This window comes from Lissotriton helveticus, chromosome 1_1, assembly GCF_964261635.1.
Source record: "Lissotriton helveticus chromosome 1_1, aLisHel1.1, whole genome shotgun sequence".
In the NCBI taxonomy this organism is placed as follows: domain Eukaryota; kingdom Metazoa; phylum Chordata; class Amphibia; order Caudata; family Salamandridae; genus Lissotriton; species Lissotriton helveticus.
Genome location: NC_136057.1, coordinates 1,932,925,267 through 1,932,997,355, shown reverse-complemented (window position 1 = coordinate 1,932,997,355; position 72,089 = coordinate 1,932,925,267).

Below are 72,089 nucleotides of genomic sequence, written 5' to 3'. Positions count from 1 at the left end.
ATTCTGGAGGACAGAGTCATTAACCCATTGTCCACTACAGAAAGTGATTTTTCCAAATTAATACGGTCAATTTCCCGTATTCTTTCTGCTGTCTCAATTTGAGTCACCTTCCAGGCCTCGTTGTATGCTGCATATACAGAGGCTGCTAGGAAACGTTTCTGACGCTGTTTGCGCGGTCCCATAATGAAATCACGCAAGTCAGCACCATCAGTAAGTAAAGTTAGGTGTTGCTTAATTTCTGCCAGTGTGGAAGTCTGTAGCCACTGAAGGCATAATTTTCCCACACTGTAGGTGGTTATTATTCCTGGGTGTTGTCTTTGGGAATATCTAGGGTCTGGCCTGGTCATTTGTAACCCCTGTGTTTTGTTCAGGAATCTGTTTTGACAGTTATTAGTATCTGTGGGCCAGATCAACCACTGTTTCCAATCAGGATGTGTTCTGTTTTGGTTTAATACATAATTTACGTCTATCTCTTCATCTGTGGAGCTATTGCTGTTCATTGTTGGTTTTGGAATAGACGGTTTATTTAAGTCTTTGATTTTGGCTAAGCCAAGACAGGTAGTTTGTTGAACAGTGTCATTTAAAAATATAATTTGTTCTGGGATCATGCAGGCTCTAAACAAAGATTCTATACCCTGTACTTGCCATTCTTTTGTACCCCAAACACTTTTTACTTCAACATTTTTGTCCCAATAATCAAAACCAAAAGTATTCATTTGTTCAAAGAATGAGTCTGAATATATCAATTTCGTGTTTGTTATCATGGTCTTTGTCCCTGTCTTATTTGACAATTTGAAATAAAATGTTTCGGCATTACTTGTGTTAAAACCTGAAAAGTATGAATATTTGTCATAAACGGTTCTTGAGCTTCCTTTTGGAGGGGTTGCACAATGTTCCCATTGATTATAATTTAAAACATTTCTAGGTTGTGCAGATCTATGTAGAAAATGGTTACCATAGTGGTTATAACAGTACATACTATCATAATTTGTCGAACCCTGCAAATAATCATGTTTGGTAAATTTAGCAGACATCACTAAGTCAGACATCATATTATTTATACTTTCAAAGTCCCAATCATCAGCAAATGAGCTTGGTTTTACAAAGTCACTCAACGAGATCTTAATTTGATGTGGATATTTCAGGATTTCAACCGGCCCATAAATTTCGTAGTCAGTTTTGTCCCATGCTACCCCACCCGGTATAGGATTGGCTGTGAAGTTGACTGAAGAAAGTTCTCTTTTCTCGACGTGTGAAGATGTGTGTGGTTTGAGGATCAAGTTGATTTTCTGACTTGCTGTGTCCATTTTAGCATATTTTCCCTCAATGAAGCGTCCCAAAGTTAGTACCATGATGAGCCAAAGTATGAGGATAAATGCACCAAAACCCACCCAAAATTCAATCCATGGAGAAATTAGATATGTTTCTTTCAGTTGTTTCAAAAGTACTTTAACTTTATCTTTAAAGGTTTTTGTTGATGGCTGTGTTTTTGATTCAGTGAAGCCTTCAGAGGAATCATCGAAGTTTATGAAGTAGCCGGATGCAGTTCTGTCAATTGTTCCAATTGCTTCAGGATTACTGTTTCTTGCGTAGTCGTTTGTTACTTCATTATAGATTGGTGTGTCTCTGCTAAATGTTTTTATTTGGGTTTTCAGAGGTCTAAGTTCCATTGCATTGTTGCATAGTCCTTGTTGTAGTTCTGTAGGCGTTTCGAATGTGATTAGCCTCTTAGATTGAACCTCTGTGTTAGTAGCAAATCTTGGTGTTCTACTACTTCTCGGGAGTCCACTTGGCCTACTATTTGTTATCGGCCACATGTTGTGGTTTTACCAGGTCGATGGATACAACTCGGTTCTCCTTTTTACCAGCAAGCGGCGGTAGTACAACTGATCTTGTCCCGTTGACAGACAAGACAGGAACTGCTTTTCTGTAAGAAGGCCCAAATTCCTTCTTTACCGCGATCTTTTCTCTGACTAGATCCCCGACTTTTGGAATCCAGACAGGTCTTGCTGGGACAGGTGGTGGTTCTTCAGTGGTTGTTGGCTGCTGTTTCAACTTTATGTTGCTCAGGTCTTTTCTTGTTTCGTTTAAGTCCTGCAAAACAGCCAAACGATCTTTGATATCAAAGCTTTTTTCCTTCACCACTGAAGTCTGACTGTCGAGGTCTAAGACTAACATCCTAGTTCCAAATAATAATTCGTACGGACTGAATCCCTTCAGAGAATTTCTTGGCAAGTTATTTAGACTACGTTGGACACTTATTAGATGTTTGACCCACCCAGCTCCCGAACCTAATATCCTTTCTGTTATAGATAGCTGTATGCCTTGGTTTTTTCTTTACACCATCCCGTATCCCTCAGGAAGGAAGTGAGAAGAGTCCCGCTGTGCTATGCTCACTTGGCCATTTTTCCCCTCAGGCTGGAGGGCCAGATTGAAAACAATGGTCAAACGTAGCATGCTCTTAGCGTATATGCCATTTAGACTCGCAAATCTTTGTATAACAGTCCAGACGTCAGCCGAGTGCTGATGATCTACATTATAAGTGGAAACTAGCCTGTATATGTTAATCGGACGCTTTGCTTTTTACTGTTGATCTTTTCTGGAGTGAAACGACACGGTATTACACCGTTTCTCTCACCACTGCGATTTCTGTTACAGTTTGGGCAGTTCTTTACAAAAATGGTATGATGCAGGCTCATGCCTGGCCACCAGTACCTTGATTGTAATTCTTCCAGAGAATCTTTTAGTTTGAGGTGTCTTAGACCCTCGCCCATATGTGCGTCTGCTATTAACAAGTTTCTCCTGTCCATGTTTGGAATCACTCTATCCCCCACTCCAGGGATTCGAGCAAAAGGGACGGAGTTTGCATCGATTATGTATGTATAATTGAGTGGATAGTTGATCGGTAGCGCTGAGCAGTCGCCTTTTGATGACGTTTTCACCACCAGCACTGTTTCACCGTCAATATACTTCACTGTACGCTTTTTTCGAGCTACGGAAGCCGATTTAGTTGCTACCGCTGTGGCTGTCTCAGCCAATGAATTCCCTGCAACGTGAACGCCATCACGCTGATGACTCAGTGAGTGTGTCACGTGAGTCTTTGGTAGTTCTTTTTGTAAAAGAGCTATTTGTTCCCAAAGCAGTTTTTGCTTTATTGTTGCACCTGTGTCATCTTTGTAACCGTTTTGAATCCATGTCTGCAAATCGTTGTTATATGATTTGACGCAGTAATATGAATCGGACACTATAAGTGTCGGGAATTCGCGATCCGCATTATCTAGCGCCATTTTTAATGCTATTATTTCAGTCTGTTGTTCTGAATTAGTTTCTACTGAGTGTGTTTTTGTTAATAGAGGTCTTAGTTTACCTCCGCGCCACACTTCTTTTGTAATCTCACATGTTGGGTTGTATGCTTGTTCTCCCCAAACGGAGGGTTGAGCATGTCCGTCTGTATAGATTACACAAGCGTATTGTCGTAAGGGCAGAATGTCGATAGGCAGAGGGAATGTTCTTTCATATTCTAGATTTTTCAATTCCTTTAGTTCTGGATCAAAGTAGTAGTATACTTTGTCCGTTGTAATTGAATTCACCCATTGTATCCATTCCGGATTCAATGTTGTTGTTGGTAAATTACAAGGTGTTGTTAATGCCTCAAAGGCTGATTCTGCTGTTCTGACTATGATACGTCTACCGTCCGCTTGATCTTTTTCTCTAGCTATTGCGGTTTGAACTGCATGAACAATGTTTTCTTTAAAGCTGAATTTCTTTTCAGCTTCTATGTACAAGTGTGATTTGAATGCAATTGGTACCTTTTCTCCCTCATTAGAGGTCAGGTATGTGAATCCGCATCTTCCTGGGATGACTCGAATCACAAGATTGCGTGTGTTATCACGTGTTTCTAATTTTGTTTTAATTAACATGTCTGTTTGTAAGGATCTCAAAATTTCTGTGTGTATTTGAGTCCAATTGGTTCTTTTAAAATCTGGTTTTATTAGATCATAAAGGGGTTTGACCCTTTCTGCGTAATTTGCAATGTATGTTCTTCCGAAATTTAGGAAGCCTAGAATTGACTGTAGGTTTTTTAGTGTTCTAGGTGCTTGGAGTACGGCACATTTCTCTAGGAAATTGTCAGCCAGGCTTTTGCCTTCACTTGATAATTCGTATCCTAAGAACAGGACTGTTAGATGGGCAATTCTGGATTTTTTAAAGTTGAATTTGTAACCCTCTGCTGCGAACCCAAGTATTATGGTGTTCACTCTCTTCAAGTGAGTATCCAAGTCATCATCTGTTAAGTATATGTCGTCGACATAAGATAATGCTTCGTCATCATATGTTTGTAGTAATTCTGTTACTCTCGCTGAGAATACCCCTGGGCTATTCTTGTACCCCTGGGCTAACCGACAGAATTGTTTTTGAGTGCCATTTATTGAGAATGCAGACAAATATCTGCTCTCTGGTGCTATGTTTTGACAAAAGAATCCATTAGAGATGTCTAATGTTGTTTTGTATTTTTTGCGCACTATGTTATTCATTAGTGCAGCACTATGCGAGTTTTGCTCTGCAAAAGTTTTGCAACATGAGTTAAGGTGTCGGTAATCCAAAACTAGACGACATGAATTGTCTGGTTTGGAGACCGGAAACAAAGGGTTGTTCATTTGTGAGGTGCAAGTTTCAATCACCCCCTGGTATTCTAGTTGATCTAGGATTTCTTTTACCTGTTTTTTAGCTTCTTGCTTAATTGGGTACTGTCTTTGTGCAGTAGGTTGTGATTTTAACTGGATTTTGTGAGGAGGAGAGTGTCCTCATCCCATCCTACATGATTTTTATATAAAGCAGGAGCTTGAGCTACTGCCCACTTTCGGGACTTTCAATCAGTTGTGGTTTTACTGGTATTCCACCTAAACTATCTCTACCTAGTTCCTCATAGGATTTTTCTATAATTCTGGCAATTTCAGCTGGTTGGTCTGCTATATCTGTCTCCTTTAACCTCTGGCGGATCGCCACATTTGCTGCTTCTCCCTTTATGTTGGCTAATAATATAGCCGAGACCTGCTTGAAGTCTTTTAGTAATTTCATACCAAGAGTTAAAGCGGGTTCTGGACCGTATTCGTCTTGAATTTGTTTTAGCACATCTGGTATTGCCGAAATGGATGGAACACCGTGCGTTTTTGTGTAGATGGAAGCAAAGACTGTACCCCAAGTGTCACAGTCCTCCACGTGTGGTGCAATTCCCATTGGAAGACAGTCAGAATCCTGTGTTTTTCTAACGGGGTGGTGTCTGGAAACACCGCCTCTATTTGGGTGATTTTTTGTGCTAACCAGAATGGTATTTGTTCCCGTTTAGCTGGTACCTTACCTAGGCAGGATTGTATGTTCTGTGGTGTAATTTTATTTGTGTTCCCCTGATGAGGGGTCAGCTGTGGAATTTTAATTGCTGGTTGAATTGTTGAAGTCCGCATCACATATTGGACTAATTGTCTATGTAGTTTTATTAATTGTTTTAGCTGTGTTAAAAGGTTTGCTGCAGACATCCCATCGATGTCTGGATGTGGTGTGTATCCGGCTAGAACCGGCCACGTTGCTCCTGGTCTACCTAGTGGACCGAGCCTGGTGATGTGATTATTATGTTTTAGGGCGCCATTAAATAGGAGCAGATGCTCTTGAAATTTAAGTGGTACTTCCACCTCCTCGAAAGGAGTGTACTCATTAGGAGGGTCCTCTGTTTTGTAATAGTGGAAGTACTTTGTTACAGCATTTGCTGTTGGAAAATGTATCCATGAATAATATACCTCTGTCTGCCGATATTCGTGTGCCTCAATCACGAATATGACTGTGCCACCTCTAGGTGTCAGTCCATTTTCTGTAAGTTTTAAAGTTATAGATTTCCTCTTGATGACCGGGATGAGTATTATATCCGGGTCTGTGTCTAGCAGTGCATTATCAGCTGCTGCGAGTTCAGTTGCTATCCTAACTGTCTCTCTTTCTTCATCACTGTCTACCATTTTACCGACAGGAAGGTTATTTAGTTTGTTTGCAGATCAGGTTTCTTATGGAAACAAAGATTAGATGCACAATATTTTGGAACAGTGTATCCTTCAACGTTGACTAAACCAAGGACCATACATAGGAGTTTCCTCCTGCGAGGTCTGGCGGATATTACCTTTTACCCACTCCAGACGTCTTTGGAGTATTATGGGAAAAAAGGGGTCTGAGTGAAAAAGCACGACTGAGTTACTCTAAATGTCTTACGTTAGTTTTATCGCCCTTCCAAACGCGTTGGGCGCCATGTAGTGTAGTTCCTATTATCCCAATAGGCTCTGCGCATTGGAATAATACCTTCAATAGTATAGGCCTAGACCAGACGTTAACTAGGTCTACTACTGTCGATATTAGACTTAAAGTTTTGGGTTTTGCCAGCTAGCTCAGAGTTCACTAGAAACTTTCTCGAATAGGCAAGGAGGAGTTGAACCTACCTGGATAGACAAGAAGGGATTTAGTTTCTGACAACCATAGAACATGACAACTTTGCTCTCCCCTAATCAAGAGTGTATCTCTAGAGTCGTGTGAAAACAAAAGACGACTTATTTTACTCAGTCAGTACGTGCATTCTTAGTCTCACCAGATTGTAGAGAAAAGGAAGAGACGGGCGTGTTCAATAAAATATGTTATTTATTGATCAGTCTCTTTTCTCATACAAGAGAAATGGATCGATATTATTGCAATACTTATGGTTAAGTAAAGTGCATACAATAAAAGCAGAAGTATAAAATAATACTGTAAAAACATTGATATGGTTTCTAAGCCATATGAAGGTTTAAAATGAATAAAATGAATACATACACATTTACATTTGACTAATCATACTCAACTGGTGTTTCTAACTACGCCTACCCCGTGTACCTGACCTAAGCCTAATACGTGGGCGGGAGTAGAAAGTTACAGTTTAAGTTAAGTTTGTTTTGCCAAGTGACTGACTAAAGAATTCTCTGCAAGGGGTTATTCAGTTCTGTACCTGGAATCTAGGATGAATGAGGGATGGTATCTCTCGTCTCTGGTCTCGATATTCCAGGCTGCCTGCGAGGGCTACCCGGAAGCGCCGGAGCTGGATTTCTCGGCAGGAGAAAGCAGCGTCTCGTTCTCAGCACGTCAGGAAGGCGGGGCTGCGCCAGCGGGGTCTGCTCTGCTCTGGGCTTCGGCAAGTCTGGCTGCTCCGATCTCGTCACCACCGCGTGTGTTTGCATAGGGCAATATCGGTAATATTTATACCTTTAAGGTGCCGAGATTGACGTAAGGATGGACATAGATACGTCAATAAGGATGTCATACGACCTGGTCGTTAGCACATTCTTTTGCTGAAGTTCTCGGTGAAATCAAAACAATGGCCGCAGGGTTTTTCCCAGGTCTGTCATAGGTTTGATTTGTTTTGAGAACTCCGTATGCCTTATCAGGGGCTGGAGGAATATCGCTTGTCTAATTAGATGGCAAGCGTTATGACCTAATCAGATAACACGTTCCTGTGCCGTAGTGTGGCTTTATCAGATAACGGTTCCTGCATCATGGGGGTTTTCTGCCTCATGGGATGGCTGCTAGTTAACTTGTTAACCAGAATAGGGTCAGGAATAGGGGGATCGATACAGAACCTATAGGAATACATCACAAAACGTTCCCTAAAATACAAAAAACCTGCAGCGAAAAAAGGAAGGAACGCACTATGTATCTGCAGTCAGAATCACTCTCACCCACTCATATCTTTACTTCCCCAGACACATCGCAAGAGACAGGACGGAGCTTTAGGGCTGCCCAATGAGATGATACCACACTACTCAATGCCTGGAACCAGGTGCAGGAAGATCAACCAGATAAGGTAGGCCCCTTTTTCTGTATGAAAAGAGGACTTTTATACAGAGCAATTGTTAGTACCTCGTTCCTACAGGGAACAGGTATTATCCTTGGTCCATAGCCAGACTGGGGGTGGGCATTATGGCAAAGAGCATACCCTGAAATACCTATTACCAAAATTCTATTGGCATGGGGTATATCAAGAAGTAGCCAAATACTGTACTACCTGTCCCCGTTGTCAATTGGTCAACGCTCCAGTCATTCCCAAAGCACCGCTTCAACCCCTCCCCATTATAGATGTTCCCTTTAAGAGAGTAGGGATGGACTTGGTAGGTCCCCTAATTCCCTCTGCTCGGGGCCACCAGTACATCCTTATTCTGATAGATTACGCTGCCAGATACCCAGAAGCCATACCCCGTTCTTCCGCGACCACCCCAGCTGTAGCTCATGCCATGGTTACTTTCTTTTCTCGGGTGGGGTTCCCTCAGGAATTGTTAACAGATCAGGGAACCCCGTTTATGTCTCGCTTAATGAAACAAGTGTGTGCCATTCTCAAAGTGAAGCAGATACGCACATCAGTCTACCACCCTCAAACAGATGGGTTGGTAGAAAGATACAACCGTACGATCAAGACCATCTTAAGAAAAAGCATAGATAAGGCAGGGAGGGATTGGGATAGGCAACTTCCCCTTGTCTTATTCGCTATTAGGACACACAAACAAAAGTCAACAGGCTTTTCACCCTTTGAACTCTTGTTCGGGCGACAACCCCGAATACTCCTAGACATGGCCATAGAGAAGTGGACAGAGGAACATAACATAACATGTGTATTTGTAAAGCGCACGTTCACCCAGAGGTCTCTTGGCATTGAATAACAGATGTTCATTGTTACCCAACTCAAGGGTACTCATTTTGTCGACCTCAGATGGATGAAAGGCTGAGTGGACCCACCGGGATTTGAACCTGTGACCATGAGGTCGAACACAGGCCCCTGCATGTGATGCATTAGTCCATTGAGCCACCAGACCCGGTTTTAAGAAGGAGGAAGAAGATGTGGGCAAACCTCTACTTCAATATTCAGCCAGTTTGAAAGATACTTTGTCTTCCCTATGGGAGGAGGTTCATGTGAAAATGGAAGGTGCTCAGACTAGGCAAAAACAACAGTATGACCATCAGTCAAGGCTTAAGGAGTTCAAAACGGGAGATCAGGTACTGATTCTGTTATCTAGCTCCGAGAAAAAACTATTAGCCACCTGGCAGGGTCCCTACAAAATATTGAGTAAAGTAACCTTCGTAACTTACAGAGTAGACGTCCCCCATAAAAAGAACGAGGGACAGATGTATCATGTAAATCTTCTCAAAGCTTGGGAGGGGCCTCCTCCAAGTAGCCCAAACTCAGACACCTCCATATGCCACATCACCGTAGATAAACCCATTGAAGTGTCCTACATTCCCCAGGGACATCAGGAAGATACCCCCATCCAACTAGGACCACAAGTGACAGCAAAACAAAGACAACAAACTTTGGATTTGTGTGCAAAATATGCCACTGTCTTATCAGAGAATCCTGGGTGGACTACTTTAGTAGAGCACGACATTGTCACAAAAACAACCCAACCAGTTAAGCTTAAACCATATTGTATTCCCGAGCAATGTTGGAAGCCGATATAATTGAACCTTCCCACAGTGCCTGGTCCTCTCTGGTAGTTCTCGTCCCAAAACCTGATGGGAGCATCAGATTCTGCATAGACTTTCGTCAGGTGAACTCAGTATCAAAGTTTGAAGCCTATCCAATGCCCAGGGTGGACTAGTTAATCGAACGACTGGGGGAAGCTAGAGTAAGGACAATAATAGACTTAACCAAAGGCTATTGGCAGATACCATTAACCCCTTCAGCCAAGGAAAAACCGTCCTTTTCAACACCCATAGGTCTATACCACTTTAAAGTCCTGCCTTTCGGCCTCCATGGGGCCCCCGCAACTTTTCAGCGACTAATGGACACAATACTGACCCCACACCACAAATTTGCTGTTGCCTATCTGGACGACATTGTCGTGTATGGTCCTGATTGGGAAACACACTTAGTACACCTGGAAGCGGTACTTCAGTCGTTAAACTTTCGGGACCGAACACATAGAGTATCTAGGATATACTATTAGTAGAGGTTGTATAAAGCCACAGGTCAGCAAAATAGAAGCCATCTCCAAGTTTCCCCGCCCCTCCTGTAAGAAAGATGTCCGTTCATTCCTCGGGTTGGTGGGGTATTACTCATTTCTCTGAAATAGCCAGTCCCCTCACCGATCTGCTCACGAAAACACACTCAGGGAAACACCTTCTTTGGCTGGCCTTCCAAGAGGAAAGCTTCCAGAAACTGAAAAAGATCCTGTGTACGTCTACTGTACTTACCTGTCCTGATTTCAAAAAGACATTTGTCCTCCAAACAGACGCCTCAGGAAGGGGTCTTGGGGCTGTACTGTCCCAACCAGATGACTCCGGAGACTTACACCCCATCCTCTATCTCAGCAGTACATTGTTTCCCAGAGAAACTAAATATGCGACAATTGAGAGAGTGCTTAGCACTCAAATGGGCCATGGAGGCACTCCAATATTATCTCTTGGGACGTTCCTTTCTAGTACTGACTGATCATGCTTCTCTTACTTGGCTATCTTTACATAAGGACTCTAATCCTAAAGTATTACGATGGTTCCTTGCATTACAGCCCTTCACCTTTGAAGCCATACATGTCCCAGGGAAACTCCAAACAGATGTGGACTATCTCTCCAGATTCCCGGTCTTGGAATGGCGCGATCGTCCATTCCGAAGGGGAAGGCAATGTGATGGTTTCTGACCCTCACTCGCTATCGACGACGCCGACCAACCCAACATGGCCACCGTCGAAGCGGAAACCAGAAGTGGGGTTGGCGCGCTAGCGTCTGGGACAGAACCAGCGCCCGAGACCGGTAAAAAGGACAGCAGGCGCCCGGAAGGGCGTTCAGCTGTTTCGGAACGGGAAGAGGAGGAGGACGTGACCAGAGCCGAATCGGAGGATAACCAGGGAACCACAAGCCTGAGGGAAGCAGAAGAGGACGCTGAGGAGGTGTGCGCGGGAGGAGCCGAGCGAGGGCCACGCACCAGCGAACAGGACCCAGTGAGGGAAAACAGCTCAAGGAGCACTGCCCACAGGACCACTGTACTCCCCGACGGCGAGGAGGCTTGGTCTCCCAACCCCACGGCCCAGGAGGGTTGTGGAAGCAGGCAAGTACCAGCTGCATGTTCGGGGCTTGTCCAGGGGCTGTGGGCGCGCATAACGGGGCACCACAAAACATCACCACTTGTTTCCCCTACATTAGGCACGATACACTAGGGACTGGTGACAGTGCACTTACCCTTCTTCCTATGTCTGAATATTAAATAGAAGCCTGAGCCCGTGTTGTTTTCTTTTCTCTTGGGTCCACGCTTGCCTGCCACGAGACGGAGCTGGGAGCAGAGAGACAAGGAGTCTACAGTGAAGGGCCCCACACCTAACAATTCGACCTACATTTGTGTTTATTCTATGCTGACTGTTGCTACCCTCAAGAAAGCTGTTTTGTTGATGGTTTAAAACCTGAATCCTTAAAATAAATCAAACCTACAAACCTATATAGTTTTGGGACTACTTTAGTACCGGAAAAGGGAGGGGGCGACAGACTGGTTAGAGCCTCCCGACCAAAACTGCATTGTACATTGCTGAATTCCATGCCGCTGCAGTCTGTGCCAATACACACTACACTGCTATACTCTGCAACATTCCACTCTGTGCAACTGCAATCTATGCCCCTGCACTCTATGGCACAATACATTACTATGCACCTCTCCTCGCCACTCTACTTTGCACCACTGCACTCAATGCCACTGTACTCTACGTCAATCTACTCTGCACCACTCCACTCTGCACCACTGCACTCTATGTCACTGCACTCTACTGTACAACACTCTAATCTATGACACTGCTTCCTACAATGTTGCATAGTACGCCTCTAAATTTTATGCTGCTGCATTCTACACCACTGTACTCTGCAACACTTTACGCCAATGCACTATACACCAGTCCACTCTACGCCACTCCAATATACGTGACTCTACTTTATGCCACTCCATTACACAACACTCTTGTCACTCCACTCTACTCCATTCTTCGCTATTCCACTCTATGACACTACATGCCACTCTCCTCTATGCCACTAACTTTTAGCCATGCTGAACAGCAGCGATGCTGGCGTACTAAATGGCTAAAACACATTGCAAAGCCAATAGCTCCCGCATAAGTAGGACATAAACCAATGCTTGTTTCTATTGCAGTTCTTTTTGTGCACTTTTAAAAACAAAATCTTTTCAACTGCTACTTAGGGTTGAGCCTGTGAGTGCATGCATATGCGCATGCATCTCGCTTGCAAGACACTGTTGTATACAGTAAAGGGCTTGGAGCCCGCCCATGCTTACCATTTATGCGCTTCAGCATCACTTTCCTTTACTGGCTACTTAATTGGACTTTGAAGGCGCAAAGTAATTTCCGGTCATTTCTGTAAAGCAGGGAACATGCACAGATGAAATAAAGTTAATCGGTGCCCGTCCTCTGCTCCCAAAGTGATTGACGTACTATTTCTTCCCCCCTCCGACTCCCCTTACCTACTGCTCCCTCCATAGTGCTTGTCCATGTGCCTATAATGTTCTCTAAGGTTCTTCTAAAACTGTTGTTTCAAGCCTTGCTTTCTTGGCACGAGGTCCATGCATCTAGATACAGACAGTTAGCACTGGACTAGATCGAATACTAACCCGGTCAGAGCAGCGAGCTGCTTCCTGGCTCACTGTGCCACGAACCTCGTGGCCATTTTGAACAAGAGCAGTACTGGTTTCCCACGATGGCTTTCCGAATGTAAAATACATTTATGGTGATTATTTTAAGTGCTACAATAAACCAGTTAATTTTAAAATGGCCATCACGCATAATGCATTAATCCCAAAGGAAGCGCAGTAAAACTGAAATTGGAAGCTATTCGCATATCCTTCATGCGATGTACATCAAGTAAGAACAGAATGTAGCAATGCTGTTAACACTCTATGATAAACGTGATGGACTTTAAAAATAAAGGCGCTGCACACGTTGACCTAAGAAATAGTTGTATTCTGCAGTCGAACACACTGTCCTTTGAGAGGGGACGTTTTTGAATTATATGACTTATAGAAGTAATCAGTGTAATGTGCAAGGTGCATATAATACTCTTATTTCTTTTTATGTTTGGGAACTGTAAATAGTTCGTATGAGAAACATCAGGTTTGTCAGAAACATACCAGATGAGAGGAATTACTTTTTTTGACGCCAACTTCAATTACAGTCCAACCAAACACGTACTATTCTCCAATTGGGGTCTCTTTTTCAAGCTTCAGATGGGGGAGCAGATTTACAAGAATGTGACGCATCTGTAAAGGTGCGTCACTTTCCCTGCGCCACCATTAGAAACCCTTGCACCACTATGGATGCGCCATATTTACAATACAGCGTACCATGGCGCAAGGATTGACAAATGTGTCAGAAATTCTGAGTCATCTGTTGACGCAAAAGTCACGCATTGCTGGAGTCGTGTCGCAAGCACGACGCAATTCCAGCAATACCGGGGGAGGCCTATCCTCATTGTGCTGCGTCACTCCTTACGCCTGCTTCAAGCAGGCATAAGAATTTGACGCAGTGGAGTCCTAGAAGTGGCCCAGTGAAATCTTGTGGATTTCACTGCATCACATCTTCGAGGCTTTTTTGCGTTGGAATGCCCACCCTGCATACATTATATCTGATGCAGGTATAATGTGACGCAGGGCTTTTCAACATGACACATCTCCCTAGATGCGTCACGTTGTAATTGGGACGCATTTTTACACTGCTGCTGCGTCACAAAAAGTGACGCAACAGCAGCGCAAAAATGACGAAGGGGCTTGTAAATCTGACCCAGGGGGCTTTTCACTCTACTGTTGTAAACTCTGTAACTCAGCGCTTTATAAACCAGATGATGCTTGAAATAAAGGATGTACGGTGTTTTTTCTCTCTTTTGCTCAGGACGCATGCCCACTAAAACTTTTGTCTCAGCTGTAAGGTATTTTCCACAAATCCCACGCCATGGTGTCCAAGGCACAGACCAATGGTGTTCTCAAAATAAAATAGTTATGTTTTAACGGTTATTTTCCTTCAGTATTTTGCCGAACTAGGAGCTGCACCAGACTCATCCTCAAAAGAACATTTTATATACTTGTGTGCTGTTTGCATTCATTGTCCTACTTCGTAATCACTATGCTATGTGTGTTCACTTTCCAAATGTCAGCCATACTTAGCAACCTACTTCGAAATAACTATATTTTTCATGCTCACTTTCCAAATGTCAGCAATACATTGCAAAAAGCAGAAATCAAACCATTCTTTTAGGATTCCAGCGACCTTTGAGCTCTTTCCTCATTTTGGAATCAGTCTATATGGTTGTCACATTACGTGAAGAAGCATGACGGATTTGGTCTTATTTAGAGGAGCTGTTGTCCTAAATCGTCACGCTATTTCTCACAACCGCCTCAAACATGCGCATTGTTGTGTATCCACACATTTAGATCATATTAAAAAAAAATAGCTAGTAATGTAAATCAATGGGTTGTTAGTCAACAAAGTAGTTGAACAGTCTAAGTGCCTGCTGAGAGACTTGCAGGTCACAGATTTAAATCCCAGTGTAGACAACTCCACTTTTAATACATCAGATGCAGTTCTGGGGTATTTTAGTACATAAAATTAAGTTTTTGTGCTTTACAAATTAACCATGGTATTAGCCATCTTGGGGAAATTTAAGCAAAGAATAGTTAATCCTTGCTGACATGGGCATGTTCCTCAATTTTTTATTGATTTGCTTTCATAAGGAAATCTCAAAACAAACCGTGTGTGACTGGAAACCTCTGGCAGTCATCGTTTTTAGGTCAAAGCTTAGCAGACAGCACACCTGCCTGGTTTGCTAAAGACATCTTGGGGACATTCAGAAACATTCCCTGGGAATGCATTCCATCAATTGCTGACCATTGGCTCTGTGGTTTCTAACTAACATGTTCGGGCTTTCTATTTGCTGGCTTTATTTGTTTTAAGCTGTCCAGGTTCAATTCATCCATCCCAAGGAGCAAAGCCTTTTCACTCTACCTCTCCTTTTATTCATCCACAAGTGCTCCTTTCTGTAAACAAGCCTGTAAATCTTGTTCTTATGCTGTTCCATTTGCTGTGCATTCAAAGACAGTGGTCAAATGTTAGGCTCTGCTTTCTGAGGGAGCTTGGTGTTTACGTTTCTTTCTCCGACTTCAAAGTGAGAGTATTTATGTTATATTCTTGCCGGATACTGGGGGTAGAGGAAAGGTATGGTTTTAAGTCACAACAGCATTTAAATGAACTATGTAAGCATTTCAGAATATCTGAAAGAACAATGAAGGACACCTTTTACTAATTTTGAAGTTTTATGGAAACAAATACTTTATTATGATCAAAACAAATCAATACACTGGGTTATACCATTTCCACACATTATCATTTGTGCACTGTATAGTTGTAGTAGTGAAACTGTATGTCTGTGCAAGTGGAATGGTCATTTCAATTGAAAATGTGTTGTCTGTAATGGCAGTGTGCTACCGCACCTTGCATACCCCACTCTACGCCACTGCACTCTACTCTGCACCACTCCACTTTACACCACGCCACTGCACTCTGCTCCATTGCATTTTACTCTAATCTATGACACTTCATTCTACTCTTCTCTACTCAGCACCACTCTACTCTATGCTAGTGTACTCTATGCCACTCTACTCTACACCACTATGAACAACTCCACTTTTCGCCACTCCACTCTACGCCACTCCACTCTACACCGCTCTGCAAAACTACACTCTATACCAGTGCACTCTATGCCAATACACTCTGCACCAATGCCCTCTACTCTGTACTACTCTACTCTGCGCCCCTGGACTCTATCCCACTCCATTGCATCGCCACTCTAATCTACTCTGCACCTCTGAACTCTGTGACACTGCACTCTACACCACTATATGCCATTACTCTTTGCCACTCTACTCTACTCTTTTACACACTGCCCTGCACCACACCACTCTTTGCCACTTCACTCTACCCTGCACCACTCCACTGTTTGCCACTTCACTCTACTCTGGAACAATCAATTCTGTGACACTGCACTCTTTGCTACTGTACTCTACTCTGAACCGCTGTAATCTATGACACTGCAATCTATGCCACTCTACTCTACGTCACTGCACTAAGCACCTCTGCACTCTACTATGCAACACTCTAATCTACATCACTTCATTCTACGATGCTGCATTGTATGCTCTGAAATTCTTTGACGCTGCACTCTACGCCACTGCACTCCATGCCACTATACTCTGCAACACTCTATGCCAATACACTCTGCACCAGCCGTCTCTACTCTATGCCACTTTATGCGACTCCACTCTATGTAATTTCAATGCACGACATTCTATGCCAGTCCATTATATGACACTCTACTCCACTCTTTGCCATTCCACTCTATGACTCTCTACAGCACTCTACGCCACAAACTTTTTAGCCATGCTGAACAGCAGCCACACTGGTGTACACCATGGCTAAAACACATTGGCAAAGCCAATACCTCCTGCATAGGCGAGACGTATTGTCTTTCCCACTGCTTATCTAATTTTCCTGCCAGGGTTGGTACTTGCTAGGATTTCACCTCTCTGTTCCACTGCCCATTTCTTGATCTGTCCTTTTTCATCATCTCTTTTCCTCCTCTATTGGCAATTCTTTGCCAACAGCAGAGCTGTTCAGAACTGTGAATTCTGTAAATGTGGGCAACGAGCGTTGGAAATGGAGGTGGCATGGTTGTGCTGAAGCAGTCAATGAACATGAAGCAAATCCGGTAATGAAAGGGCTGGCTCCTGGTGGAGGAGCTGGGAGGCGCGCGGCGCGCTTGAGCGCTCAGCCTTGGCAGCAGCAGGGCCCATCTGACGCACGTGCCGTGCCAAGCATCTTCTTGGCTGAGACGCGGTGGTGTGTTCTAAGAGGCAGGAGTGGGAGGCTTTCTTTCTAATGAAACTCGTACTCTTGCCCTGACGTGTGCCAAGAACGAGGGCATCCAGAATATATCTGCGCAAGGAATCAATGGCATTTAATAAAATTAAAACAAAACACACAAAGGAGACTCATTCCGCTGAAAGCTTTGATTTGAATAATTTCATCGCGGAGGCATCTAGAGTAAGTGGGAGGGTGTATTTAGGCAAAGGAGCCGAGCGTTTAGAAAATGTTTATTTTTGTGTTTGCCAAAGCTAATGCAACGTACTGCTTTTACAGACCGCTATGGTACAGAAGGTAAATACTGGCCAAGTAGTGGATGAATCCATGTTCGGAAGAACAGCGTCAGGAGCCTCAAATGTCTCAGAGATGTAGCTGTGCTACTTTGTAGGCCTGTGGGAAAGAAAATCCCCTTTTGAGGCCCTATATCCTTTTGAAATGGCTCCAGACCACCGTGGAATGCTCAGTGTTGATTTTATTACTAGAGGCCAGATGTACTAACTTTAGGAATAGCGATTTCCTGATTGTGATGATATCAGAATCACAATTTTGAAATCGCTAATCCTAACATATTAAACTGTTTGGGGCACATGCTTCATTGTAAATACCGGTCGCAAAGGGGCATATTCTGTGAAGCTGCCCCTTTGCGACCGGTATTTTTGCATTTGAGATGCATCAACCCAATGCAATCTCACAATTTAGGGAATCGTCAATTTTCCAATTACCTAAATGCAATGCATGATGCACTTTAAAATTGCGATTCTGCAATTTGGGATCGCAAATTAGCATCAGTTTAAAGTTGATGGTAATGTGCGAAAACTTTGAAAAATGCACAAAAGTGCATTTTTCAAAGTGCCATGTTGCACACACATGTGTGTGCGCAGCATGTGATCACATGCAAATTTCAGGGGTGCATCAGGGTGGGTTTATGGCCCCCTTACACCCTTGAAATTGCATGCGCAATTGGAAAGTACCTATTTGGTTCTCGCAAATTGCGCATGCAATTCCCATTCATTCCTATGGGCCTCTAGACCCATAGGAATGAATGGAAAGCTATTCCTTAATTGCGAATCGCTATTTGCAATTCGCAATTAAGGAATATGAAGGAATCGCTAATATTTTAGTGAAACCTACATGCATAGGCAATTGCGATTCCATAATTATGATTCCTTAATGATCACATTTATGGAATCGCAATTGCCTACAATGATGCATGTGCCACTTTATTTTTGAATAGCGATTCCTAGTCGGTTGCAAATTGACCTATTGCATGAATATTAATGAGGTAGGGTGCAATTGGCGAACCAGTCGCAATCCCTGCCACCACAGGGATGGTGGCCTGGTTGGGTCACCAGACCACCATATCTGTGATTGCTTTTTAATCAAGTAAATTTTTTTTTAAAATTCAGCCTGTTTCATTTAAAAGAAAACGGCACTGCATTTAAAAAGAAAGGCTGTGGGGATTGGGGATTGGGGATGCAGCTCTGTCCCTACTCTCCTCATTTGTAGAGGATATGGAAAATCTACAATCTGAATCCTTCCTCCTCCCATGCGGAGGGCCACAGGGATCGGCACTGTCATCAATTCTGTTTAACATTTATGCCACCCCACTCGCCAGTCTCATCAGACAGCACGGTTTCTCGTTTGTGTTTTACGAGGACGACTCACAGATTATCAAATCTGTATCGAAAGAGTCTGAGTCTGTTGCTGCGAGTTTCTATGCGTGTCTGACTCACATCATGAGCTGGATGAGCAATAACTATCTTAAAATCAACACGGTTAAGACGGAGGTGATGGAGTTTGGTAACGGAGCGTCCCGGTGGAACCACACTTGGTGGCCGACAGATGCTGGCGTATGTCCAGCACCAGCTACTAAAGTTAAGAACTTGGGGATCATTTTTGATGACCAACTTGGCTTTTCAGCCCAGATAAACCGTGTAACTTCCACTTGTTTTTTCATACTGAAGCTTCTTAGGAAGGTGTTTCCTTTTATTCCGCAGGAGCTAAGAAAAACAGTGGTAGTGGCCTTAGTTCTATCACGCCTAGATTACTGTAATGCACAATTTATAGGCAATGACAAGGCACAGAAGGCCAAATTGCAGTCTATACAAAATGATGCTGCGCGGATATTATTGAATATCCCAAAAGGCCACTCTACTTCCGCTGCCATTAAATCGTTGCATTGGCTTCCAATACAGCAGCGTCTGTAATTCAAGGCTTTATGCTTGGTTCACAAGACACTATATGGTGGAGGGGCAGCCGACCTCCGAAATTTCTTTCACTGGTACATTCCCATGAGAAGTCTCAGATCAGCTAACACTGGTCTCATCTGTGCCACTAAAGTCTTTAGAGCCAGATGGGGTGGGAAGAGTCTATCGCACTGCGCAGTTAGGCTATGGAACCAACTGCCTACCACGGCGAGACTCTAACCAAACAGGCTAATGTTTAGGAAGTTGATAAGAACGTGGCTGTTCCTTAGGGCATAAAACGGCTGGTATAGCTGTTTGCATTCCCTCTCTTCTCTCACTTTAGCGCCGAGACACCTCAGCATTCGAACGCTCTATAAACCGTAATCCTATCCTATCCTATCCTATCCTATCATAGAGAACTTTCAGAGGCACTTGTGGACAATTTTGCATGTGGCTATAGCTCGTACCTAACTTTTACTTCGCCTATTATGCCAATAGAGATGCTTTGACCATAGCTGAGGCATGTTTGACTACCCCACAAGCTTGTGAACATACCTAAAACGGTGCAGAGCAGGAATATCGTCAGGGAAATATTGTCTGACATAAATATCGCCGCAGAAATATCTAATTGAAGAAATATCGATAAAAAAAATATAGTTTTACCAGAATATCGACAGACAGGTAAGTAATATCGATAACAATAATATAGTTGTAATAATTATCGTTTAAAAACATAGTTTACAAAAATATCGATTTTTTAATAATGTCATGTATTTTAGTGTTTTTAATGAGAATTGTTTGTCATTTTAATATATGTTGTTGAATTTTAATAGTTATTAATGTACATTATGTTGAATTATGTGTTATTAGTTCCGTAGCGGGTTGTGGGTTTATAGGGGAATAGGGTGGGAAGTAATTTAAATATAGAAAATTAATTGATTAATTAATGTGTTAATTTAATAATTATTTGTTAATTAATTTCAATTAGTCAATTATTAATCAATTATGTTAATTAATTAATTATGTTAAATAATTATGTTAATTGTTTAATTAATTTTAGGTGTGTGTATGGGAGTTTATATGTGTAAATGGTGTGAAGTAATTAAATAGGTATTGATTGATTATTAAATACTTTATACATTAATTACCATTAATTAATTAGTAATTATTAATTGTAAATGTGTAATTAAATTTAGGTTTGTGTTGTGGTGTTTATAAGTGTATATGGTGTGAAATCGGTCAATTAATTAATTAATTAAAAAAATAATATAATTATCATTAATTAATTAGTAAATATTAAATGTAATTGTATAATTATTTTTAGGTGTGTGGTGGATATTATAGTGTTAAATAATGTGTAAATATATAATTATTTATTATCTTTGTTAATATTAAAATATTTAAATGTATATAATATTTATGTTTATATTGGAAATTAAATGTAATAAAAAATTTGATAGTTTTTTTTTATTGTTTTGGGTTCCAGCGCTTGCCCTACTGTTGTACCCTGTGGAGTGGAAATAGTAATTTTTACCCCTACGCTATCCAACGCTTTCCCTACTGTTGCACTCACTGGAGTGGGAATAGTGATTTTTACCCCTACGCTATCCAACGCTTTCCCTACTGTTGCACTCACTGGAGTGGGAATAGTAATTTTTACCCCTACGCTATCCAACGCTTTCCCTACTGTTGCACCCTCTGGAGTGGGAATAGTAATTTTTACTCCTACGCTATTCAACGCGTTCCCTACTGTTGCACCCTCTGGAGTGGGAATAGTAATTTTTACCCCTACGCTATCCAGCATTTTCCCTACTGTTGCGCTCACTGGAGTGGGAATAGTAATTTTTACCCCTACGCTATTCAATGCTTTCCCTACTGTTGCACCCTCTGGAGTGGGAATAGTAATTTTTACTCCTACGCTATCCAACGCTTTCCCTACTGTTGCACCCTCTGGAGTGGGAATAGTAATTTTTACCCCTACGCTATCCAGCGCTTTCCCTACTGTTGCACCCTTTGGAGTGGGAATAGTAATTTTTACCTCTACGCTATCCAACGCTTTCCCTACTGTTGCACTCACTGGAGTTGGAATAGTAATTTTTTACCCCTTCGCTATCCAACGCTTTCCCTACTGTTGCACCCTCTGGAGTGGGAATAGTAATTTTTACCCCTACGCTATCCAACGCTTTCCCTACTGTTGCACCCTTTGGAGTGGGAATAGTAATTTTTACCCCTACGCTATCCAATGCTTTCCCTACTGTTGCACCCTCTGGAGTGGGAATAGTAATTTTTACTCCTACGCTATCCCACGCTTTCCCTACTGTTGCACCCTCTGGAGTGGGAATAGTAATTTTTACCCCTACGCTATCCAACGTTTTCCCTACTGTTGCACCCTCTGGAGTGTAAATAGTAATTTTTACCCCTACGCTATCCAACGCTTTCCCTACTGTTGCACCCTTTGGAGTGGAAATAGTAATTTTTACCCCTAAGCTATCCAACGCTTTCCCTACTGTTGCACCCTCTGGAGTCGGAATAGTAATGTTTACCCCTACGCTATCCAACGCTTTCCCTACTGTTGCACCCTCTGGAGTGGGAATAGTAATTTTTACCCCTACGCTATCCAACGCTTTTCATACTGTTGCACCCTCTGGTGTGGGAATAGTAATTTTTACCCCTACGCTATCCAGCGCTTTCCCTACTGTTGCACCCTTTGGAGTGGGAATAGTAATTTTTACCCCTTTGCTATCAAATGTTTTAACTACTAATGTTTTAATTTTGTTATTAAATGTATGTATTAATAATTTTTAATACTTTTATGTGTTAATTAAATATAGTAAATGTTATTTTATTCAAAATGTTTTATATATGTTTTTATTTTATTTTTATATAATTATTAAAGTTTATTAATTAAATAAAGAAAATAATAAAATGTATTTAAGAAAATATATGTATATGTACACATTTATTAAGTTTATAATGATTAAATTAAGTTTATTTGTTATAAATAGTTAAAATATGAATGTAATGTCATTTATTTTGTTAATAATATTAATAATATTTAATTATTTAATTTAAGTTATAATATTTTTTAAAGTCGATATTTTTTACATCTATATTTTTTACATCTATATTTTTGAGTCGATATTATTGTACTTACCTGTTTAAGTATAGGGAGTGGCTATTTTTGTAATCGATATTTTTACATCGATATTTTTGTAAACTATATTTTTGTAATCGATATTTAAACATGGAACCACCTAAAACAGTCCAATGACCTGCCATACACTATGCCCACCCAGTACATTGTGCTAGCTCTCTCTATTATGTCTGAAGTGACGATATGACACTGGAATGACTAAGGAATTCATATATTTCATCATCCCCCAGATCTCATTCTGACAGAAAAAAGGCATCCCACATCAGAATGAGCCCAATAATCTAAACTGTTAGTACAATGCAATGAACCAAGGTGAGGCTACAGAGGGTAACAAAATAAAATGGGATGCTCCATAAAGGTAAATTGTGCTAGAAACAAATAACTATCCCATTAACTATAAGAGATGATTACAAAGATAAAATAATATATGCAGCTGATAAACGTAACACATCTCATTCCAAGAAGAATAGGACAAGACACATCGGGCAGTTGTAAAAGGACTGGCGCATCCCTGCTTATTAGCAGGGATGCCCCAATACTGATGCGACACGCAATTCTACCCTTGCGCCAGCACGGATGCATCGCATTTACAATGCGGCACACTGTGGCACAGGGATAGACAAATGTGTGTCACATCTGATGGCGTAAGGGCGGCACACGCTGGAATCGTGTCGCAAAGCGCAATGCAACTCCAGGAATGTTCGGGGACCGCCCATACCTAACGTGCTGCGCCACTCCTTACGCCTGCTTCAAGCAGGTGTAAGGTTTTGTCGCAGGGGCCTCTGAATAGTGGCTCAGTGAAATCTTGTAGATTTCACTGCATCACTTTTACGAGGCTTTTTCCGACAGAACGCCCACCCAGCGTACATTAAACCTGACGCAGGTTTAATGTGACGCAGGGTTTTACAACGTGACACATCTCCCTAGATGCGTCACATTGCAAATAAGTTACAACGTGGTGCTTGGTTTACGCCGCCGCTGCATCACAGAAGTGACGCAGCGGCGGCGTAAATGTGTCGCAAGGGGCTTGTAAATCTGCCCCATCGTCCATAAGTATTGAAGGGGAACAGGAGTTGACGGATAAGAAACAAAGTGAAATCAGTTAATACATGTAAGAGTCTTAAAGCCACTTAGGTGAGAACAGGTAAATCTTACTAGGTATTTTATTTTCCTCCTTTGTCTTGTTTGTAAGGTTTTAAAGTATACTTCCATACAAATGTTTTAATCAGGAGGAATATATGGCAAGCCTGTTTATGCTCCCAAGTTCGACCCTTGTCCATTCTCCGTACATTATTTTTCACATTCGTGATACACATAGGTTTAGAACATTCACTCTTATTTTCACCATGATTGTTTGATTCCTTTATCCATCACTGAATCCCCCTGTCAATTGGTAACCATTTACTCCTTACATTATATCATACCATCTTTTGTACTTGTTTTGGTGGACTTCAATTTTGTGTTTAACTATCTCCCTGTTTACTCATTCCGGTTCACCACCACTAATCCAATTGACATTCAGTTTAGTACCAGGTTTCCTGCCTCTAAGAGAAGTGACAGGAGATACCCCAAGACTAGGTTAGGCGCAGCAATATGACCATAACATTTCTTCTATAGATTTCTCTACTGGGTGCCCCTCAATGCAAGACAATTTAATGCATACATTAAACATCAAATTAGCTCTTTCTACCAAACTCTTAGTCTTTGGACAATACAATTCTGTTTTTAAATATTTAATAGATAGACAGGTCAAAACTATTTGATCTCATTAGAGATGAGTAGGATCTTTTTTTATCAGTAAACTGGGTTGATTGAAAGCCCTCTACAAAAAAATATCTCGAACATGTAATCAAAACACCTGCATTGATTTGATTAACACATTAAATTGCAATCCAGTGTGAATGTATCTGTTAAAACTAACAAGAATCTTTTGTGAAATCCAGGACAGTTTTTAGGTCCAATTATATATAGTGAAGTTTGTCCCATGGCTTATCAGGAAGAATTATGGGAGCCAACGAAAGTTTGTGATTATGTTTTCTTTTGTCACTCATGGCACAGGGTTCACTGACCCCCAAAATATACCCATACACAAATATCGAGTTTTTAATTATCGATGTGAAATTTTTAGACATTCTATATTTATTATTGTAAGCACAAATATATCGGGAAAAAATATCGATATAAAAAATGTAATTGTACAAAATAGCGATTTTAATATATATTTATATATATCTATACTAATATAATAAAGAGAGAGCCCAAACCTTTGAGGCGGGTAATCTCAGGAACCACAGCACCAATCACAACACCCAATACAGCGTTGGAAAGGGCAGTTGCAGCAGAAGGACATAGGCTATGCAGACGCCCACCATATACATTTAAAAGGTAAAAGAACTGTGCCATCAAAGTAGTCCCTTGTGGGCGTGTCTGCGTTGTGCTGTGGGCGTGTGCTGGGGGGCGTGATAAACACTGGGGGCGTGTGGTACGTTCCGCCCTTCATGCCATGTCTCATATCGTGTGCTGTGGGCGTGTGCGGGGCGGGGGATTACGGGAAAAAAAGGGAGCGTTGTTCCCAATATTTCATTGTTTTTTCTTCCCAGGTTCTGTACATTCCAGCTCCGGGTGTCCACACTGCTCCCTTTAAATACTACTGCACCCCATAATCATAACCCACCCTTACTCCTTAAAATACCCCAACACCCTTAAACACTAACCCATCTTAACCCTATAAATATACCCTGTACCCCAAAACCCAAACCTATCCCTAAACCCTTAAAATACCCCTGTACCCCAAATCCCAAACCTAGCCCTGAACTCTATAAATACCCCTGTACCTTAAAACCCAAACCTACCCCTGAACCCTAAAAATACCCCTGTACCCCAAACCTAGCCCTGAACCCTAAAAATACCCCTGTACCCCAAATCCCAAACCTAGCCCTAACCCCTTAAAATAACCCTGTACCCCAAACCCAAACCTACCCCAGAACCCTAAAAATACCACTGTACCCCCAAACCAGCCCTGAACCATAAAAATAACCCTGTACCCCAAAACCCAAACCTACCCCATAACCCTAAAATACCCCTGTACCCCAAAACCCAAACCTAGCCCTGAACCCTAAAAATACCCCTGTACCCCAAAACCCAAACCTAGCCCTGAACCCTAAAAATACCCCTGTACCCCAAAACCCATACCTATCCCTAAACCTACCCCTGTACCCCATAACCCAAAACTATATCTGAACCCTTAAAATACCCAAACACCCCAAAACATATACCTCAGTACCCCAAAACATATACCCCTATACCCATACTTACCATATCCAAACATTAAAAAAAATACATGCTTTTACCATTCATGCATTTACAACGAATTTCGTTGTAAATGTATGCGTGGTAAAAGCATATAAAATGTAATACCATGCGTTATAATGGCATTGCGGAGTCATGGTACTTTCGTAATGAAAGTATGCGGAGTGATGGTATGCGGAAAGAAAGTTGCGGAATAATGGGTGTTTAACCTCCCCCGGTAAGTACATTGGTGGCACAGCGGCCCACATCTCCAGCAACATACTCATATTTTTTCACCACCGATTTGAAAAATGCACAGGTCTCTCTCATTGATGACCAGCACCAACATACACTTTTAGACACACCTCCCGCCACAAGTTCTAGAATTGCGAACTTTAGAGCTGGGGAGCTACGTTCGAATCTCGGCATCAGCTCAACATCCTGTGATTCCAGGCAAATCGCTTTGTCTCCCCGTGCCTACCACAAAAGAATGTGTTCTTCTGTAATGTAAATTGTGCTCATGCCATGTTGTCGAGTTCGCGCTACATAATATTGCAAGGAAAAATAAAGTAGGGAAACTCGAGTTCACACACTACTGAACGCTCACTCTTAAGTGCATCAGCAGTGCAGTGTGAATCGGAGCATTTCACAGGCCTGTCACAGATAAGAAATGCTATCAAAACGAAATCCTACAAAACAATATACTACTGGCCGGCAGCAATTCATACCCGGACAACGTCGGGACGGGCTGCTAGTATATATATATATATATATATATATATATATGGGAAAGCAAAGCGCTCCAGCGCTGTAGGAGAGCTCACCACGGCACCATACCATCCGGTCTATCAATCAGCACCCAGACAGCTTACACAGCTCCCTCCTAGCTTTGCAGAGTCCGACGCGTTTCGGGGCTGGAAAACGCCCCTTCTTCATGGACAGACAACCATTGCACACCTTATTCACCTCGTATTCCAAATGCAATTTATTTGAAAAAAGTTACGCCCTAAGTGGGTGTGGTTTACTGAAAGGATTGAGTCCCCAGGCTTTCTGGTTACTGAAGTCCTTCGAGGTGAGTTCAAAAGTATTCCTTAAGTAGGCGGCGTGTCCAAGTGTCTAACATTAAGTCTCTTATTAAATCCTTAAGTAGGAGGTGGGGGGTAAGTTGCAAAGCTGCATATTCACACATGATGTCGCGCTGGAATGAGGAAATGTAAGTCATCTCCCCTCAGTCTTCATGGCGCAGAATTACTGAACGCTGAATGAAGTGGAGCCTCTCCTCACGGCAGGAACCGACCGTGTAGAAAATGGGAAAGCAAAGCGCTCCAGCGCTGTAGGAGAGCTCACCACGGCACCATACCATCCGGTCTATCAATCAGCACCCAGACAGCTTACTAAGCTCCCTCCTAGCTTTGCAGAGTCCGACGCGTTTTGGGGCTGGAAAACGCCCCTTCTTCATGGACAGACAACCATTGCACACCTTATTCACCTCGTATTCCAAATGCAATTTATTTGAAAAAAGTTACGCCCTAAGTGGGTGTGGTTTACTGAAAGGATTGAGTCCCCAGGCTTTCTGGTTACTGAAGTCCTTCGAGGTGAGTTCAAAAGTATTCCTTAAGTAGGCGGCGTGTCCAAGTATCTAACATTAAGTCTCTTATTAAATCCTTAAGTAGGAGGTGGGGGGTAAGTTGCAAAGCTGCATATTCACACATGATGTCGCGCTGGAATGAGGAAATGTAAGTCATCTCCCCTCAGTCTTCATGGCGCAGAATTACTGAACGCTGAATGAAGTGGAGCCTCTCCTCACGGCAGGAACCGACCGTGTAGAAAATGGGAAAGCAAAGCGCTCCAGCGCTGTAGGAGAGCTCACCACGGCACCATACCATCCGGTCTATCAATCAGCACCCAGACAGCTTACACAGCTCCCTCCTAGCTTTGCAGAGTCCGACGCGTTTCGGGGCTGGAAAACGCCCCTTCTTCATGGACAGACAACCATTGCACACCTTATTCACCTCGTATTCCAAATGCAATTTATTTGAAAAAAGTTACGCCCTAAGTGGGTGTGGTTTACTGAAAGGATTGAGTCCCCAGGCTTTCTGGTTACTGAAGTCCTTCGAGGTGAGTTCAAAAGTATTCCTTAAGTAGGCGGCGTGTCCAAGTGTCTAACATTAAGTCTCTTATTAAATCCTTAAGTAGGAGGTGGGGGGTAAGTTGCAAAGCTGCATATTCACACATGATGTCGCGCTGGAATGAGGAAATGTAAGTCATCTCCCCTCAGTCTTCATGGCGCAGAATTACTGAACGCTGAATGAAGTGGAGCCTCTCCTCACGGCAGGAACCGACCGTGTAGAAAATGGGAAAGCAAAGCGCTCCAGCGCTGTAGGAGAGCTCACCACGGCACCATACCATCCGGTCTATCTATCAGCACCCAGACAGCTTACACAGCTCCCTCCTAGCTTTGCAGAGTCCGACGCGTTTCGGGGCTGGAAAACGCCCCTTCTTCATGGACAGACAACCATTGCACACCTTATTCACCTCGTATTCCAAATGCAATTTATTTGAAAAAAGTTACGCCCTAAGTGGGTGTGGTTTACTGAAAGGATTGAGTCCCCAGGCTTTCTGGTTACTGAAGTCCTTCGAGGTGAGTTCAAAAGTATTCCTTAAGTAGGCGGCGTGTCCAAGTGTCTAACATTAAGTCTCTTATTAAATCCTTAAGTAGGAGGTGGGGGGTAAGTTGCAAAGCTGCATATTCACACATGATGTCGCGCTGGAATGAGGAAATGTAAGTCATCTCCCCTCAGTCTTCATGGCGCAGAATTACTGAACGCTGAATGAAGTGGAGCCTCTCCTCACGGCAGGAACCGACCGTGTAGAAAATGGGAAAGCAAAGCGCTCCAGCGCTGTAGGAGAGCTCACCACGGCACCATACCATCCGGTCTATCAATCAGCACCCAGACAGCTTACACAGCTCCCTCCTAGCTTTGCAGAGTCCGACGCGTTTCGGGGCTGGAAAACGCCCCTTCTTCATGGACAGACAACCATTGCACACCTTATTCACCTCGTATTCCAAATGCAATTTATTTGAAAAAAGTTACGCCCTAAGTGGGTGTGGTTTACTGAAAGGATTGAGTCCCCAGGCTTTCTGGTTACTGAAGTCCTTCGAGGTGAGTTCAAAAGTATTCCTTAAGTAGGCGGCGTGTCCAAGTGTCTAACATTAAGTCTCTTATTAAATCCTTAAGTAGGAGGTGGGGGGTAAGTTGCAAAGCTGCATATTCACACATGATGTCGCGCTGGAATGAGGAAATGTAAGTCATCTCCCCTCAGTCTTCATGGCGCAGAATTACTGAACGCTGAATGAAGTGGAGCCTCTCCTCACGGCAGGAACCGACCGTGTAGAAAATGGGAAAGCAAAGCGCTCCAGCGCTGTAGGAGAGCTCACCACGGCACCATACCATCCGGTCTATCAATCAGCACCCAGACAGCTTACACAGCTCCCTCCTAGCTTTGCAGAGTCCGACGCGTTTCGGGGCTGGAAAACGCCCCTTCTTCATGGACAGACAACCATTGCACACCTTATTCACCTCGTATTCCAAATGCAATTTATTTGAAAAAAGTTACGCCCTAAGTGGGTGTGGTTTACTGAAAGGATTGAGTCCCCAGGCTTTCTGGTTACTGAAGTCCTTCGAGGTGAGTTCAAAAGTATTCCTTAAGTAGGCGGCGTGTCCAAGTGTCTAACATTAAGTCTCTTATTAAATCCTTAAGTAGGAGGTGGGGGGTAAGTTGCAAAGCTGCATATTCACACATGATGTCGCGCTGGAATGAGGAAATGTAAGTCATCTCCCCTCAGTCTTCATGGCGCAGAATTACTGAACGCTGAATGAAGTGGAGCCTCTCCTCACGGCAGGAACCGACCGTGTAGAAAATGGGAAAGCAAAGCGCTCCAGCGCTGTAGGAGAGCTCACCACGGCACCATACCATCCGGTCTATCAATCAGCACCCAGACAGCTTACACAGCTCCCTCCTAGCTTTGCAGAGTCCGACGCGTTTCGGGGCTGGAAAACGCCCCTTCTTCATGGACAGACAACCATTGCACACCTTATTCACCTCGTATTCCAAATGCAATTTATTTGAAAAAAGTTACGCCCTAAGTGGGTGTGGTTTACTGAAAGGATTGAGTCCCCAGGCTTTCTGGTTACTGAAGTCCTTCGAGGTGAGTTCAAAAGTATTCCTTAAGTAGGCGGCGTGTCCAAGTGTCTAACATTAAGTCTCTTATTAAATCCTTAAGTAGGAGGTGGGGGGTAAGTTGCAAAGCTGCATATTCACACATGATGTCGCGCTGGAATGAGGAAATGTAAGTCATCTCCCCTCAGTCTTCATGGCGCAGAATTACTGAACGCTGAATGAAGTGGAGCCTCTCCTCACGGCAGGAACCGACCGTGTAGAAAATGGGAAAGCAAAGCGCTCCAGCGCTGTAGGAGAGCTCACCACGGCACCATACCATCCGGTCTATCAATCAGCACCCAGACAGCTTACACAGCTCCCTCCTAGCTTTGCAGAGTCCGACGCGTTTCGGGGCTGGAAAACGCCCCTTCTTCATGGACAGACAACCATTGCACACCTTATTCACCTCGTATTCCAAATGCAATTTATTTGAAAAAAGTTACGCCCTAAGTGGGTGTGGTTTACTGAAAGGATTGAGTCCCCAGGCTTTCTGGTTACTGAAGTCCTTCGAGGTGAGTTCAAAAGTATTCCTTAAGTAGGCGGCGTGTCCAAGTGTCTAACATTAAGTCTCCTATTAAATCCTTAAGTAGGAGGTGGGGGGTAAGTTGCAAAGCTGCATATTCACACATGATGTCGCGCTGGAATGAGGAAATGTAAGTCATCTCCCCTCAGTCTTCATGGCGCAGAATTACTGAACGCTGAATGAAGTGGAGCCTCTCCTCACGGCAGGAACCGACCGTGTAGAAAATGGGAAAGCAAAGCGCTCCAGCGCTATAGGAGAGCTCACCACGGCACCATACCATCCGGTCTATCAATCAGCACCCAGACAGCTTACACAGCTCCCTCCTAGCTTTGCAGAGTCCGACGCGTTTCGGGGCTGGAAAACGCCCCTTCTTCATGGACAGACAACCATTGCACACCTTATTCACCTCGTATTCCAAATGCAATTTATTTGAAAAAAGTTACGCCCTAAGTGGGTGTGGTTTACTGAAAGGATTGAGTCCCCAGGCTTTCTGGTTACTGAAGTCCTTCGAGGTGAGTTCAAAAGTATTCCTTAAGTAGGCGGCGTGTCCAAGTGTCTAACATTAAGTCTCTTATTAAATCCTTAAGTAGGAGGTGGGGGGTAAGTTGCAAAGCTGCATATTCACACATGATGTCGCGCTGGAATGAGGAAATGTAAGTCATCTCCCCTCAGTCTTCATGGCGCAGAATTACTGAACGCTGAATGAAGTGGAGCCTCTCCTCACGGCAGGAACAGACCGTGTAGAAAATGGGAAAGCAAAGCGCTCCAGCGCTATAGGAGAGCTCACCACGGCACCATACCATCCGGTCTATCAATCAGCACCCAGACAGCTTACACAGCTCCCTCCTAGCTTTGCAGAGTCCGACGCGTTTCGGGGCTGGAAAACGCCCCTTCTTCATGGACAGACAACCATTGCACACCTTATTCACCTCGTATTCCAAATGCAATTTATTTGAGAAAAGTTACGCCCTAAGTGGGTGTGGTTTACTGAAAGGATTGAGTCCCCAGGCTTTCTGGTTACTGAAGTCCTTCGAGGTGAGTTCAAAAGTATTCCTTAAGTAGGCGGCGTGTCCAAGTGTCTAACATTAAGTCTCTTATTAAATCCTTAAGTAGGAGGTGGGGGGTAAGTTGCAAAGCTGCATATTCACACATGATGTCGCGCTGGAATGAGGAAATGTAAGTCATCTCCCCTCAGTCTTCATGGCGCAGAATTACTGAACGCTGAATGAAGTGGAGCCTCTCCTCACGGCAGGAACCGACCGTGTAGAAAATGGGAAAGCAAAGCGCTCCAGCGCTATAGGAGAGCTCACCACGGCACCATACCATCCGGTCTATCAATCAGCACCCAGACAGCTTACACAGCTCCCTCCTAGCTTTGCAGAGTCCGACGCGTTTCGGGGCTGGAAAACGCCCCTTCTTTATGGACAGACAACCATTGCACACCTTATTCACCTCGTATTCCAAATGCAATTTATTTGAAAAAAGTTACGCCCTAAGTGGGTGTGGTTTACTGAAAGGATTGAGTCCCCAGGCTTTCTGGTTACTGAAGTCCTTCGAGGTGAGTTCAAAAGTATTCCTTAAGTAGGCGGCGTGTCCAAGTGTCTAACATTAAGTCTCTTATTAAATCCTTAAGTAGGAGGTGGGGGGTAAGTTGCAAAGCTGCATATTCACACATGATGTCGCGCTGGAATGAGGAAATGTAAGTCATCTCCCCTCAGTCTTCATGGCGCAGAATTACTGAACGCTGAATGAAGTGGAGCCTCTCCTCACGGCAGGAACCGACCGTGTAGAAAATGGGAAAGCAAAGCGCTCCAGCGCTATAGGAGAGCTCACCACGGCACCATACCATCGGGTCTATCAATCAGCACCCAGACAGCTTACACAGCTCCCTCCTAGCTTTGCAGAGTCCGACGCGTTTCGGGGCTGGAAAACGCCCCTTCTTCATGGACAGACAACCATTGCACACCTTATTCACCTCGTATTCCAAATGCAATTTATTTGAAAAAAGTTACGCCCTAAGTGGGTGTGGTTTACTGAAAGGATTGAGTCCCCAGGCTTTCTGGTTACTGAAGTCCTTCGAGGTGAGTTCAAAAGTATTCCTTAACCCCTTCAGTGCTAATGACAAGGGTAACTCGTCATGGAGTTTCCATTGATTTCAATGGAAAGTCAATGGGAAGAGGTGGATGTACCTTAGCATCCAAGTGGTTAAGTAGGCGGCGTGTCCAAGTGTCTAACATTAAGTCTCTTATTAAATCCTTAAGTAGGAGGTGGGGGGTAAGTTGCAAAGCTGCATATTCACACATGATGTCGCGCTGGAATGAGGAAATGTAAGTCATCTCCCCTCAGTCTTCATGGCGCAGAATTACATAACGCTGAATGAAGTGGAGCCTCTCCTCACGGCAGGAACCGACCGTGTAGAAAATGGGAAAGCAAAGCGCTCCAGCGCTATAGGAGAGCTCACCACGGCACCATACCATCCGGTCTATCAATCAGCACCCAGACAGCTTACACAGCTCCCTCCTAGCTTTGCAGAGTCCGACGCGTTTCGGGGCTGGAAAACGCCCCTTCTTCATGGACAGACAACCATTGCACACCTTATTCACCTCGTATTCCAAATGCAATTTATTTGAAAAAAGTTACGCCCTAAGTGGGTGTGGTTTACTGAAAGGATTGAGTCCCCAGGCTTTCTGGTTACTGAAGTCCTTCGAGGTGAGTTCAAAAGTATTCCTTAAGTAGGCGGCGTGTCCAAGTGTCTAACATTAAGTCTCTTATTAAATCCTTAAGTAGGAGGTGGGGGGTAAGTTGCAAAGCTGCATATTCACACATGATGTCGCGCTGGAATGAGGAAATGTAAGTCATCTCCCCTCAGTCTTCATGGCGCAGAATTACTGAACGCTGAATGAAGTGGAGCCTCTCCTCACGGCAGTTGGAATACGAGGTGAATAAGGTGTGCAATGGTTGTCTGTCCATGAAGAAGGGGCGTTTTCCAGCCCCGAAACGCGTCGGACTCTGCAAAGCTAGGAGGGAGCTGTGTAAGCTGTCTGGGTGCTGATTGATAGACCGGATGGTATGGTGCCGTGGTGAGCTCTCCTATAGCGCTGGAGCGCTTTGCTTTCCCATATATATATATATATATAAGTCCGTTTTTCCCGAGGGAAGTTTGTTTCTCAGAGCATTCCCGGGTATTTGTTCAAATTACGATCCACCACAAGGTTTAGCAAAATTATGCGGTTTATTCCAAATTGTTAACAGCCAGCCAGCAACACCTGTTGATCAAGACAGCGGACGCTGTCGAAACGCGTTGGTTGTTTTGTTTTTGAACCCCCAATGGATTTATGAAATAAAATTTCACAAGAACAAGCGATTGAAGTCCGTTTTTTCTGCGACTCCAAATCCTTCCCCAGGACTGGGGAAAGCCTGTTGAATTTGTAGCGGTTGGCTCAACCGCAGGAGTAACGCGGCGAGGTAAAAGCAGCGCCTTACGGAGAGGAAGGGAGCCAATTGGTAGATGATATATATATATATATATATATATGGAATAGCAAGGCACTTAAGCTTTTGAAAGGGCTCACCACGGCACACCACCCATCCGGTTTCTTGGCCCCTCTGTAGCCTCAACAGCCTCTCTTTAAAAGATTTTCATCAGGTCCGACGCGTTTCGGGGCCAAGACGCCCCCTCCTCATGGACTTCAACAAAGAGGCACACACAGCTCGCCTTCGTAATTCAACTTTATTTCATTGAATTGGTCCGCCCTAAGTGGGTGTGGTTTGCATCATTTCATTATCCAGGATTGCTGGTTAATGTAGTTCATGAAAGCGAGTGATTTATTCTGACCTTGAGTAGGTTGCATGCCTTTGTAAAAAATAATAGTCATTTATTCCACCTTTTAGTAAGGAAAGAGCAGGTTCTGAGGCCACAAATTGTACGGAGTGTCGTGCTTCAGGCAAGAGATAGTAATCTCGCCACAGTCTTCTCCCACGCTGTGCAAAGAAATCACAAATAACCGCGTGTAGAAACGGAGCTCCTTCCCACGACTAAGCGAGCCGTGTAGTACAGGGAATAGCAAGGCACTTAAGCTTTTGAAAGGGCTCACCACGGCACACCACCCATCCGGTTTCTTGGCCCCTCTGTAGCCTCAACAGCCTCTCTTTAAAAGATTTTCATCAGGTCCGACACGTTTTGGGGCCAAGACTCCCCCTCCTCATGGACTTCAACAAAGAGGCACACACAGCTCGCCTTCGTAATTCAACTTTATTTCATTGAATTGGTCCGCCCTAAGTGGGTGTGGTTTGCATCATTTCATTATCCAGGATTGCTGGTTAATGTAGTTCATGAAAGCGAGTGATTTATTCTGACCTTGAGTAGGTTGCATGCCTTTGTAAAAAATAATAGTCATTTATTCCACCTTTTAGTAAGGAAAGAGCAGGTTCTGAGGCCACAAATTGTACGGAGTGTCGTGCTTCAGGCAAGAGACAGTAATCTCGCCACAGTCTTCTCCCACGCTGTGCAAAGAAATCACAAATAACCGCGTGTAGAAACGGAGCTCCTTCCCACGACTAAGCGAGCCGTGTAGTACAGGGAATAGCAAGGCACTTAAGCTTTTGAAAGGGCTCACCACGGCACACCACCCATCCGGTTTCTTGGCCCCTCTGTAGCCTCAACAGCCTCTCTTTAAAAGATTTTCATCAGGTCCGACGCGTTTCGGGGCCAAGACGCCCCCTCCTCATGGACTTCAACAAAGAGGCACACACAGCTCGCCTTCGTAATTCAACTTTATTTCATTGAATTGGTCCGCCCTAAGTGGGTGTGGTTTGCATCATTTCATTATCCAGGATTGCTGGTTAATGTAGTTCATGAAAGCGAGTGATTTATTCTGACCTTGAGTAGGTTGCATGCCTTTGTAAAAAATAATAGTCATTTATTCCACCTTTTAGTAAGGAAAGAGCAGGTTCTGAGGCCACAAATTGTACGGAGTGTCGTGCTTCAGGCAAGAGACAGTAATCTCGCCTCAGTCTTCTCCCACGCTGTGCAAAGAAATCACAAATAACCGCGTGTAGAAACGGAGCTCCTTCCCACGACTAAGCGAGCCATGTAGTACAGGGAATAGCAAGGCACTTAAGCTTTTGAAAGGGCTCACCACGGCACACCACCCATCCGGTTTCTTGGCCCCTCTGTAGCCTCAACAGCCTCTCTTTAAAAGATTTTCATCAGGTCCGACGCGTTTCGGGGCCAAGACGCCCCCTCCTCATGGACTTCAACAAAGAGGCACACACAGCTCGCCTTCGTAATTCAACTTTATTTCATTGAATTGGTCCGCCCTAATTGGGTGTGGTTTGCATCATTTCATTATCCAGGATTGCTGGTTAATGTAGTTCATGAAAGCGAGTGATTTATTCTGACCTTGAGTAGGTTGCATGCCTTTGTAAAAAATAATAGTCATTTATTCCACCTTTTAGTAAGGAAAGAGCAGGTTCTGAGGCCACAAATTGTACGGAGTGTCGTGCTTCAGGCTTTTACAAAGGCATGCAACCTACTCAAGGTCAGAATAAATCACTCGCTTTCATGAACTACATTAACCAGCAATCCTGGATAATGAAATGATGCAAACCACACCCACTTAGGGCGGACCAATTCAATGAAATAAAGTTGAATTACGAAGGCGAGCTGTGTGTGCCTCTTTGTTGAAGTCCATGAGGAGGGGGCGTCTTGGCCCCGAAACGCGTCGGACCTGATGAAAATCTTTTAAAGAGAGGCTGTTGAGGCTACAGAGGGGCCAAGAAACCGGATGGGTGGTGTTCCGTGGTGAGCCCTTTCAAAAGCTTAAGTGCCTTGCTATTCCCTGTACTACATGGCTCGCTTAGTCGTGGGAAGGAGTTCCGTTTCTACACGCGGTTATTTGTGATTTCTTTGCACAGCGTGGGAGAAGACTGTGGCGAGATTACTGTCTCTTGCCTGAAGCACGACACTCCGTACAATTTGTGGCCTCAGAACATGCTCTTTCCTTACTAAAAGGTGGAATAAATGACTATTATTTTTTACAAAGGCATGCAACCTACTCAAGGTCAGAATAAATCACTCGCTTTCATGAACTACATTAACCAGCAATCCTGGATAATGAAATGATGCAAACCACACCCACTTAGGGCGGACCAATTCAATGAAATAAAGTTGAATTACGAAGGCGAGCTGTGTGTGCCTCTTTGTTGAAGTCCATGAGGAGGGGGCGTCTTGGCCCCGAAACTCGTCGGACCTGATGAAAATCTTTTAAAAGAGAGGCTGTTGAGGCTACAGAGGGGCCAAGAAACCGGATGGGTGGTGTGCCGTGGTGAGCCCTTTCAAAAGCTTAAGTGCCTTGCTATTCCCTGTACTACACGGCTCGCTTAGTCGTGGGAAGGAGCTCCGTTTCTACACGCGGTTATTTGTGATTTCTTTGCACAGCGTGGGAGAAGACTGTGGCGAGATTACTGTCTCTTGCCTGAAGCACGACACTCCGTACAATTTGTGGCCTCAGAACCTGCTCTTTCCTTACTAAAAGGTGGAATAAATGACTATTATTTTTTACAAAGGCATGCAACCTACTCGAGGTCAGAATAAATCACTCGCTTTCATGAACTACATTAACCAGCAATCCTGGATAATGAAATGATGCAAACCACACCCACTTAGGGCGGACCAATTCAATGAAATAAAGTTGAATTACGAAGGCGAGCTGTGTGTGCCTCTTTGTTGAAGTCCATGAGGAGGGGGCGTCTTGGCCCCGAAACGCGTCGGACCTGATGAAAATCTTTTAAAGAGAGGCTGTTGAGGCTACAGAGGGGCCAAGAAACTGGATGGGTGGTGTGCCGTGGTGAGCCCTTTCAAAAGCTTAAGTGCCTTGCTATTCCCTGTACTACACGGCTCGCTTAGTCGTGGGAAGGAGCTCCGTTTCTACACGCGGTTATTTGTGATTTCTTTGCACAGCGTGGGAGAAGACTGTGGCGAGATTACTGTCTCTTGCCTGAAGCACGACACTCCGTACAATTTGTGGCCTCAGAACCTGCTCTTTCCTTACTAAAAGGTGGAATAAATGACTATTATTTTTTACAAAGGCATGCAACCTACTCAAGGTCAGAATAAATCACTCGCTTTCATGAACTACATTAACCAGCAATCCTGGATAATGAAATGATGCAAACCACACCCACTTAGGGCGGACCAATTCAATGAAATAAAGTTGAATTACGAAGGCGAGCTGTGTGTGCCTCTTTGTTGAAGTCCATGAGGAGGGGGCGTCTTGGCCCCGAAACGCGTCGGACCTGATGAAAATCTTTTAAAGAGAGGCTGTTGAGGCTACAGAGGGGCCAAGAAACCGGATGGGTGGTGTGCCGTGGTGAGCCCTTTCAAAAGCTTAAGTGCCTTGCTATTCCCTGTACTACACGGCTCGCTTAGTCGTGGGAAGGAGCTCCGTTTCTACACGCGGTTATTTGTGATTTCTTTGCACAGCGTGGGAGAAGACTGTGGCGAGATTACTGTCTCTTGCCTGAAGCACGACACTCCGTACAATTTGTGGCCTCAGAACCTGCTCTTTCCTTACTAAAAGGTGGAATAAATGACTATTATTTTTTACAAAGGCATGCAACCTACTCAAGGTCAGAATAAATCACTCGCTTTCATGAACTACATTAACCAGCAATCCTGGATAATGAAATGATGCAAACCACACCCACTTAGGGCGGACCAATTCAATGAAATAAAGTTGAATTACGAAGGCGAGCTGTGTGTGCCTCTTTGTTGAAGTCCATGAGGAGGGGGCGTCTTGGCCCCGAAACGCGTCGGACCTGATGAAAATCTTTTAAAGAGAGGCTGTTGAGGCTACAGAGGGGCCAAGAAACCGGATGGGTGGTGTGCCGTGGTGAGCCCTTTCAAAAGCTTAAGTGCCTTGCTATTCCATATATATATATATATATATACATATATATATCACAACACGAGCTGTCCTGTCGCAGAGGGAGCACCCCAGAGTTGGTGCCAGGATCGAGACCAGGACAGAGAACAATGAAACACAAGCAATAAAGAGGAATCACCACGCATGATCATAACTTACAACAAAGAAAGCTATAGAATTCAAAAGATCCTGACAAAATATTGGCATATAATCCAAAAGGATCCGGACATAGGCAGAAACATAGGCGACCGGCCATTAATGACCTACAGGAGGGCGCCTAATCTTTCGGATCATTTGGTGCACAGCCATTTTGAGCCCAAAAAGACTGACAATTGGCTCAATGATAAAAACAAAGGATTTACCAAATGCCATATCTGTAAGGCTTGTAAAATAGGCAAGAATCTGAAAAATCTGAAAGATCCAGCAGGAAAAAGCTTCATAATAAAGGACCACATCACCTGTGAAACCACGCATGTGGTGTATATGCTCCAATGTAGTTGCGGAAAAAGATATATCGGCAGCACTACATGCACATTAAAAAAGAGAATTTTGGAACACATACGGGTCATACAAAATGGGGACCACACTTATGCTATGGCAAAACACATCTCTAGCCATAGCAATAAAACTTGGAAGGACATTCAATACTCTGGCCTAGCCACAATACAACAGCATGAACGAGGAGGAAACAGAAAACTGAAATTACGAAGACTAGAATCCAAACTAATCATGAGATTCAGAACGAAACAGCCTACAGGATTGAATGGGGACGAAGAACTTTATTTCCATCTCTAATTTGGAGCCTGTCACAAAATAAAAATACAAATTCTTTGTACTACAGAGAAATTAACCGTGAATATGTGGCTTGGTAACAATGTGGAAATGCTAGTACGAACTACTGTACATTAGAGTTACAGAATGAGAACATTTTGAAAATGAATGATGTTATTTGGACACCAATTGCGGCCATGTTACAGCAGTGGCAAGGGCACTCAGCCCTAGATATAGACTTAAACTGCTCACATTTATAATTTTGTTGGAACATATATCGACTTATACTAAAGGTTTAAAGTACAACCATATGTGCACAGTAATACACCGCTTAGCCGCGTATTGACATATGAAAGGGTCAATCTATAATGCATACAGGGGTTACACATAGAGAAATGAGTCACGCATGCGCTAGCTATAACGCATAACAGGGCACTAAGCCCATAAATGCGTATACCTTTTAGTCCATCGTCACGATAACAATTAGAATTAGAAACGGTGACAAAGATATTAATACATAGAGCGCAATCGTAAGACATTATCAAAATGTAATCTTGCTTATAAACAAATAGGCACAGTTTCAATACAAATGTCATTGAATAACGTTTTATACAAATGAGTGTATAAACTATATATCCCAGAATGCATTATGAATAACAAAACTGTATAAATATAGAAAGTGAAAAGGGACAATTGTATGACACTGCCGTGAGAAGGAACGTTATGTTCGAAACGCGTAGGCCATCACAGTGTGTGTAATAAACTAAATTCAACTTACCAAGCGGAGTGCCGGAATATATTTTTTCTTTGAGTGGAATATATATATATATATTACATATATAAAAAATTAAATGAATGTAAACAAAATAAATTAGATTTAATATACATTTGAATAAATATAACGAATAAATGCAATTAAAAACATTTAAACATATGTATGTAAAATCTAATATATATATATTTTCTTTAAAACAATTAATAAACTACATTTATACCTACTAACACCACAACACACACCTAGAATTAAATACATAATTACCATAATTAATTAATAATTAATTAGTTACTATTCATAAAAAACGAATATTAATTAATTATTAATAACTTAATTTACACATTTAACACTATAAAATATCAATAAAACAAATATGAATAAATGAAACTTAATTAATACATTTCAAATAAATAAGGGGGTCATTAGGATGGTGGACAGACTCAGGTCCGTCTACCATCCTGGTGTAAACCAGGACTGTCCACCATGCATGCTGCAGTACCGCACACCCGATCAGAATGCAACTGCCACCATGTCGGTCGAATCTTGACATTTAACATTGCGGCGGGTGCACCCTCCGCAATGCTAAAACAGCATGTCCAGAATTTCACATCACTACGTGGCAGGCACCATGCTGTGCCTGCCACGTTGTGCTGTGAAATGTTGGGGGTACAGAGGGTACCCTCAAATGCACCCTCACCTCCCCTGACAAAAGGGAGGCCTTCAACAGTCCCCCAAACCCAATCCAAGCCAGCCTATCTATGAAAAGCTATCTACAGCCAACATCGTAATTTGGCGGACGGTGCCTGCTAGGCACAGCCGCCATATTACTGATGAAAACAGTTCCACCAGGCAATCCTAAGGATTGCCTGTGGCAGTCTTAGGGCTGACGGTCTTTCAAAAGCAAAAAATTAGTAGACAGTGGTCCGTGGGTCCACTGTTTATTCTTAAAATAGATTTGTTAAACATTCTTAAAAGGGATGTGGTCCCATGGGGACCCCCTCTCATTTGCAAATAGTTACACTTCAGTTATCAGTGAAAAATGAAGGTTTTGCGACCATAATTAGTTTGCAAAACATTAATACATACCACTGCAATTTGATATTTGGAAAGGATGCCCTAGACATGCCTCTTCCAAATATCGAATTGCAAAACCAAATTGCAATTTGGTAACAGGTTTCTGAATCACAGTTTGGCTTTAGTACATTTCAAAATGCTTTTTTGAGTCCACAAATGGCCCGATTCTGCAAATTGGGCTGATGCGTCCTCCCCCAAAAATGTGTTAGTGCTTTATTGCCCACCAGCAGGCTAACACTTCTATTTTAACTGCGGAGCAATTGCATTCTGATTTCCTTTAACTAGAGAATTCAAAAGCCACAATTTTCTCTTTCCCTCCAACAAGATGAGATAATGTGGCTACTGGGCCTTTATTGCTAGCATAAGCAGGTACAATGCTTTTGTTTTTAACAGCAAAGTTTCCTAAAGATTGTGCTTTAAGAATAGCACTTTTGAACATTTCAAATGTTTCTTTACATTTGACATCCAAATCAAACAGGTTGCTTTTATTTAATAAAATTCTTGGAGTGGCTGTACGTTTTGCAAAATTTCACATCTTTAGACATGTATTCCACTAATCCTAAAAAGAGTAGAGCTCATCTTTAGTGGTGGGAGTGTGGGCTTTCTATACTGTATCAATTAAGGTTACTTTGGGTTTAAAAGCATTCTTTTAAAATGATAAGACCAAAATAATCAATGGAGCTCATTCCAATCTGGCATCTGTTTCTTTTTAAGTGAAATCTGCGCCCTTAAGTATTGTTAAAACCTCTCATAATATGTGGTCATTTTTTTGGACAGTGGCTTCATAGATAAGGATATCATCTTGAAAACAAAGGGAGGTATGTACGCCTTTCAATATTTGCTGCATGACGTGTTGAAATACTGCTCTCCCAGAGATGAAGCCAAATGCCATTCTGCAAAAAAGGAAAGCATTCAAAAGTCAAATAAAAGTGATCAACGACTTGGATTCGAGATGGGCTTCCACTTGGTGGTAAACCATGGATCGATCGATGACACTAAAGCAGCATGTATGCTATTCCTTCATCACAGCAGTAGTCTATTCTACTGTATGTTATTAGTCTATTCCTATAGTTGCTGAGGGTGTTAGTGAAGGCAAGTTAGCAGAATTCAGTCACTTACATGTATGAGACATTCGAAGAAGGTGTGGCTGAGAAATTCAGCCACCCATGCATGATGAAACACCTCCTTAACTTAATTTCTGCCCAGGAAGAAGAGGGCTGAGTCGATAATACTTCCTTTATCGCAGTGTAAGGAAGTCCATTCAGCAGGAGGACTGTTTGATGCTTGGTGCTAGCCGGAATCAAAGCAAGCACTGGGGGCAGTGAAAGATGCTCGCCAGTATCTGGCCATATGATACGAAGCAAAAGCACCAGAAGAGAGCGTCCCAAATGGTGAAAGAAGGGGGCTCACAAAGGCGTAGACTCCCAAGAGACGATGAATCAGAGGGAATCAGCTTTGGTAATATGAGAAGGTGGTAAGTTCTCTAAGGAAAATGTAATCATTGTATGATACAGAAGCTTTTAGTAAGTGATATATTTGATGTATGTCTTGTCACAATTGGAAAGTGGCCAAAATTTGAAAAGTTAGGTAACCACCCTGCAAAATAAGCAATTTTATTACCGAATCTGTAACATTCGGTAATTACCGAATCTGTATTTACCGATTTGGTAATTGCCATTGATTCCTATGGGCCTTGAGGTAAATTTACTGAATTTACAAGGGGGACAGGGTGTCACTTTGACACCCTGTTGCACCCCTGATTCAGGCTTGTGTGCCATGTGACAAACATACATGCCCTCAGGGCATGTATGTGTGCCACATGCCACATGGCACAGGTGTACAGGCACAGATGTGCATGTACACAGGAATTCGTTATTTACCATGCAATAGTATTACATGGTAAATAACGAATTCTTAGGGGCCTATGGCACTGTTTCCTGTGCCACCTACATATAGATTTACCGATTCGGTAAATGTACCGATTCGGTATTTTACAGAATCGGTAAATTTACCGAATCGGTAAATTTACAGATTCTGTAAAATATAGGCCCCCTACATCTCAATCACCAAATATCGGTCGCTAACGGCCGAAATCGGCCGTTACCGACCGGTATTTGGTGACCTACATCTGGCCCTAAGTGATGTAAGAATGTTACCATTACACATTCTGCTCATCTGTGGTAAAGTAGACAGGAATCCTCTCAGAGATCTGTACAGCAAGGGTAGGAGACACGGTTGTCCTCTTCACAGCACGGAAAACACATTACCAGTAAGGTAACAACCTGACACCACATGCTACAAAGAAAGAGGTAGAGGTTACTGCTTCCTACTGTAAGTCTTCCACGTGTAAATTGCTAGCCCAAAAAGAATATGATAGTAGAAATTGCACTTATCATATTTAGAAAATGTCACTGTCCAGGGGAAGAAAAATACTTTATACGGAAAATCTTCGTCCTCATTGTAGTTGCTTGCTTCATCGTCAAGATATTTCCACCTCTGTGGTCTCGACCTCAGGGAAATCAGAATAAATTGTGTTGGATATATACGGGTCCAGAATATGCTTAAAACTACCTCTGTGTATACCCAAATAAGTTTGCTTTATTTCAAAGATAAACAGGGCAGGGTTAAAACCTTGTTTAAATATAGGTTGAAAGATTGTCTCAGATCGCATCGGACATTTCTGCGGCAAAGGAGAAGCCCGCACTGCGGGAGTTGGGTGCTAACGGGATCTCCCGGACGGGGGACTTGTATAAACAGGGTTGGTTCCAGGGATTGCACAGGGGGGTAAGAATCGTGGATTCATGTTGAGTTTTACTTATGTCAGAGCCCGGCAAGCTGTTGGAGCCATTTACCTGAATTATCCGGAGGAACCCACGACTCTGCTGGCACTGCAGGCGATGCTGGCAGGGGAAGAGCGAAAGGGCCTAATCAGCAAACTATATAACGCCTATCTGTGAGAGCGGGCATTGGGGGAAACACCCCTCCTATCTTAGATGGCAAGCTGTTCTGGGGTCCATCCTCACACCAGATCTTTGGAAAGCTTGCTGCGAGCTAACAGGTTGCTTCACGGCGAATTGTAATCTTCACATTATTCACTTTAAATAACTACACCAGCTATATTATACCCCTCTACAAATCTGTAGGTATGGTCTGTGCGAGTTTGCTTGCTGTGTGAGGTGTGGGCAGGCTGATGCTGACTTTCTGCATGTGGCATGGATGTGTGCAGGTATATTTGCATTTTGGTCCAAGGTGGTGAGTGTGCTTACTGAAATAGTGCCGGAACCGGTGCATTGCGCTCCGGAAATCCGCCTCCTTGGATATGTGAAAGGCCTTAAGCCCTGTAATATACGCATAGTTGCGGTTTCCACTCTGTTTGCCAAAAGGGCTGTCGTGCAGTGTTGGGGGGCGAAAACCACTCCAACTGTAAAAAAATGGATCTGTGATTTACTCTACTGTAGGGATCAGCTGGCGGTCTATGCGGAAGAACTACCCGAAGCTTCACGCCCCAAGGATTTTTGGGCCCCTCTTACTGCATACTTGCTGGCCCACCAAGATCTGATATAACCTGTATTATATATGCCTTGTAATGCCTGCGTGATAGTTGCTTTAATCTGAGTCCTACCATTGAATATGCTTATGCTACTCCACTCATGTTTGTCCATGATGTATAAGATTCCTCAAAATGCACAATGTATTGTCGTCTGCTCTGCTGGGCGGTGGGGGGGGGGTTGTCAATTACTGGATATTGCTATTTGACTCACATCTATCTGTTTGTCACCATGCTTGTTGAAACTAATAAATAGATTTAAAAAAAAAGATTGTCTCAGCCATTCTTTTCTAAAACACAGGATGCCAACATGCCTTGGCCTCTGTACAAGTCCAGAGTGGGTTTCATGCCTTTGACGTGACAAAACAGGCTCTATTATAGTCCCCTACATGCAGCGATCTCATGAGGAGTGCACTCGCTGCCACCAATGATTATCAGGCAGATAAAGTATTTCTATGAAGCTCACTGCTACTTGAATATATGCACAGTAAAACAACCATAGGTGTGTAGGTGATTTTACCACTGCCACCAATGAGTGGTAGACAGGCTAACCAGTTGACAGTGTTAAGAATAACAAGGCACTATCGATGTGGATTGTGTTGTGAGTGTTCTACCTAATGTCATCAATGAGAATCGGGAGGCTAACAATTTTATTAATGTAAAGTACCTGGTACAATGGCTTTTTTAAGTGCACTTTAGTTTTGTCACAATGACAACCAGTATGTACATTCAATGTAATTAGATAGGCAATTGAGTCTCCAAATTGACATCATACAAAACACAATAAAATACAAAGTACACAGAGGTAGAGTGTATACATTCGATGTATTTGGACAGCCATTAGTTTTAGATGGACATTAGATAGAACCCAGGATAGTGGTAAGTACTTCCTGAATAGATAGTTCAGTGACAATTCAGTGACCAAGATGAGCATCCCTGTGCCTGCAAAGAAGATCGGAGAACTAAAACAAAGTGTTCCTATGTTTAAAGTGCATTACTACATAAGAGGCCCCATCTCCAATAAGACCAAAGGGTCTGTAACCCGTAAAAAATAGAGTAAGCGAATACATCACTACAGTATGCGCTCGTTTTTTCCCCTCAAATGTGTTGTGTTTTGTGTGCATTCACATGTGCAACACAGTATTTTCTCTGCCCATAGAATGATAAGTGGGGTAGAGGACAACATTTTAAAAGTAAGGACAATCTGCTTACCCTGGATTGGTATATGATGGACATACTATGCATTATGTTACTGTGCTTTTATGTCCACAGGTGTATCTTTTACCAACTGATCTCTAAGGTACGACTTATTATTTCCTTCCTGCATGTATAATTTAGGACTGCAGTACAGACTGTAGGGTATCCTGTATTGCCCTGATAAAGGCCTAGAACCATTGTGGACTAGTAGAGAGGTCGAAACATGTTGGCATCATGTGTGTTTTGAAAAGTATGGCTGAGACATAATCTCTCAACCTTCGTCCAAATGAGGTTTTAACTCTGCCCAGTGTACCCTTGAAACAAAGGAAACTCCTTTGGGTACACACAGAGATAGTTTTAAGCATATTCTGCATCTCACATATATCCACCACCATTTTTTCTGATCTCCCTCTACCTTAGATCGAGACCACCATGGTGGTAATATCTTACCAGGGTGGGATGGACAAGCCAATGATGAAGTATGTTGTGACAAATGGATGAGACTTTTCTGTCCAAAATCTTTGTTTTGTTCTGATAGGACAATGGCATTTTCCAATTAGGATAAGAATAGTTTCCACTATTGTATTCTTTGTGGGCCAGGTAACGACCTGACACTTGAATTACTAAGGAAGTCCTTTACTCTATCATCTCCCAGCTCTTGTTCTGACTGAAAAATGACATTGCACTTCCGAGTGATGCCAATATTATAAACAATACAGTGGAATGAACCAAGGGCAGTATAAGGAGGAGAAAGAAAGGGTGTGTATCATGAAGGTAAATGGTGCTAGGAACAAATAACTATCCCATTAACCATAAGGAATTATAGGAAATATCAAACATATATGAAGCTAATAAATTATAACAATGTCCTGCAAACCTTAACCCGGTGTAGAAGTGTAAAACTAAATCCCGCTCCCGAGCAAAGAGTGAGTTCAATTAGTCAAAGAAAAGTCCATAAACCAGTATTATTCCGTAATGTGTTCTTCTTTATTTTCAAGTTGTCATCATATTCAGAAGACACAAGCGTTTCACAGGTGATTCATATCATCATGTTGATGTAGCTGATGTAGCCAACACGTTTTTCGTCTTGGTTTTATCGCCCATTGACTTCCTCAGGGCTACAGTAACAATAATAGAAAAATATGCACTCAGAAAACATCCTGTGATATTTATCCAAAAGGATTTCTCACTAGAAGAGCGAGCATAAAAAAAGAGAAGAAAAAGAAGAAGAAAAATAAAAGGGGAGAAGACCACCAGAGTAGTACACCAAGTGAGACACCATCTAATAAACCAAAAATACTAAAGGAGTAAGCAAAAGAAAGAAGAAAACACGAGAGTAATGTGAAACGTACCGTAAGAATAACTTAACGGGGTATCAAAGAGAGTGTGCACTTAGTCCAGCAGTATAGAATTGATTCTATATTAAAAGAGGGAACGTCCAAGGAGAAAGTTCAAATAGTGCACATAAGTTGCATGAAGGTGCCAGAAGAACCAGAGTGAACATGGTTATGCCAAATGAATTATCTGTCTTGATGGGGAGACTTGTACTTATTTGTATTGTCTTGAAGATGGTGGTTGAATTCTTTTCTTATCCACTGAAATGTGTTGACGCATATATTTTTCAGAATCCATACATAACAAGGGACCATAGCGGAAGATTATCCACTTCATCAGGGCTCGTGTTAGTCAAGTTCCTTGAAACGTCCACCCTGGTCCAGGCCGCTAGTGTTGCCCTGGTGACTGGTGAAGAGTAAAAGAGCCAAGTTCTGTATTTCCAAGGGACGTTCCAGATATGTACCCCAGCTACTGTTTGGTTTGTGAAACACCACTACTACATGGACTCCATTCTGTTCCATTGCCTTATGTACATGATCTCAGCTGCAGATGGCAGTTTGTCAGATTAGGGTCCTCCAGTCTTCTCTCTATTTTCAGTGTCAGTAGACAATTCACTCAGACAATCTTAGTTTTTTCCATCCCCAAAAGAAGGTATTAACCACCTCTTGGATTTTTGGTAAAGCTCCTTGAGAGTTTTGGGAGGAAGATCCTGTATAAGGAAAAGTTCTCTATGTAAAATGGTAATTTTAATTGTGTCTAACCTAGCCATGATAAGCCGCCCTCATGCTATAATTCTCCAATATTTAAACAGGCTTACGTTCACAAGCTTGAATCTTCTCCATCGTTGAAGTGAGAGACCTACGGTAATTATAATAAGTGTATAGTAAAGCATTGCCAGCAAATCTTTAAAAATTGACATTGTTAACTAATTCACATGATATTAGGAAAAAACAGAGCCCAACCATTCGGAGAGCAGGCTCTGGGGAACACTTTCCCATCATGGTCACCATACCACAGATTTCTTACTGCATGTCGTGTGAATGGGAGTCTCCCTGAGCCCTACTTAGTTAATCTGTGTTCCAGTTGGTTTACTTCAACTTTTTACCTTTTTTTCAGCTTCCTGCAAGCTTACGGTAACATATTAGATGCTTATTTCTGACAGAAAAAAATATGTCAGAAAGTCTAAGGCCTCTGTGGGCCATGCAGATCTTGTGGGAAACTTAGAATATTTTAGGATGATCCTCACAAACAATGCTTGTATTCCCTTCATTCCCACCATAAGCCTAAGGATTCCTGGCACTGCTGTACTTTTTCAACAAAACATTAAAAGACAGAAAATACAGACCTCACTTCTGGTTACAGAAAAATACGGCTTTGTAAAACTTTACATCTGGGGATGAGTAAGAAGAGACCCCATCTTCCCTCAAGAAAAGGGCAGGACATGAGGAAATAGTCTCCTCTGAAGAACCTTCAAAGAAGATATTGAGAATAAACATACTGAAAACCTTAGACGTTAAGAAGCCCGTGAGAAAGAAGGAATCGTTTTCTCTTTTGTTTAAAAGAACATCCAAAATAAGGTCTGAAGCTTCAACTCCTTCATTGCGGGAGTCTACTTCAAGGAAAGAGAAACCATCCCTTCCAGTGGCAGAATCCCTCTTGTGCACAATACATTAATCTGGCAGTGTGCACCACACAGTACAGGATGTCTGGTCCCATGTCCCCACAAGTGTATCTCTGCCCTGCTGAAGTATGGCACAAGTAGTTATACAGTAGTGTGCCTTTAAAGTTGGAGTTGTTTCAGAGGGTTCCCCTGTGAATCATAGATGTCTCCCCAAAAGTTCAGTCCTGTCTGCCATGAGGCCTTGGAATGCAGACCGTAATCTTTAGTGGTGCCATGATTTGGCTTTACCAAGGGCCAAGTGTCTAAACCTCTTCCTTCAATCTATCCAGCCAGGTCCTCGAATGGCAGAGATCTGTTGTTCCGGTTGCATGCCAAATGTGTATAGCTGTCTCTGGGGAATGGACAGCTGTGCTCCCTCAGCCTCCAGTGTGGAGTCAAACTAAAAGGCACACAATAGAGTTTTGAGCAGAGAAATAGCATTTTAAGCTATTAATGGCAAATTCACCTTTAACACAGGGGAAGATATGTCATTGTGAATCCAATGATAGTAAACCACATGACGCTGCTCCACTGTAAGCCACCACTGCAGTTTACAGTTATCTAAGCCATTCCTCAATGTTAACCTATGGGGAGAGCAAACCTCGTAGGTAGTGAAAACACACATGGGAATCCTTCACTACCTGAGCAGGGAACACACCAGAGCTCACTCTAGGGGTGCTGTAGTGCTAGTCAAAGGCACCCTCAGCATTGGCCAATGATTTAGAAAGGCCAACCTGGGTATAATTCCAAATGCGCAAATACAGGCCTGCAATTGGAGGAGTAAGACATGTTTGAAAACACCATGAGTCTACTCCCTGCTGTAAGCTAGAACTGTAGATTAAAAATCATTCCGCAATTCCCTCATGTTGCCCTACGGTAAGAGAGACTTCCTACTTAGGTAAAACTCACATGGGGATTACTCACTACCTGGGCAGAGAACGCAAATGTGTATCTGCCCTGCCTTTCGCCTACCAGTTGCCCCACCCCTCAGGGCGTACCCTAGGGGTGTCCTAGTGGTATTGAGCGGCCCCCTCAGCATTGGCTAATGGTTTAGATGCTAACCTGAGCATAAGTAGAACTGCGCATACATAGACCTGAAATGACAGGCTTGGGACATGTTTGAAAGGCTATTCATGTGGGTTGCACAATCAGTGCTGCTGCCCACTAGTAGCCAGTGCAGTACCTGCCCTAAAGCACCTAAACCAATCAGGTAAGCACCACTTCCTAGCATGTGTAGTAGGTGCGTGCGCACTTTCACACTGCACTGGAAAAGTGCTTAGAGTTCTAAGGCCACGAAAAGAGAATCAGCTAAAACCAAGAGATAAAAAAAGAAAATGTTTTAGGGCAATCCCCTAAGAAAGGCCATGTCTAACATCCAGGGCTCCAAAAGTCCTAGGACTATCCCTACTCTGGAGGTGTAAGATGTTGCAAGGCGGGAAGCTGTGGCCACTGATGAAGCTGCTGCTACATCCTCGAGCTCCTTTTCCTGCCTCCTTTCTGCTCGCGCCAATCTGCAGGAGTGGATCGACATGAGATACTTTTTCATGCCAGAGGTTTCAAATGAATATTGCTGCCAAGTGCCTCAGGAGATTACTTTTTGGCACAGCTTACAGGTCACCAAGTGGAGCATTTACTCTCTTCTGTTCTGCTGGGAGGGAGAAAAATTCCCACACCACGGATTCCTTCAGCGTCCTTCTCCTTTCACCCTCTTGCTCCTCCTGTTTGTGCTTCTCCATCTCTTCATGCTGTGCAGGATGATATTGCTCAGCCATTTTTAGTAGGAAATACTGCAGGTCCTTCAAATATTGCACCACACACCACACAACATCATCTTCCCTTTAAAGGTACTCAGTGGAAAAGCAGACTTACTCTTTCCTATGATTAGCACTCCTTCTAGCCAATGGAAATCGATTTTAGATTTGCTAAGAGCCACTGTACTTCCGCGATAGTACCTAGGAATTACCGCGGCCCAGCAAACTTAAAAAAAAACTATTTTTTGCTACACAATATGACAGACATATTTTATATCAAAACTAGACCTAAAAAATATATATTTTTGTACTGTTTAAAAACATATGTCATGTTTTAAAGTAAAATCATATTTTTTATTGAGCTAATACAATAGCACAAAAAAACAAAGGTTAAAGTTTATAGTTTGGAGAAAATGTTTCCGTGTTTTCTATACACTCCAAAAATAAACTACATAAACATTTCCAATTTGGCAATTATAGTGATAGCACAGATTTATAACTTATCCAAATCCTTCCCATATTTGTAAGTAACGCTCCTCCTTGCACGTTCTTTTCTACTCAATAACCATTCGTCAATATATATATGCAACCCAATCTATCCTCCAACAAACAGAAACAAAATATGTTAGTGCAAGATTACTTGAAACGCAACCTCCCACCTGGAATCTTTTTGACTGGTGAGTTCAACATGAATTTAACTCACACACCGGACGAGAATTAAATCCTAAGGGCCTCATTTATGAGGCCGTGCGTCACTTTCACGCCGCCGGTGCGTCACTTTTTGTGACGCACCAGCAGAGTAAAAAATGGGCCTTGTTGCACCATATTTACAAAGTGACGCATCTAGGTAGATGCGTCACTTTGTAAACCCCTGCGCTACATTTTACCTACGCCAGGTATAATGTATGCAGGGGGGGCGTTCTGATGCAAGAAAGGGTCATAGAAGTGACGCAGTGAATTCAATTTCTTACGCCTGCCTCAAAGCAGGCGTAAGACTGACGCAGGCCCTTTCACATGGGGCTTGGCCCATGTGAAAGGACACATTGCTGGAGCTGCGTCACCTTTGTGACACACTCCAGCAATACGTCACTTTTGCACCATGCAGATACGTCAGAAATACTGACGTATCTGTAACTCCTTGCGCCATGATGCGTCATACTGTAAATATGAGGCATTATTGGTGACGCAAGGAGAGCTCAGTGAAAAGTGACGCATCGCTGTTTTCACGCAGCGATGCGTCACTTTTCATAAATGAGGGCCTAAGTGCCCAAAATGCAAAAAGGGAAGTACCAAATCAGTGCCAAACACACAAGAGAAAGCGCCGGGAAGGCGAACGTCTAGTTAATGAGCTGGAACATCTAGGTATGAGGGCCCTGAACAGTAGAACGACGGATGACACCTCACCATGCTTAAGGCACAAAGGCCTAAATTCACAATCTGCTCTTGATTATACATTTATTTCACTCAATCTGTTTCCGATGCGGAAGACGTACAAAATAGGACCGGAAACAGAGCGCGATCACTTCCCTTAGCTGACCGAACTTTGCCTAGAGGTTTCAAAACACCCCCAAGATAAACAAATATTGGCACACAGTGAAATATAACAAGCATTGGTACTGCATCGCTTTCGCCTACGTAATGAATAAAAGAGCTTCTTTCATCAATCATTGTCTGGGAGAAAGAAAGAGCTACCTGACAAATAACATGGGAGTGGAGAGGATGTGGCGCAGTGGCAAGACATGCTGACTCGAGAGCTCAGGATCCCCGTTCCAGTCGGCACCCAACATCCTATGATTCTATGCAAATCACTACGGCAGATGTGCCTCCCCAGCCCCCTCCCGTTCAGCCTACTTCCACGACAGTGTCAGCCTACCTCCTCAACACTCGCTCGGCAGTAAAACACCAGCTCGAACTTTTCACATTTTTAGACACTGTCAAACCGGACATATTGTTTCCCACTGAAACATGGTTTTTGTCTGACTCCTCGCCAGACATACTAGCAGCAATCCCTGACCCTTATTATATGTTACGTTCCGACCGCCCGGAGGGGAAGGCCGGAGGTGGCGTTGCAACTATCATTCACTCCAATGTCCAGTTCTTGCCCTTGCCTTTTCCTACGATTGCAGTGGTTGATTATCTTGTCATCCGCTCCACTTCTACCACGGCCCCTTTAACTTGTGTCCTTTTCTATCGTCCGCCGCAGTCTATGCCCCTTTTTATTCAGGCAGTGGAGGAACTGTTGGCTACATTGGTGGTAAACAACTCTCGTGTCCTGGTGCTGGGCGACTTTAATTTTTGGCCCTCCGACCCTCGGGAGGACCCTCATTCTAAAGAATTCACTGACTTGCTTTGCAATCTGAATCTCTCCCAGCACCTACACTCCCCGACCCACATTCATGGTCACATCCTGGACCAGGTCTGGTCAATTAACCTGCACATCCCTGCTCCTGCCATCAGCCCATGCCCTTGGTCCGATCACTTTCTTATCTCATTTTCCTTCAACCTAGGGGAGGCTAGCAAACCTCCGCTTCCATCCAATACATGGGCCTGAAATGGGGGACGATTGAATATACCTCTTCTCTGCTCTTCCCTCTTATCTTCACCCCCAAACCTACTTGACCTTTCCCCCCAAGCTCAGGCTGTTGCAGTCAACAGCTGGCTTTCCTCAGCCTGCGATCAGTCGGCTCCTTTAAAACGCCTTAGGACTCAGCGCTCTCATGACTCCAATAGATGGTTCACCTCCGAGCTAAAATCTAAAAAGCTGGCGCTCAGCCAGCCTGAGCCACACTGGAGGTTAAGGTATTACCCGACCCTAAAATCATTGTACCTTACTTTGTTACATGACTATAAAAAATCCATCCTGCTGGCAAAATCGGACTACTTCACCTTTAAAATTCTTCTCTCAGCCAATAAGCCTAAAGACATTTTGTCTATTGTCCACGATCTGTGCACCTCTGAAAGAGTCACCCTTAAGCTGACTCCTTCGCAAGCCCTCTGTAACTCCCTAACGATTATTTCATCGACAAAATCACCACAATCAAAGTCAACATCCCCCCTCCCTTACCCAACTTCTCCTGTCCTGATCCTCCCTCGAACCCCCTCCTTCTGGAGCCGTTCCCCCAGATATCTGGGGAAACTTTTTCCTCCTTACTCACCAAAGTCAAATCTGGGTCCCCCTCTGATAGTTGCCCTGTCCATTTACTTAAAGAGATTTTTTCAGTTTGCCCGGACCCCCCGTTATTTCTTCTTAACAACTCCCTCTTACAGGGGACGGTCCCTGACCTCTTCAAATCTGCTAAAATTATTCCCATCTTGAAGAAGCCAGGGGCCGACCCGTCTTCTCATTCTAACTTTCGTCCTATTTCTCTGCTCCCTTTCTTGGGGAAAATCCTGGAGAGTCATGTCACAACATGTCTCAGCTTCTTCATTGAGAACACGCACTTTTTAGACCCCCATCAGGCAGGCTTTCATCTGGCGCACTCCACAGAGTCTGTCATTCTTTCGGTGCTGGACGAGCTTAGAGGTGGTGCAGATGCCAGCTCTTCTCAGGCCCTGGTTCTCCTGGATCTGTCCGCTGCCTTTGACATGGTTGATCACACTATCTTGATCGATTGTGTCAAGGGCGCGGGCATTCGGGGATCCGCCCTGGAGTGGATCACCTCGTTCTTGGAGAATAGCCAGCAGGCTGTCCAGCTGGCAGGCTTCTCCGCTGCTCCGCGCCTTATCACCTGCAGTGTCCCCCAAGGGTCGTCTCTCTCTCCTCTTCTTTTCAATCTCTATATCTTTCCTCTCATCTCTGATCTCCAGAAACTGGATGTCACGGTGTTTAATTACGCCGATGACCTACAACTTATCTTCAATATCTCTTCTCTCTCCTCCTCTGCTCTTAACTTTCAATCAGTTATGACCTTCATCAGTGACTGGATGAACTCTAACCACCTTAAGCTCAACCCTGATAAACCGAGATAGTGCTTACTGGTGGTGTCTCCAGCCCCTGGTCTTCTTCCTTTTGCCCTCCTTCCCTTGGTTCCCCTCCCTCTCCTTCTGCCTCTGTCAAAACCCTTGGTATTAGAGTTAGCAGTGATCTCTCCATGCACTCTCAAATCAGTGCGGTGGTTTCATCCTGCTTTCTTAAGTTACGTATTATACGCAAAATCTCCAGTTTTTTCTCTACTGCGGCACTGAAACTTATTCTGCTAGCCATGGTTATATCCCTCTGGATTACGGAAATGCACTGTATGTTGGCATTCCTACATACGATCTCCGCCGTCTCCAACTAATCCAGAACCAGGCCGCCAGGTTACTCTATAAACTCCCCAAACACTACAATGTCACCCCACTGTTAAAAACATTACATTGGCTACCGCTTTCTGAACGCTCCCTTTTCAAACTGGGATGTCTGATTTTTAAGGCTCTCGCTGGCACAGCGCCTGCCTTAACAAATTTCAAACTCAAGGATTACATTCCTAACAGGGACTTGCGGTCCTCTTCTAAGCACCTTCTGTGCATCCCACGTTTCAGAAGGAAGAAACATGGTGGCATGAGTTTTTCTTTCCTGGCCCCTTCCTTTTGGAACACTCTTCCCCTTAGCATCAGGACTACTGCCTCCTATATGGATTTACGCAGGGCCCTGAAGACTCAGCTCTTCTCACAAGCTTTCGCTGAATAGGCCCTGCCCCACCTGTACTTCCGTCCTTAGCGCCAAGAAACCGCTTGGTCTACGAGCGCTTTATAAAACCTTTAACTATAACTTTAACTTAATCTGTCAGGTGATAAATTGTTATATAAATAAGCTGCAAGAGTAAAAGGCAAAACTTTCTGAAGATATAATTCCAGCAAAGAGGATTTATTTGGCTGGGAAACTGATAGGAGAAGCAGATGAGGAACAAGCATTGATAAATGCAGTAAAATATGCTACAGTCTGTTTAGTTTATTAAATTAGCGCAGTTAATTAAAACCATTGCAACATGCTACAGTCAATGGAAATGGAGGAAAGGTAAGTGGTACGCACAAGAACCAAGGAGAAGCCAGGAAAGAGAGGAGGTGGGATGTGAACCCCATTTAAGTTTATATTTAAAACAATAGATATCTCAAACACAGCTCAAGTCTGTGCAGGCAAAAACTAAAAAGTTAAAATGCTCATACATAATGTTAACTCAGATAGTACAAAGAGCAGAGGAAACCTTTTAAGAATCTGAAACCATTCACTCAGTCCCAGTTCAATATTGGGCGACATTCTGCCACAATTTCGTCCAACAAAATATTAAAGTGGAAGAAGGCCATTTCAATAATTACCATGATGGTATCTTCCTCCAAAACAGAACGTATCAAGCCTTGGTCTGCAGACAGGCAAAACAAACACTGAACCAAGCACAACGAGCCTTAAGGAAACTGCCCATCTCCGTCCAACCCTTGGATCAGTTTAGGGCTGCAAAATCTGAATACCAAAAGCAGAGACAGAAGGTGAGGAAGCTACACTTAAACTCCTATTGGCCATGTTACTGTACAATAGTAAACATAACAATTCAATAAACACTGGAAAACAATTAATGAGACTGCAAGACCAATCCCCACCATAAATAACACTAACTTTCCGGAACGCATGTGAGCCTCTTATCTGACTGATGTATTCACTGAAAGGCAAATAACTATCAGGATACCTTTCAAAGATGGCTTAGCCTGTTGATCCTCCTATGTCAGGAAACCATCCCAATGATATCTACAGCAGGACAGAATGCCTTCTCCAGTTCAGAAGGTACATGGGAGCCGTTGATCAAGTTTGCATTCCAAAAAGGGGATCTCTTAAAAACCATAAGATCAGGTAGGCGTGATGGGGCACCTGGCCCAAACGGTATACTGCAGGCAATTTTCCAAGAAAACCCAAGGTTACCACCATATTTAACCATGCCTTCAATTCAGGCATGGTCGCTGACGCCTGGTGTAGCGCCATCTTAAACCCCATATCTAATGGATGTAACAGATTCAAACTGGAAAACTATTGTCAGATTTCGTTATTGTATGCTGAAGCCAAGTACTTCACATCAGCTCTTTTGATCGAAATAACTAACTGGGCCCGCACAAAAAACATCATCGCCATAAACCTAATGGGTTTCATGAAAGGATCTGTGACGCTAATGAACATCCTGCCACTGACCCTTATCATAGACACGCTGAAACAGAAAAAACAACCACTACATTTATGTTTTGTAGGCTTTAAGTAAGTTTTGATGGTGTTGACCGTGGTAAACTTTGGCCGAACTCATGAAGTGGGGCATTTCCCAACCTCTCCTCATAGAGATACTATTACTGTATTCTAACACCTGGATCCAAATAAAAACAGGCAACGGCACCCAGATCTCCAGAAAATAAGGACACATCAAGTCCTCAAACAGGATTGAGTCCTCACACCGTTCCTCTTCAAATTAATTTTTGCAGATCTAACAAAGTCACTTGATCAGATTAACGGTAAGCCCACATGTCTGGGCCCACTGCAAATAAGTCATCTACTGTACGCAGATTATGTCTTCCTCAGTAGTCAAACAAAGGTCGGTCTGCAGCATGTAATAGATGAGCTCTCGAAGTACACCCAAGAAAATAAGCTGGAAATCAACAGGAACAAGACCAAAGTTATGACTACCTCAGCCAACAATGATCATAGTAAAAGTTGGTTTCTACAACGGCTGCACCTAGAGCACGAAGAAGTCTATAAATACCTGGGGGTCTTGGTTGATAACAAAGGATTATTTCTTCTGCAAAAGCACAATCTTATCAGCAAGGGTAATGCCCTTACAATCACATTCTGCAGTTTATTTATCAACATAAATGGCCCTATCTTATCACCAATGCTGATTGCTATGGCCTCAAAACTTGTCCCAACCATCACCTACAGAAGCGAGGTACTGTGTTGTTGGGACAAAGCCCTGCTTGATGGTCTGATAATTAAAACATACAGGCATGTTTTTAAGATCCCAAAGATGGCATCACCGGCTCGGATTAGCTTAGAATTTGGTCTTATAAAACAAGCCATTGTCAGGAAAATTGCCTTCATCAGGTGTTACAAGCTACAGCACTCTGAAGAAATGCTATAAAAAATATTGTTGTCTATAATTGCAAATTCCCCAAAGACCTCCTTTAAATCCTATCTGGAGAGATGCATTAGCAGCATGGAAAGTCAGTTTTATGGGATTTGTCTTTACCTCATATGGCTTTCAAAAATATTAAATAAATCAATGACTCCATGCCTCCCCGACTTTCCGGGAGCCAAAGCAACCTATGGCCAACTGAAGGAGTTCTATGAGGCAACACACCTAATATTTGGGTGGCCCGACCCCTCCAATTTTCCCTTCGGGCCAAGTGGGGTGGGAGTGGCCTCATCTGGTTCTCTGCCTGGGCTCCGGCTCCAGTGGGCCCCCAAGGATCCATTCCTGTATCCAGACCGATGCTGGTCATACCTTCTCAACCTTCCCCAGCACCGGTTCTGATGTTCCTGGTGCCCACTGGCGGCACCATCCCCATTGTCATCCCGACTCCGACACGAAACTGAATGGGTATCGCCTGACTGTGACGCCGATAGGAGCCTTGCCTCCTAGATTGGAGCCTGAGTGCTATTCTCTTGGTCTAGGCATCTGGGAAGACAGGGAAGTGTCGCTGGACCCTTCAGAGCACTAGCCCTATGAGGAAGGACATAGTATGGACTGGTGTGAGGAACCCGGTGAGATCAGAGGCCTGGATATGGCTCCAGATGCTGGTCTGCTTTCTCCCCCTACCCTGGTTATGGAGGAGGGAGCTTCCTACACAATGGTGGTGCGTAGGGTGGCTGATGTCTTTGACCTTCAGCTACCCTTGGTGGCAGTCTTGAAAGAGGTGCTGCAACTGGGAGTCTCCACGTCTGAATCCCTACTCCTGTTCAATGACGTCCTTACTGATGTCCTTTTGGGTACCTGATCCAAAACCAGGAAAGAGGCTCCTGTGAATAGGATGATTGCCCGCCACCATCATCCCACACCTGAGTACCCAAACCTCCTCACGCAACACCATACCCCTGAGAGCTTGGTGGTCCAAAACTCCACTTCCGAAGGCACTTTCCCTACCGCTCCCCCAGATAGGGAGTGCAAGAGGCTGGGCTTATTTGGGCAGAAGATGTTTTCTTCTGTCAGCCTGCCATTGCGGTCTGTGAACACCATATGCCTTTTGGGCCATTTATCCCACACTCTGTGGGATACGGTTGTGCAAGTGCTGGCACAGGTCCTGGAGGAGGCCCGGGTGATTCTCTACCAAGCTATCATAGAAGAGAGAGATGCAGCAAAGTTCACAATTCGATGCAGACTTGATATGACCGACTTGTTAGGCAGATCGGTTTCAATAACATTGACCCTTAGACGCCACGCTTTGCTGAGCATGACTGGCTTTTTCGGGGATGTCCAAGATTTCTTTATGTACATGCCCAACGATGGCACTCATCTCTTTGGAGACAAGGCGGATTCAGCGCTCAAGCGATTCAAGGACTCCGGGCTACAACCAGGTCCTTGGTCCTCGCAGTGGCCCCCCGTCGATCCCATTCCACCTTTCGCTCCTTTCGTGACTATGGAGGGGGCTTCCAGCCATGCCAATTCCTGCCCAGCCACTTGCCTGCACATGGTCCCCCCCACGTCGAAGATGGTGCAGTACCCACAGACTTCTTGGGTCAAGTAGCCAGCGGTCTGGTCGGTACACAGACATAATATCGACTCCAAAATATCGTTTGGACATAATATCGACTCCAAAATATCGTTTGGAGAAAATATCGACAGGACAGAATATCGACAGCCAAAATATCGTTTTTAAGGTAAGTGAAGTAATATCGTTTTTAAGGTAAGTGAAGTAATATCGTTTTTATTTTTAGGGTTCAGGGTCAGTTTTGGGTTTTTGGGTAAAGGGGTATTTTTAGGGTTCAGGGTCAATTTTGGGTTTTTGGGTAAAGGGGTATTTTTAGGGTTCAGGGTCAGTTTTCAGTTTTTGGGTAAAGGGGTATTTTTAGGGTTCAGGGTCAGTTTTCAGTTTTTGGGTAAAGGGGTAGTTTTAGGGTTCAGGGTCAGTTTTCAGTTTTTGGGTAAAGGGGTATTTTTAGGGTTCAGGGTCAGTTTTCAGTTTTTGGGTAAAGGGGTATTTTTAGGGTTCAGGGTCAGTTTTCAGTTTTTGGGTAAAGGGGTATTTTTAGGGTTCAGGGTCAGTTTTCAGTTTTTGGGTATTATTTTATTATATTTTATTACTATATAGATATGTTTAATAAATATGAAATAAAAAAATATTTATTTAACTTTCATTAATTATTTAATTATTATAAGTTAATTTAAGTAATTTTAAGTATATTTTAGTAATTAATTATTAATATTAATTTAATTTAACACTGTTTTTAGTAAATACGATATTTTTTACAACTATATTTTTGTAAACGATATTTTGTACTCAATATTTTTGTACTTACCTGTTTGTACATACAAACTCGATAATTTTGCTGTAGATATTTTTTCCTCGATATTTTGGGTAGTCGATATTTTGGTAGTCGATATTCTTTCAGTGATCCGGTCTGGTCCATCCACTGCCCCCCCCTTTCGACTGCAACAACCTCCAAATCCTCCTAGTCTTCCCCTTTACCACCATGGGCATCCAGTTGGTGGCAGTCTTTTCCTATCTTGACGACTGGCTGCTGAAGGCAGGCTAGCCCCAGGCTGTTGTCTCCCTCCTTCAGACTACAGGGAAGCTTTTGAACTCGCTGGGGTTCACTATCAATGTGCCAAAGTCGCACCACCTGACTTGCTCTCAAATGCTCTCTTTCATCTGAGCTGTTCTAGACACAGTACAGTTTTGGGCTTATTCTACAGATCGGCAAATCCAGGATTTTCAGGCTATTATACTAATGTTTCAGCCTCTATCCTGGGTTCGGTGAAACTGACACTGAGGCTGCTGGGCCTAATGGCCTCCTGTATCCTGCTGGTGATACATGCCAGGTGACATATGCAGGCTGTGCAGTGGGACTTGAAGTTTCAGTGGGCGCAACATCAGGGGAATCTCTCCGACATAGCCCAGATCTCACAGGGAACTGCACAAGATCTGCAGTGGTGGCTAACAAACCACGATTGGGTCAGAGGCAGACCCCTTACCCTTCCCCAACCAGATCTGACAGTGGTGACAGATACATCACTCCTGGGATTGGGTGGTCATCTGGGAGAGGTGGAGCTCAGCGGCATCTGGCCTCTGGTGGAATCAGGACTCCACAACAATATGGTGGAGCTCTGTGCGATTTGACTGGCATTGAAAGCCTTTCTAGCGTCCATCAAGGAAAGGCTAGTGCAGGTGTTCATGGACAACACCAATGCCATGTGGTACTGCAACAAACAGTGGTGTGGGGTTGCAGACCCTTTGTCAAGAGGCCTTGCACCTCTGCACAGGGCTGGAGCAGCAGGGCATATCCCTGGTGGTTCAACATCTGGCGGCTTTCTGCATAACTCAGCAGACAAATTCAACCACAGATGCCTATTGGATCACAAATGGTGTCTCCATCCGGAGGTGGAGGAAGGCCTCTTTCAGCAGTGACGAGGGCCTTGGTTAGATCAGTTCACCTACACCAAGTATGCCCAAAGTCAGCAGTTTTGCATGCTGGAGTTTCCAAGGCGGCTCTTGCTCTGAGACACTTTTCATCTCAGAACTCCTTCATGCCTCTATGCCCATACCACTCCTGCCCAGAGTTGTCAAGAAGATCAAGAACGACAGGGCCCAACTCATCCTTATGGCTCTAGAGTCGGCACGTTACCCCAAGCTACTGAGCAATGTCATTGATCCTTCGATCAGGCTACCCCTTCGGGAAGACCTTCTGTAGCAGCAGCAGGGGAAGGTTCTTCAATCAATCCTGTCCATTCTTCACTTCTTGCGTGGAGATTGAGTGGTGACAGTTGATTCTTACAACCTTCCACCTGAAGTCTGTAACGTTATCTTGGAGCCAGGCGTCCCTTCACCAAGACGGTATACACCTGACTTTGGAAACAATTTGTGGCCTGATGTGCAGAAGAAACCATTGATCCCCTTTCTGCTCCTCTTTCTGAAGTCTTACTCTTCATTCTTTCCGTGTCCAGCAGGGCTCTGCTCTGGGCACTCTTAAGGGCTATCTATCTGTCATTTCTGCCTTCTTGCTTCTTTGTTCAAGTCTCCTATTGTACATAGGTTTTTTTAAGGTCTTAGTCATCTCTTCCCTTCTTCGCCATTCATTGTAGCTCAGTGGAACCTCAATTTCGTCTTGACTTTTTTAATGTGCGCTCCTTTTGAACCTCTCCACAATTGTGGCAATCACATCTGCCCCTAGAGTGAGTGAGCTGCAGGCCTTATCATCTAAGCCTCCTTTCCACCAAAAGTAGTCACTCCATTTCATATAGGCCCAACTATCACCTTGCCTACATTTTATGCTCATCCACATCCCTCTAAAGAAGAGGAGCGACTCCACTGCCTGGACTCTAAAAAAGTGTTGTTGTTCAACTTTGATTGCACACGAGAGTTCCAGGTAGACGACCAGCACTTTCTGGGGTATGTTGGTGCGAAGAAAGAACGAGCGGTGCAGAAGCAGACCACCTCCAGATGGTTCATGCTCTGCATCAAAATCTGCTACGCAGTGGCCAAGAAGCAACCTCCTGAGGGTTTGGGGCTCATTCCACAAAAGTTAAAGCTGCAACCACTGCATTAGCCCTAGGAGTTCCAGTCCTTGATATCTGCCAGGTAGCAGCATGTGTTTCTCTATACAGGCTCACTAATTATTACTGTCTAGACAGTCAGGTCTGCAGGGATCGACACTTTCCCCCTTCGGTCCTGCATGACTTTCTAGTTTGAAATTAGTTCACAGACCCTCCTCCAGGGATGGTATTGCTTGGGTATCTATTCAAGGGTAAGGAATCTTCAGCTAGAAGTCTCTATCAGATGAACAACATATTTACCTTTGGTAATGTCTTATAGGGTAGAGACTATATCTAGCCACAGATTCCTTAACGACCTACCCATCCTCCGCGCACAGTGAACGGATTTCTAAGGAAAGGGCTGACCCCTTTCAGGACCCTAGTTTTGACACGCCAGTGGTTAATGTTTTTCATGGCTGTGTGTTTCAGGCATGGAAAGTTGTGAAAAGAAACTGAATTGAGCGCATCTGGGTGGCGCCTACATAGGTACCATGATGTCACTTCCAGCTCAGATGGTGCCGACAGCGGACACAGCGCCAATCAACTTCACCTACAGGCGCTAGGGAGTCTTTCTCATGAAAAATCTTGCAGATCCAGTCTGATGCCTGCGTGGAAATTCAAAAGTAAGGAATCTCAGGCTAGATACAATCTGTACAAGATAAGGAGTTACCAAAGGTAAGCAACTTGTTCTTTGAGGGCAGTGGTATACACAACTTCAGGCAAGTAATCATCGATTGTTTAACCCCAAAGGACATTATGCTGAACTGTCAACTTTTTTATTTTGTTTTCAGGTTTTAATCGTTCTTTGCTATCGGACACAGAGTTTATTAGGACCCAATTTTATAATAAACGTGATACTTAATAACCATTCAAGTATAACTCACCACTGTACTATGCACTATGACTTCATATGCCATAACTTTTGCTGTAAAAGGTATGTTTTCATATGGTGTCAGTGATGTAATGTAACAGGGCATAATTAGGGGCTAATTTATGAGAAAGTCAAACAGTGTAGTGCAGCAAGTCACATGCGCTGCACTGCATGACAGGGCAAGGGCAGAAATGCGCTGTATTTAAGGCAAAATGGCACATTCCTGTACTTTCTCTTCCACTGGCGCCCTTTTGGCAGCCTAGTGCCAATGCAGGCACCCTTGCAACATGGTGCAAGGGGGGCCAGCATTGCATGCAGGATTGTTTTTGCGCAGAAAGGGACAACTTCGAGATGATGGGTTATCCATCATTGTTAAGGATGGAGTATCAACAATAGCATCCTCATTAGGCACTTCACAAGATTGTGAACTACTATCCTTTCAGATACAACTTAATCCGAATGACTCCTGGAATGGCTTACTAATTTACCGCCCACCTAAAGCCCAGGCCCCCTTGGTGGATAAACTTACCCCATTTCTGGAAGCTAGTATTAATTACACGAATTACACCATTCTAGGTGATTTCAATCACCACCTAGAGAATGCCTCAGACCCTAAGAACGTCAAACTCCTTGATACCATGTCTGGCTTGGGGATGGAACAATTGGTCAAAGAGAGCACTCATGTCTCAGGACAACTCTTGGGGGCCTATTTACCGCCAATCCCAAGATCAAAATACAGGAGGTCCTACCAGTGGTGTGGTCAGACCATAGAGCCATTATATTTACGAGGCCTCATCTTAATCCAAGACAGGGACCAATTCACTTGTGACACATACCTATCAAGATTGGGCAAAAATTGATTTTGACCTCTTTCAAACCTCACTTCTGAAAAATAAGCCAAAGTTGCTGTTCAAAACTAATACAGCAGTGCAGAACCTAACCTCCTGGATTACTAAGGCTGCTAACATAGCAGCACCTTCCGAAATCACCTCCTCGAGAAGAAAAAACCTTCCGAACCATGGTTATCAGATAAACTGAGGAAACAAAAACAGCTATGTAGAAGAACAGAAAAACAGTGGAGGCTATACTACAACAAGGATCTGATAAAGAAGTATGCACAGTCATTAGCTATCTAAAAAAAACGAATTATGGAAGAAAAAAGCAACTATTACACTGCTAAAATCTCGGCAGCAAAGAATTCAAGTAAAGAGCTTTTTGCCACCGTTAAAAAATTAGCCAAACTTCCGACCAAAGCCAAATCAGACAACAACCCAGATTGTTGTAATGTGTTGGGCCAGGCCTTTGCCGACAAGGTGGAGAAAGTCTACAAAACTTTCTCTAATTCTCCTAACGAGCTCCCATCTTTGAGGAGCGACCCTTTTCCGAGTCCACCCAGTTTTTCTTTTCCAACAATGGAACAGATCACTAAAACCAGAAAAGGAACGAAATCTGGGGCTCCTTCTGATCCCAGAAACATTTCATCTTTTTCCAGAGATTCTTAGCGAACAACTAAGTGAGCTGTTCTCTGGGACTATATGCCACAGAAAGTTTCCTGAGGCATGGAAGATAGCATCTGTGCTACCCCTGCTAAAAAAAACTCATCTAGACCCAGACGACCCCAACAATTATCGGCCAATCTCCAGAATTCCTTTTTGTTCAAAGGTTCTGGAGATACTGCTTAACACTCAGCTCACTGCCTTTATCTCCTCTAATAATCTGATTGACCACTCACAATTCGGGTTTAGAGTGGGCCACGGAACTGAAACCGCTTTAATCACCGCGAGTGAGGAGCTCAGGAAGTCACTGGACGAAGGCGGGAAGGCCACCTTGATATTTTTAGATCTGTCGGCGGCCTTCGACACCATCAATCATAAAATCTTAATCACCAAACTGTCCGATATAGGCGTTCAAGAATCTGACACGACTCTATTAACATCATATCACACAGAGAGATCCTTTCGCGTTGCGTTAGGCGAATCCAGCTTGCAAACTTTCAATCTGCAATGCGGAGTACCGCAGGGCTCGTCTTTGAGCCCTACGCTGTTTAATGTTTACGTGGCCCCTCTGGCTGCTTTGACTAGACAGTTCGGGTTCTCGGTAATATCCTATGCAGACGACATGCAGGTAGTCGTATCAATAACTAATAATGAGGAGGAGATTGCTGATCGCTTTAACAACTGCATGTCCCATGCCAATTCTTGGATGCAATCTAATTGTCTTAAACTTAACGGCAGCAAGACCGAAGTATTACTGTTGGGAGCCAATCCTCCGGTCTAGTCTTCGAAATGGTGGCCTCCAGAGCTGGGTGAGTGCCCAAAACCTGTCCCAAAGGCAAAAAATCTAGGGATTACCTTTGATTGTAGGTTGACCTTTGATAACCAAATCAACTGTCTTAGCGCCAGTTTCTGGGCCATCCTTAAAATGATTAGAAAGATTTGTTCCTTCGTCACCCCGAGGCTTTAAAAACATTGGTTACTGCCCTTGCTATCTCCAGGTTAGATTATGGCAATGACCTTTACGTGGGTTTCCAAACTCAATTCTTGAAAAAGCTCCAACGTCCACATAAAAACAGGTAGAAACAAGGAGAAATAGGGATCATTCTCCTCGTTAAGCCTCCCCTGGGAAGAAGTAAGATTTTGGCATATCCCCAGGTTTACAAGTTATTGTAAATCTGGGGATGCAAAATCCACAGGAGTTGCGTGGGAACACCAAAGCAATACCCATGGAACTCCTTCCTAGGAGAGAGTAATGCAACACTGCGATTTGGGCTGTTTTGCATTACTCCAGATTTTTTAAGCCACTCAGAGTCACGCAAAGTGGCTTTGCTTGGCTCAAAAAATCTGTCTTAAGGTTTGCATCGCTCTCACACCACATTCTGTTGTGCAAGAGTGACACAAACCGCCTCACAAATAGGCCCCTTAGTGTATAGTAAAGTTGCAAAATATAAATTATATCATAGCTGCCAACCTCTGTATTGCCTTACATTCAGCTGTCTCCTGGCTGTGCATACCTTACCTTCACACTCTTCCATAATTGAATAGTTTCACTTTTAATGTTCTAACCCAGGAATGGCTAGCAACTTTAGAAATTCGGTGGGGCGCGACGGGTCATAAACCCCACAGATATGTTGCCTTTCTCCTCTCCTGATGAAGACATGTAGGAAAGGAAGGTTTTCTTCCTGCTTGCATATCCAACCAATTCTGGAGCTGCTCTCATGTTGTTAGCAGCTCTATGATTGGTGACAGCAGGTTAACCCAGTGCTCATTTTGAGGTTGGAGGCCTGTGCCTGCAATCCTGCAGCTGTTTTATTGGACTGGGATTGCAAGCTCTGAAGTGCACATGACAGGTTGGCCGGCTGTAGACAGACTGTCACTATGTCATTATTCTGTGTGCACCTGCTTGCCTCGCAGCAGGTGGGGCAATGCTCCTCTGCCTTAACAGAGGAGCTGTCACTGTTCTAACCACTATGCAGTGTGCATTCCAAGTGCATTTGTCAACAATTCAACAAAAAAGCACAAGCATTCCCAAGTCCCTTTATCCACCCAAAAACCCACCTGTAGTGTCATCTGAGTTAGCAATGACAGAACACTTGTGGCTCCTGATGGACTCTGTTGAACTGTGATGTAAGTGTTAGAGCGTAGTGAAATGAATACAGGTTTAGAACGTTGAGTTTGTGGTGGTTACGCGCAGAAGAATACAGACGTGTTATGCTAAGCTGTGTGTGTGGTGTAGTCACTAGCAGGTAACCAGTTGGGAGGACGCTACAACTGCTGACGAGATAGGGGATAAGTAAGCCAAAGATCGAATGTGCTCTCCCAGAGAGTTTGCCATGGTCCAGAAAACTGCTTGTGCAGGCCACATTTGCCTTAGTTGAAGTGCTGAATTGCCGCTTGGTCGTATGTGGAGTCAAAGTGCAACTCCAGCCTGTGTAAAGCATTGGAAGGTAACGAAAACTTCACTGAGATGTCTACACATCGTTGGTCAAGAACCTGCTGAGAAGGCCGTAAAAAGAGGTACTGCGCTACTACATAACGTAAAGCTATACATCACACACAGTAGTAATGGCGAATACAACCAGGTTTTGAAAGAGTCGCAAATAGAGACATCCAATTGCAAGATAACACTCAAACAGAAGCCCTGCGAGGAAGAGGTCAACCAGGTGTTAGATAGTACAAAGAGTCGTACAAGCAGAGTAATTGACATACAAGAAAGGGTCATCTACTTAACAGAACTGTAGTAAAGAGAGTTATCATACCACACAGCTGGGTGAAGTGGTCCCAGAGGAAGCACCCAGGGTTGTCTTTGCTGAGCAGTCCATAAATGAAGCGGTGCACCACCAAAGCTGCAGAGTGGTGCTCAGAACCACTCCAGAGGTTTCCGAAGTTCAGAAAGCTGACAGCAGCGATCAGAATCATGAACATTTTCTTTTCTAATAGAGATCAAGAAAAGGGGCACGCTTCCTGTAATTATCAAAGCTGACGCAGAGGCCAGCACGTCGCAAGAGATGGTTTGCATAAAGAAGATCACCAAGCAGCGTTGGAAAGAACATTACTTTCCACATTAGTAAGTTCCACCAAGGGTTACAATGGCACGCCTTCCTGAAACCACCACCACCATTTGATACCGCTAAAAAGCTGATTATTGGCGACAGGTGGACTACTTGGATAGAGACATTTGATGATTTCATTGACATGCTAGAAGAAACAGATACAAGAAGATTATCAAATACATAAAACATCTTGCTGATGAATGTGTAAGAGAAGTCATAAAGAAAATGCCACAAGTTGATGGAATTACATACCATTAAATAAAACAAACCTTGAATCTCAATTTCAATCCAATTCTGAAGGTAAATTACGAAAGGTGCATTTTCAGTCAAGAATTACAGAAAGATGGTGAAACCATCGACAAATTTCTTGAGAGACTGGATATGCACATCAAACACTGTAAGAATTTAATGATGAGGAAGCTCTAAGCCTCAGAGTTATTGACAGATACCTGTCAAATTGGTTCAGACGAATGCTGAGAGAAACTGTTAGTCTGGCTGCCAAAGCTGAAGAGTGTACCAATACACAAACTGCTAACATGGAGGCAAGAGATGCCCAGAGTGAATCAGTCATGAACATTTAACGTAAGGAAAGGATAAGGCTGAGGGACACAGAGTGATGTTTCCAGGGAAGAATAAGTTGTGCTTCTTGTGTGGATGTTAGTTTCCACATGAAGGTAAATTTCCCTCCACTGAACAGGTTTGCAAAGGCTGTGGGAAGGAGAACCATTTTGTAACGGTTTGCAATGTGAAGGAAAAAATAAGTGTGTCACGGCATGATGACAAAATGATCCCTCAAATGCTTCAGATACAATGTTCGATCTGCCCGAGGTAGGCCCATGTAGCAACGCTGCACATTCTTCTTACATTGTCCTCTTTACTGCACAATAACATTATTGCTGTGACCTTTTGCACATATTCGCATGCGTGAAACTGTTTTGCTTAAACATCTGGCTTCAAGCAACATTATCATGATGCCATGAACACTGAGTATAAGGCCTTTACGCATGATGTACAAATGTTGTTCTGTCTTCATCCACGGGGTGACAGGCTATCGACATAACCATAACATTGCAAGAATGCTTTTTACTATAAATGAAGAAGCATTTCCGGGAGTTAACAGAGGAGACACTTTTGCTGACATTGAAAGGTCTTGCATGCTGAAGCTCCGTGGGGGGTGTTCAGTCCATGAACAAGAGGGGGTCCTACATTTTTTCCTACCAGGTAATGGGGTTGGATCATCCGTGGTGGGATTCTTGGCTCTACACCGTCACAAACTCTAGACATACACCGCATAGGGATTGCACAGTAGGAGTACGCCTGATTACTACCTTGGATTATATACCTGCACATATACACTGTTTTAGCACCATGGTGAAACTGTATTTGCTCTTTACTCTTTTGGAGTTGTAATAACTTTCATCTGCTTCTGTCCACTGATTATCGCAGCACATGTATTTTATGCACGAATAACGTTGGTTCAATAAATATATTGAAAACATTCCACTGTGTACTCTCTGTATAGTTCTCAGAGAACAAGGGTGCATAAGTGACTGAGCAAAAAGGTTCTGATCTGTTTCCAGAATTCCTGAGAGGTCAGGGTTGTCATGTTCAGTGGTTGCCAGAAACCATAACCATTCACACTCCCTGTTTGGGTTAGGGGGGCTGATGGTGGCACTGTGAGCAAGCTGGTCTCTAGGCCAACATATTCTACGAAGGTGCATGGAATCAGTCTAGGCACCTTACCCAATGTTTATGTTGTTCACAAACATGCACATCCTACAGATTAGTGGGAAATTCACAACACCCACAAGGCCAAGCGACCACCCCAATTAAGGCAAATCAACACCTAATGAAATTGATCTCCATCTAAATCATCGTCAAAGAGTTCTTCAGTATCTACATCAAGTGGAAATGAAGATGATGGTTGTGCAATGTTGATGTTTACCTCAGAAAAATGTGCACATGTCAGACTGTCTGCTTGTAAATTAAAATACAGGTCAAAGAAAAGTAGACCTGCAAAAGAACCAAAGTCATTCAAACATTGTTTGAAAATTACATTAAAGGGAGCGGCAGCTGAATACCTTTTATTATCCACAGTGGTGCATCGATAAACATAATACCTAAGGAGAAATACAATGAACTATCTCCATTGCCACGACTTCAGCCATCGAAAACTAAAATGTATACATGGGCTGCATCAATGCCATTAAAAAACTCAAGATTCATTTGAAGTAACGATGAAACACGGGAAAACGAATGTACAAGCATGGACTTCAAGGTACGGCATCAAGTGCCTGTTTGCTCAGTGTCAGCACAGCTGCTGATATGGGACTGATATTAGTGAACTATAACATGAATGCTTATCATGAATTAGTAAGTCAATTCCCTTCATTGTTTCATGAGTTAGGAAAATTCAAGATTATGAAAGTGCAATTATATATACATTAATGATGACGTCTGTCCTATTGCTCAAAGACACAGATGAACTACATTTCAATTACAGGACGCTGTTAAAAAAGAACTTGAATCATTGCTCAAACATGATATCATTGAACATTACACTGGTCCAACACCCTGGTTTTCTCCCATAGTGGTAGTGCCCAAAAAGCAAACTCAAAGAGATGATGGCCGGAGCTCTGAAACTTTTCAGTCACTCATCTCCAGTCACAGATCGGTGTTGACTCCATCCTCGTTCTTTAGCTCCCTTCGCCACCCCAGTTCAGACCCAGCATATGCAAATCAGTCTTGACCCTGTACCTCATGGGAACAGCCCACCCCGAACTGCCAAGCCAGGCCTTCCCTAGACCGGAAACAAGTATCCTGAGACCGGTTTTGGGGTAACACCCCTCATCAGCCAGGCTAGCTTGAATCCAGTGGCAAAATGGCCTTATGGGCATGGGACCCACGTCGGGGCATATCCTGCCAACTTAGGGTGAACAAAGCAAACACAAAGAGATGATTGACGGAGCACTGAAACTTTTCAGACACTCACACCCAGTCACAGATCTGGGTTGAATCCGTCATCGTTCTTTAGCTCACTTTGCCACCCAAGTTCAGACCCAGCCATATGCAAAGCAGTCTTGACCCTGTACCTCATGGGAACAGCCCAACCCGAACTGCCAAGCCATGCCTTCCCTAGACCGGAAACAAGTATCCTGGGACCAGTTTTGGGGTAACACCCCTCATCAACCATGCTAGCTTGAATCCAGTGGCAAAATGGCCTTATGGGCATGGGACCCACGTTGGGGCATACCCTGCCAACTTAGGGCGAACAAAGCAAACACAAAGAGATGATGGATGGAGCACTGAAACTTTTCAGACACTCACCCTCAGTCACAGATCTGGGTCGGATCCATCATCATTCTTTAGCTCACTTCACCACCCCAGTTCAGACACAGCCATATGCAAATCAGTCTTGGACCTGTCCCTCATAGAAACAGTCCAGCCCGAACTGCCAGGCCAGGTCTTCCCTGGACCGAAAACGAGCATCCTGGGAGCGGTTTCAGGGTAACACCCCTCATGAGCCAGGCTAGCTTGAATCCAGTGGCAAAGTGAACAAGGAACCCACATCTGGGCCTACCCTGCCAACTTAGGGTGAACAAAGTAAACACAAAGAGATGATGGACGGAGTGCTGAAACTTTTTGGACACTCACCCCAAGTCACAGATCTGGGTTGAATCCATCATCATTCTTTAGCTCACTTCGCCACCCCAGTTCAGACCCAGCCAAATGCAAATCAGTCTTGACCCTGTCCCTCCTGGGAACAGTCCAGCCCAAACTGCCAAGCCAGGTCTTCCCTGGACCGGAAACAAGCATCCTGGCACCGGTTTTGGGGTAACACCCCCTCAATAGCAAGGCTAGCTTGAATTCAGTGGCAAAGTGTGCAAGGGACCCATGTCTGGGCACACCCTGCCAACTTAGGGCGTAAAAAGCAAACACAAAGAAATGATGGACAGAGCTCTGAAAGTTTTCAGACACTCATTGTTCTTTAGCTCCCTTTGCCACCCCAGTTCAGACACCGCCATTTGCAAATCAGTCTTGGACCTGTCCTTCATGGAAACAGTTCAGCCCGAACTGCGCCAGGTCTTCCCTGGACCGGAAACAAGGATCCTGGTAGAGGTTTCGGGGTAACACCCGTCATCAGCCAGGCTAGCTTGAATCCAGTAGCAAAGTGAAAAAGAGACCCACATCTGGACATATCCTGCCAACTTAGGGTGAATAAAGCAAACACAAAGAGATGATGGATGGAGCACTGAAACTTTTCAGACGCTCACCCTAAGTCACAGATCTGGGTTGAATCCATCATCGTTCTTTAGCTTACTTCGCCACCCCAGTTCAGACCCAGCCATATGCAAATCAGTCTTAACCCTGTCCCTCATTGGAGACAGTCAAGTCAAGTAAAGTCAAAAACATTTGTAGCGCGCACATATCACATCCAAAGAGTCTCATGGCGCGTGCAGAACGGCTCTGACGAGAGGGCAGAAAAAGGCTTAATTCTCAAAAAGCCAGGTCTTCAGTTTTTTGCGAAAGCAGCTGTGTTCAGAGATGACACGGAGGTTATGGGGCATATTGTTCCATGAGGCGGGTGCAAGAAAGGAAAAAGCGCGACCGCCATTT